At 40.9% G+C, this 65,245-nt stretch overlaps 1 protein-coding gene and 1 long non-coding RNA gene across 2 annotated transcripts; both read left to right on the top strand.

Annotated features, from left to right (window-relative positions):
• The first annotated feature begins 34,495 nt into the window (after positions 1-34,495).
• Positions 34,496-48,311, top strand: LOC124272265 (acid-sensing ion channel 5-like). Its single transcript, XM_046707428.1, has 3 exons — positions 34,496-34,990; positions 46,262-46,442; positions 48,160-48,311. The coding sequence occupies exons 1-3, from the start codon at positions 34,496-34,498 to the stop codon at positions 48,309-48,311; spliced, it is 828 nt and encodes a 275-aa protein (XP_046563384.1).
• A 1,958-nt stretch (positions 48,312-50,269) lies between these two features.
• On the top strand, positions 50,270-53,566 carry LOC124272298. Its single transcript, XR_006897294.1, has 3 exons — positions 50,270-50,352; positions 51,054-51,145; positions 51,984-53,566. It is a non-coding gene; the product is annotated as an uncharacterized LOC124272298 (long non-coding RNA).
• Positions 53,567-65,245: the final 11,679 nt, after the last annotated feature.

The raw sequence follows: 65,245 nt of genomic DNA, 5'->3' as shown, positions 1-65,245 counted from the left end.
TATTACGCACAAGTTACATATGAAATCTCAAAGTTCGTCAATATCACGACTGCAAAATGCCGAATAGATAAAAGACTCAGCATGATCCTCGATCAAGCGTCAACAACGCATCGCGATTCAGCCGCGAATCATGAACGACAGCGAAAAAGCATCATCGTTGCAGCTGTCCTTCAACTTCTCCACGGGAAGAGCAATTTCGCACGCGCAAATATTAAAGGCAGGTGATCGACAATTTGAAATATTTAACAGAATGTGGTCGACGAATCCGCATTAATTTATCGATTAACGGCCTCGGCTCATTACTTAAGATCGTTTGAAACATTCAGTTTATAAGATATTTCAAACGAAGATTTGGTTACCCCTTTAAGAAATATGTTACCATCACCCGGACCATTAATGCATCTATTTATAGCAGCGACTTCAACGGTTTCCACCGAAAAGTGAATCGACCAGTAAGTGGAGATCCGTTGATCCGATGAATCGCGGTTACCTGAAATTATCAGGTCGCACAGCGGAATTTGGAGGAGGTCGTCAATATTTTCAACCGTTCAAAGTCACTTCACCAAACAGTAAAGGTCGATCAATACGGGATCAAACATTGTTTGGAAAGAATTAAATTAACGTTTGTTCCAAAGCCATTGATCGTAAGCTTAACGCCAGTTAGTCAATATTACGAATTGTAAAAGTTCTTATCAACTCGCGATCAATAAATTGCCGATCTTTATCAGTACGAAAGTATTGGTAGTCATATTGAACGTTGACAAAGGAATAATCCTGCTCGTATCGCTCGCCCCAATTCTTTATAACCGCGTTGTATTACTGATAAACAAAACATTATTTTAAAGAAATAAAGACGTCTGGCCGCAAATTGTCAACAGAACATTATCGCAATTGTTTCCAAGTGTCTTAAAGTTTTCAAAGCCGCCGGATGATCATGACGATGATTCCGGTCGTGCCTGAATTCGCGCTCAAAGGGAATATCAGTTAGACAGCGTCACGTCTGGTGATCAACAAGAATAGCATACGATCTACGTAACAGATAATACCGAAATAACAAATCATCAATATCAAATCAAAAGTACAAAATGATTCGTTTAATAATACGGCGGTCAAAATAACGAGTCATCAAGATCGTCATATTATCAACGACGACAGAAAAATATATCGTTATCACAGTAAATTAAAATGTTAAACGACATAAGAGCGGCGACAGTTGGTTTGTTGTTCATTGCGCCCGCATTAAAGACCAGCTCGCTCACCAGTTTTGAACTCCTGATTCAACGATTACAGAGAACAATTCATCATTAACAACGTTGAATCAGCAAAGATTTCAACGACGTTTATATCGACGATCAATGGTTGTGCGATATCGGGCAGGGCTTCAGTTACCGCAGGTCTGACCACCGGCTGTAGAAGTAGAGACCGGAAGCCACCAGACCGAATGACAGTTTTCATTCGTTAACACGAATAGCGTGTTCTATGACGGGCGGCATAGTATTAAAGCGTTCGCCACGTTGAAGAATTCGGTTACGAAGCTGGTGTCGTCCGTCGCGAGCCGTTGAACAGTCATGGCGTAAACCATCTTCCTATGATTGCAGATCGAAACTCACGACAGATACGCAGGGAGTGAAAGCGAGCCGAGCTCACGTCACAACTGCCAACATTCCAGTTATACAGTGCAAGCCGGTTCAAATAATCGAAATTGACCAGTATCAATTCAGCGATCAGCATGAAAGACGATCCGCGCACTGGGGAACCGATTTAATAGCGTCGCACCAAACAGCGCCGACTCGATCCTCGTTACGTTCACGACAAAGCACGTAGCCGTTGAAGATCAATTCTCCAACCGATCCCGACCGGTTGCATGCAACGCTCATCATACACTGAATATTGAATAACTCTTTCATAAGTTGGTTAACTATCTTCAGCCAGTTCGTAAGTTTAGTCCAGTTAAATCAATAATTTAATAGTATCGAAATCATGATCAGCACGACATGTATATGTCACGACGCCGGTCGTTCAGAAGATAAATTGTTGTTAAGCAAAGCAAAAGCTATCCATATTGCGGAGAATAGTGTTGAACATTAGCATCACAAAGCGTTATTTGATCATCGGTACCGGTGAAATATTACCTTCCAAAGGGGAAAACACTTATCAATGAATAATGCGCGAATTACATGCGTGGTATTTTAGAACGAGTTAGCAGCCCCGAAATGATTACGCATCGGTTCAAACGTTATCGCCGGTCGGTCCAGTTGCCGAAAGCCGCCTTATTCGTTACAAACATGAACCAATAACAACCTCGAACGTTTCTGGCACGATGACGTCCAAAAATACCAACTCATTTGTTCGTAAATATGCAAATTCAATGGCAATGGTCGACGGTAGTTCGTGTTGCGGTACTAAAGGTGCCTGCTTCAGAGATAACTTCCGATTCTTCAGACACTTTGAAAGCAAACATTTGTCCGGCCGAAGAAATATCATTGTGGTTAATTCGCCAGATTTAGCCGCATCGAATAGTGTTCGGCAAAGTGACGATGGTAACAAAGTCAAAGCAGTATGCGTATTCGAAGGATTTCACCAGCGGTTGCTTCGGGTTATCGAGGTGTCAGCGTCAACCATGGCGTCAGGCCAGGGCATTAATTAAAGCGGTAGCCCAGAAGCGTCGTCGTCACGCCGAAATTCGTTTTTCCGATTCCTCAATACGGCACAAAGAAGCTCATTTCGATACCGAGTTATTGCCGGAACATGCCGTTAAGAGCAAGTCTCGACCACCATCAATAAGTTTTGCGATCGTGTTCGCCATAACTGTTTCACAAAATAGTTTATCAGTTTTAGAAATCAGTTGTCAAAGCGCACAAATTTTCATCTCCCGACAATACCGAACATTACGGATTGCTTTCGGAGAAAATACTTCATCGCGTAATTGGCGATAAATGACGAGCAATGAAGGCGCGGCAGGCCAGACCGTGGCCTTCATCTGCCAAATTATAAACGCGTCGAATTTCCAGCCCGGCACGATGATGAGGGTGCAAGTGTTTTAACTTTCGCAATTTCTAAAGGCACTATCACACCATCAATGCCCCGTGTCAGTCAATGCATTTCTCAATAATACTACCATTGCTCTGTGAAAGCTAACATATACCTCTATTTTAAACATACGTATTTAAGATTGCCAACATTGGCCAGTGCTCGAACGCCGCATTGGGGATTTCCGGCGAACGAAGTCAGCATTGCTTAGCCCTGCGAAGTTACAACATCAGCTTCGAATATCTCTGGCGACCAATCTCTGGGATTGCCCGGCGAAGTTTTCGATGTACGGAGCACAGCCACATCCCATACCGGTGCGCAGCGTTCGAAGTTTTCAGGCAAAAGTCGTAAGCGGATGGGTCAAGTTCATTGGCATCAATGGTCGTAGTAGCAGCGTATATGCCCCAATATATAAATGCATATATATACATATACACAGATGGGGTAAACAGAATGCCTTTTCTCAACAGCTCGTTCTTCGCATAAAACACGCCGGCGCCGCACCCTGCCTTTGGCATTTTATTCAAGCAATATATCTATGACCGAAGATTCGTACAGCTTCGATGATTTTAAGCGCATACATACATACATACATACATAAGAAGAAGTTTCGAAATAAGATACGGACATGTTCTCACTTTATCTTCATATACATATATACATATACAGCAGCAGAGCTAGACAGATAGACAGATGAGGCCAGACAGATAGAAGATAGACAAATTACAGAGAAGAGATAGACAGGTACAGATGTGAAAGTATGGCGTTACATTACAGGTCAAAATATTGCCACGCGCATTACTGCGTGCTTTAAGCCGAAAGAATGCACTGAGCAGTGGCGAAGTCGACAAATTCGACATTTTCGGCCCGTCATGCTTGCACTTTCGCTTCAAAATAACTGCTGGTTGAATTTAATCATTTTAAAGGTCAACTCGTTAATAACAGTGCCATGAATGCAGCTTGGCGAACAATCGGTGTTATCACCGGCGATATACGGAAAGTCATGCTAATTTATATTTCCTTTACCGTCATTCATCTACGACTTCATCATTCGTTTGTCGCATCCACGTCTTCATTTGCCACTGGTCCTTTTCACAGTTACCAATATTCATTATCAGTAGTTTAGGTCTGTTACATTTGAAAACATTGGCATCATTGTCGGTCACGCATCACACTTTAATCGACCAATATCAAACTAGAACAAGTCGGTTCAAAAGCATTCAATATTATATCACCGGCAAAGTTAAAACCGATTGTTTATTTCTTCATCGCAGAAAAGACAAACAGCGATGAAAGCCGAAAACAATATCGCTAACTGGTTTCATCTTCCGATATAACCGATCAGCAGAAAGCTTCAAATGTAATCGCCATGGTTTATTGATTAAACCGACTATGTCAGTATGTTCGTTCGGCAGATTGTCTGGTGCGATATATACGCATTCAAACAAATTGGCGTTTAACAGTCACCAGAAGTTCGTGATATCATCGATATGTAAAGCAATCGGTCAATGGTCAATAAAAGATATCATGGAATCAACATTACTAAACGATAAAAGCGGTCAATCGATTGAAGATAAGACGACGAAGAAAATATCTTCCAAACCGAAACGATTCTTTGGCAAAAATAAGTTTCAACAGAAGAAGAAAATTGGAAAGAAAATAAATTTCAATCGTAAACTTCGAAATAACGTCGAAAAACGCCGACAGGGGCGAGATGGCAGAGATAACGGCCTTCCGCCAGAAGTTTGAAGTTGCGTTCGTAACGTTTATCCGTGGCGTTATCAAAAAGTCCGCCTGATGCAGCACTTCTATCGGCATCGTCATTGGTAACCAAACATCATCATTTCACCGCTCAATTCTTCCACGGGACTTTAAAGCGTCCGTCATCTTCAATAAAAGCATACCTGACCGCAGTCATCTATCGCTCTTCCCTTCAATTTATAGCAAAGGGCGAAAAGGATTGGGCGGCGATCACACCCTTGCAGCCGTAAAAACGATTTGGAAATAGGGGAAAGGGGATTGTAAACTTCCTCAGTCCCTTCGTCTTCGTTCAGTTCGAGTTTCCGTCATCGTTAGAGGTTAACATCCCGCCAGCACAGAACTTCAACACTACCATATTCTTTCGGCGGATCGAAGTTCTCGCCGTAAAGCGAGCATCAATTGAAAGTTGTTGTTCCGTGGTTCTTTCATCGACATTGGTATTTAATCAACAAATATGAACGCGCCACGATGATCGACAGTAACATGGGGATGGCGAGCCATTTATTACTCAGTTTGAACGTAAGTCCGAGCTCCAGAATGCCAGACCAAGAGAAATAAGCCGAGTACAAATCCGTCTGAACTCGGTTAAATGCCGAAACAAGCGTCAAAGTCAATCGGGTTCATCTGCGCCAGAAAGCCGGTCCTTTCCTGACCTCCTTTGGAGGCTGATCGACCAAACAAGAAATGATTCAGAAATCTGATTTCCGACCAGTAGGTGATCACGCCTGGTCACTAATACCCCTTCTTCAATTGCGCGATGCCGTTATCAGTTTGATTACGTAAGGAGGCTCGTTGCATTGTATTGCGCTGCTATCATATGATTTTATCGGATGTCTCCCTGGCGATGCAATGTCGTTATTCGATGAAAGTTAAAGAATAATATTTTAAGCGTCAGCAGCCAGCGAACGAAATTGGAGATTGATCAGCTGATACGTCCTTACCGGAGTACAGCGATCCGCGAAGTCGTCATCAGTTCACCAGAAGTCGGCAGAAGAAGCTTTCGAGAAAAGTTATTGCATCGTACACGTATGCGCACGAACATATTCAATCGATACTTTTCGCCTGGATGAAATACGTTCTTGCCGCTCAGAAAGCAGTCACTTTCACCGCATCAAAATGATTCTAAACAAAATATCCAGCGAAATGCGATTCCAGCAATGAATACAGACATCGTCCCAATACCCAGCCTTCGGCATAAACAGCATAGCCTTAAACAATGATGGCATTTGCCGGTTGGTCGTTCCTCCTGGCCACGCCCGTGGCTTGACTCTGTCCATCTATTAACGAAGGAATTCATATGGAAGTGACGATGCCAACTTCTGGTGGAATAGGCCCGTTAATTTCCAGTTAGCCCCGATTCAAACTTCGATAAAGTCAATGAATCATTATTTGGTCATTGATACTTTCGTCCTTTTGACAGCAACGTTCGGCGGAATACCGGTTCTTCAGCACTTCAAGGGGAGTTCATATCGTTTGCGTTCGATATAGCGCCTTCAGTCTCATCTGCCGTTCAAGTTTCAGGATGGTCTCACGATGAATTGCCAGCCTTCGGTGCCAGATCACTCGAATTTTGCTGCATTTTCATTTAATATGTAAAATATAATAATAACAATTATAGCGCCTAAGAATCCATTCGATTAGTTGTTATCAGTCGCCGTAAGTATCTGATCATTATCACCCAGATAACCCGCCAAGCCTGCATAAGCCACAAGTCAAGCAATGACTTCATCGGGTGCTACTACGAACAAACGTAAAGAAACTTCTGCAATGCGAACAGAAGCCGTCCCAGCGGTCGACAAAATCCGCAGCCCACAGCATACGTACCATCAAACCTGCACTTCCCCGCACGACAATGATAAAATTCAAGACGTCGACGTGCCTTTACTGGCACGAAACATTTCCATGGCAACACGACAAACGGCTCGCACCACAACATTACTGCACGAAAACCGACCCAAAGCCAAATCTAACGTCAATATTGGGTAATATTTCACATATAACCATCATTCTCATTACCTTTAATCTTTCTATTACGCTTTTAGTTGAAGTTGGCATTCATTTCAGTTTGGTTTAATTTTCTTGAACATTCTGAACCGGGCGAAATCTATGTAAAGTTTACTGATTCATTGGCGCCGAGCTTCTGTACTGTGCGAAATAACCAGCCGATAAAGCTGTGAAACAACAGTAAAGTATTTCAGATCATCACTAAACATATCGATAGATATGAAATGTAATAAACAAGAGAGTCAATAAGTTATGTTAGGCCTCCGATAGAACCGTAATTAAATTGTCCGCTTTTCCGCACGGTTCTTCCAGTTACGTAATAGTCTTCAGGGTGACCGCAGCATTTCGTTGCTCAACACGGTAGTAGATTAATTACACTGCAGCATCCGGGGATCAGGGTTAGATTTCGCTGAGGTGATGACCATTTCAGATTTTGACGCGCTCCAGTTATAACATAAACAGTCCACGTACCTCTCATGAGTTGAACTGGGTTATATTAAATAGCCGAGCGAGTTTCGAGGACCAAAGGGCGAGATCCTCGATTTTCAAACAATACCAAAGCATAACCGTTTAATAAAGTGACTATTTCCCGAGAGGCTGTAGGTATATCCACGATTACAGGCAACGTCGCTTTGTTAATCGAGATACATAGTGTCATAAATATCAACGATATTCATGTTACCGGCCTTCATGGCGAAACTATGTTCAACCGAATACTTATGGATGCACAAAGGAGTCACGCCGTTTATCATCTTCGGTTTGGCAATACGAACCTTTACGAAGAGACGGGAAGAGTTTCGACATTTGTCATGACACACTTTGTCCGAGAATTCAGCGGGTCCCGATCATTACCGTTCATTCCAGCAGCAAGAAAGCTTAATAATAAACATATTACCTCGTGATTTGATAAACTGTTGTTGATGTCGAAGAACACAAACCGCATGAAAGCCATAAATGATCGAATGTCCACAGTTGTTGCCGTTTATAAGAGTTGCATTGTTAGGCGTGGTGAGCTGCAGAGCCAAAGATATATCGCGATGCGAGCATTGCCACGGATATGCATATCAATATATTAAAGAATTATTTTTAACAAAAACCATCGAAAGCAATATCAAACACAACACCAAGATTGATTACCTTAATAAAACTTTTAATCATGACAAAATAAAAGTAATACTCATACCATGAAACAGGAAAGAACAATTAAAACGCAAACAACCGAAAGATCGAAAGCGTTACGAAGTTTCATCGTACGGTTTTCGATCGCACAGCCATTGTTCGAACCGGCAGTCACCGGCAAACCGCCATATTACAAGCCCCAGAAATTGCGCAGAAACGCCCAAGGCACCCGTGATGACAATCATGAGTACGCATTACAGATAGCGCAAATCGAAATTCACCCATTCTATAATATTTGGCACAACAAAGTTAACGTTACGTCTAATGACACGGCGTTGTTTCAGAAGCCGACACCATCATTCATGTCCAGTTCGTCAACCAATAAGATACATCTTTGGTGTTGAAATGAAAGTTGAAACATTGAAACATCGAAATTGAAATTTCCACATTGTTAACCTGTTAATAGCCTTTATCAAAATTCGCCGATTTAAGATTTAAAGAGTGGAATGTGGAATGAAACGCAATGTAATGCCAGTAAATGACCGCGTTAGTATACCAAACTTAAAAGAATATTTGGTAAGTAACATACACTCAGCGTTACTGATAGCTCGCAGCACGTCGTTAATAAAACGTCGAAGTATCAATTGATAAACCATGATTTTAGTCTTTCCGTCAGTTCTCAATACGCATTAAAGTGGGCATAAAAGAGTTTGCGGACAAAGTTACATGCAGTTTCGAAAGTTAGATCAACACAGATATCATTGATTGCCAGCGCCAAGAGAAGACGCCAATCGTTGCAAGAATCTTCGGCTTGGCCTGCGTTGCCGTCACTGATCGCTGCAATGTTACAGCAGTTGACGACCGTTAGCGGAATCGCGGGTAACATCGTTGAAGATCGGCATTTGAGATTATCGAGAAACCGTTTCCTGATTTGTCAACATCAGCGTCGAAGCTGACAGATACGCTATATCAGAGTTTCCACACTTTCGCGATCAGAACCCTGATTCGATACCAGCTGGCGTGAACAACGAATGTTCAATAGCGGCCAGCACGTTCGATATCAAGAAGCATCCGCACGCCTGGCCCAGCGCATCCCAATACGTCCTCGATCGAGTTATTACGTGAATGCCCGCATCGCAGCGAAATGCCCCAACCTCAACATGGACAGCAATATACGTCTTCGCGTCTAATGGTCGCATGGTCACGACGTCTCGCGACAACATGCCGTCGAGGAAATTGTTTGTTAAAATGATGGATTACCGAATGAGTCGTTGACGGCGAAGTGATACGGTATAAAGCTCACATTTGAAAGCATCTAAATGCCGATTGATGTTTAATGAAGCCAGAATAATCGGCAGTTATCTCAATCCACGACAAAGCGACGCCAGCAAAACAAAGAGTGAAAGTATCACCATTGCGACAGATGTTCACCGGCCGATTTCAATATTCGCGCCGTATCTTACCATCATATCTTCGATAGATTATTCCGAATCTGATTTGTCGAATGAAATTTCGGTAACATCATGTTTATCGCTCGTCGTTCGACCGCGCATCAAGTTTTGGCTGCGCCATTTTGCACGTAAGTGTTAGACGTTCGTACAGAAATATACTATCGCGCCTATATTGAAATCAATCTTCGCCTCTGCTTTCGAAATAGCGAGAGATCAGCATCAAAGCCGAACATGACGTCAAAATCAGACATCATCATTGATCATCGCCTTTCGAAACCGAGACGACATCAATCGAACGACGATCGCGAAGAAGTCAGCGTCGCGATATCGTCGCCCAAACATGAAAGCGGTTATCGAGCGTATCTTCGATTCGACGCCAGCAAATGGATGAATGCTTCGACACGATAGACGCCGAAAGCAGAGATGCGGAATGTTTCAGTCGTCGAGCATCAACGTCACAGAAGGAAAATGGTTTTAATCATACGCATGAAATTCAATAATAAACGCGCAAGGGTCAATCGACGTTATTGAAGTTCACGTTCAAGCGGTGCGTCGATTACCACGCCCGATACCAATAAGCAGCAACAAACAGATTATCGTAAAGAAGTTAGCCGAAATGAAGCGAAAATGGATATATTCAGTGACAACGTCAACATATCGTCAACTCGTCGATTCAAAATCGGCCAGTTTGGTTAAAGAACGCAGAACTTGTATGGTGAACGCGAACGCAATGACCAGTTCCTCGTCCTCATTACGATTGTCAAAGCAGACGTCGTTAATAAACGCGATAACCGATATTGACCGCATTCGAATATAATAAGGCGCAGACTTTATTCGAGCCGACACCGGTTGGTCATTCGCCTACCGATTGAAATAAAGTGATCAGTCGTTTTGCGCTTCGAATATCGGTTCGATTGAAAAGATTACGATACCGTTTTATCGATTACCGTAAATTTCATCATAAGCGGTAAGTCATAAGTCTCGTTAAACAACCGTCGTTACCTTCAACCAGCAATGAACGGCAGTATATTGAAAGACGTTAAAGCAACATACCATAAGCGTCATGCTTTTGAGTTGAGTTCATCAGATACTCTTCCGTTCAACTCGTTGAATACTGGAGACAGACCTTGATCACTAACATCGACTCGTCAATTTCGTATCGATGAAATCAACGACAGCGAGCAAATCGTTTATCATAAAGAATAGATCAACGATCACCGCCGCGAACATTTTGAGATTTGGCCTGAAAAGTAAGACTTCATAACGATCGCTTCATCTAAACTGAGTTCGATTCAAAACGGAAAGCTTCAGATGAGTTTGTCCATTGCAGAAAGAAAAGACTGGCTGTTTGCTGAAACTATAAAACACCCTTGCTACCTGAGAAAACCGCGCTATGAGATGCGCAAAGTTAATTTGAAAGTTTTCGGCGTAGACAACAGAATTGCCTTTGTGTAAAACGAAAGAACAAATAAAGCTCATTGCAGAAAATCTATCCGTTCACCCAAAGATTTAACGACTGAATGACTTGAAACCACAACAGAAAGACATCAAATCTCCAGCAATCAAAATGCATCGATATCAATATCTCGACAAAGTTTGACGACGTTATGCTTTATTTGTTCCTTCGACGACGATCTCTTCGAATGACAGCCGATCAAACATTTGAAACAAATTAAGTAGACGAGAGCATAAATGGGTCTCGAAGAGCGGTGCCGGTCCCTTTATCAACAGTCGAAATGACAAATGTCTTCAATTGAAAGTTGGTCGCCTTCATAAACAGCCTTTAATACCGCATTTGAAAGCGGGTTTCCGAGTTGGTCCTCATATGGGGCTCGAAGACACCAAGACATTGCTGAGCGACGAGCGCTTTCGGGAAAATACAACCGTTTTAAAACGTGGTCGCGAATTCACCGTCACCCACAGCTATTCCTTTGAATGAACATGCAAGCTTTTTGCAGTATTATTCGTCCACGATCATGTCTTCGAAGACTATATGCAATGCGTTTATCGCGGTCAAACACAAATTTTATGTACATTTGCCGACTTTAAGAAAGCTTTGACTCCGGTGGATCGCCGTAATTGGCGTTACCGTCGAAGCCACAAGCGAAAATGCAGCCCTTACCTTTGTACCCATGCGACTCTCGAATAAATCGAGCGTACAGATGTCAGTCGATTTCTCGAATGTCTCTTGTTCGGCAAAGGCGATTTTAAGCCCCGGTATTGCTCGCGTTTAAACCGCATGACGACAGGCTTTCAATTCAGGTAACACGGTGTGCAACGTGCTCGAGAAGGCGACCGAAATTTCCGTATCCTCTACGATGACGCATGTCAGATACCACGTTCATAAAATCACCGAATAGTTTTGGGAACGTTATGTAACGAACGGAAATATCTGTTACCTGCACAAACAGAAGTTGGTGTCTTTAGAATTGTCGCTTCGAGCGCAAAAATACCATTGTTAACAAAAGACTGTTGTTTTCATCATGAACTTTAAAAAGAAGTTACAGACTCCGGTCGCGCTAAGAAGGCTTCATTAATGCCAGCAAATAAAGCCTCAGAATTTGAATCTCGAAAGTATTTAAATTGCTTGATGCACAACCGCTATGGGTTCGAGCCTGGGATACCTTTCAACGTCATGAAGTTCAGCGAAACTGCCACTCGCAAAAGATTTTAATGTAAGCGCAAGCAATCACCAAAGCGGTTTATGGACGGGTTGACATCCGATATATAGCTCATTAAATCGTGACATTTGCAACATTGTTAAAGACTTGAATGCAACAGTTCAAATTACGGTTAGCTTAGGTAAGAAGGAAGGGCGTTCATGAACTTTATTTTTCGCCGGCTTGATTGGTGTGGCTAAATCAAACAAAGCTGGTATTGATAATCGTTTGCTCATACAGTTACGTATTGTTGTTAATGGCATTCGTCTTAATAACAAGTTCAAGATGTCAGTTAAAGCAGATCACATACACCAACCAGATAGATGGTGATGTTATCAGAAATTACATTCATTCGTTGACAGATGCACGCTTCACTGCTTGGTTAGACTTGCCGCGGGAACAGACAGCAGAGAGACGTTTACGATGGCCAGAAGACACTTCGCTTTGTATGCTCATTATGCCGATTTAAGAAACTCAAAATACACCATTCAAAGCAGCTATTCTATTCTCCAAAATTGTGTCAATACGGGTTCAGTTAAACATGCCGTTTTCCTTCTGTGAAGGCGATTCACCTAACCGTGCTCTTTAGCCACCGTATGATATGCCATAGCCGCATTACTTGTATATAGCCGGAGGCGCTTTATCTTTGACTTCGATCGCTGAGAGGCGTGATTACGCCAGCGACGGCAGCGAACAGGTCGCAAAATTAGTAGTTTCATTCCTTTGATTATGAGCTTGCTGGTGAGTATTCGCCAGAGCGTTCTTCATGACGTTCTTTCGGTTATTTTTTTCATCCGTCCACTTCGGGGAGTATTTGTTCAGTTGATAAAGCGAAGTCAATAATAAAGTCTTCATCTTCGCCGAAGGGTAACATTAAAGCCGTATCATTGTTGCGCTGTCAGACGTTGGCTGCACCGCAGTTGAAGATTCGTTATCGGTACCAGCAGTAACTATCATTCGGTTCGCCTGATGAGTGGTTCTTAACGCACAAGTTGGCGTACCGTTGTGGCGTCAGAAGAAATTCGGCACGCGCCCAATATTCGGTCGCGGAGTATCGACATGCGCTTTCGTTAAAGCGCGACGTCATTGCCAAGTCGTCAATATCTGGTCAACTTTTCTAAAATTACGTGCTAAGAAGTTGCCTATTAATGTTATGTCAGCCTTCCGAATTTGGTTCCAACCCCGAAAGTGTGATAACTCGCTGCGCCTAACAGTTAAATACTCCCAGGGAGTTGAGTTGGTTAAAAGAATGCCAGAAAATAGACATCCGTTGATGAAGGGGAACGCTCTAGCGCCTTGCTTATGTACATGGACTAGCTGCGTGGATATATGCACTATTTAAATGTCCTATAATAAAAAGAATGAAACTACTAAGTTACAATACAATATATGTTCACTGCCATCACTTTTAGTATCCTGTATGTCCACCCCTTGCATCAATACAGGCACGCACTCTCCTTCTAGCCAAAGACGTCAGACGTCGGACAAGGTCAAGTCAAGTCAAAGATATTTATTGTACTTAAGGCCTCCGGCCCATATACAAGTAATATTTCTAGATGTCAATACAGATAGATATAGTTCTGATACTATCGTCTATCTATCTGGTTGAATTAAGCTCTTATGTGATCTATACAACTGGTATCTTGAACTATTGTCTAGACAGGAATGCCATTCTTGATAATACATGCTAACAGATTGTTCTCGAAATTGCTTAAGAAATTGATTAATATTACCAACCGTTTTGATTTAGCCACACAAATCCAAAGCCATGAGAAAATAAAAGAGTTCTAATATGAGACGCCCCATGTTGTCTTTCTACCCCTATCATCTAAATTTACAAGCATGTTATAAGCTAGTATGGGGATTCTTTGTTCGTGCATTCCAAGGATCTTTAACCAATATTTTAAACATCTGATTTGTGAATTTATATATATCGGATATCAACCGCATTCTCCATAAACCATACAAGTTGGTGCTTGCGCTTACACATTAAAAATCTTTTACATGCTAAAAGGTGTAGTTTCGCTAGACTTTCAAGCGACGTTGAAATCCCAAAAATTTCAGACCCATAAAGCATAATCGGTTGGATTTGTGCATCAAACAATTTAAAATATATTTTCAAGCTAAGATTCCAAATTCTGGGAAACTGACATAACATTAATAAGAGCCTTCTTAGCACGTGATTTTAGAAAAAGGATTGTTACAAGATGGTGGCAAGGTGAGCGAGAGCGGGTGTCTAAGGCGTCGCGCTTGTAGCGAAAGGTGCATGGATCGATCTCCACTTGTGACCGGGTGTAAAACCTTGGAGCTGGAGCACATTACTTGCAGGCTCTTTCACTGTTGCCACAACCCCTAGTGTGCAGTACATAACCCTGTGCATTTAAAAGAACCCACTCATCCGATGATAGGTGACCAGATGGTGGAATACACGGGTACGACACGTGCAGATACCTAGCTGCGGTTACAGTAACGTGCAGTATTATTGGACAAAACACTATGACTGTGTGTCCCAGTACACCCAGCTGCAAATGGGTACCTTGTGAGGATGAGGCTGTGTGATAACTCGCTGCGCCTAACAGTTAAATACTCCCAGGAGTTGAGTTGGTTAAAGAATGCCAGAAAATAGACATCCGTTGATGAAGGGGAACGCTCTAGCGCCTTGCGTATGTACTTAGTTGCGTGGATATATGCACTATTTAAATGTCCTATAATAAAAGAATGAAACTACTAAGTTACACACAATATATGTTCACTGCCATCACTTTAGTATCCTGTATGTCCACCCCTTGCATCAATACAGGCACGCACTCTCCTTCTAGCCAAAGACGTCAGACGTCGGACAAGGTCAAGTCAAGTCAAAGATATTTATTGTACTTTAAGGCCTCCGGCCCATATACAAGTAATACAAGTATATATACAGCATATGTTACAGACATTTCACAAAGAAATTACAGTTCAGTTAAGATATTGCTTCTAAGGAAAACAGCATGTTTTACATAAAGCACAAGATTACGCATTACATTTTCATTTTTGGAGGATAGAATGGAAGCAAAGGCAGATGAAGGGTATTTTAACAGGTAATTATTTGGGATATATTTTTTTCTTAAATCAGCATAATGTGGGCATACAAAAAGCGAAGTGAATTTCATCTTCTATAGCCGAGTTACATAATGACATATCCTTAAACGTCTCTCTATTGAAAAAACTGTCTGTCCTTATTTACTGATAAGTCTAACAAGCCCAATCGAAAATTGACAAGCGTGCGTCTGATATTTATTTCTAGATGTCAATACAGATAGATATAGTTCTGATACTATCGTCTATCTATCTGGTTGAATTAAGCTCTTATGTGATCTATACAACTGGTATCTTGAACTATTGTCTAGACAGGAATGCCATTCTTGATAATACATGCTAACAGATTGTTCTCGAAATTGCTTAAGAAATTGATTAATATTACCAACTGTTTGATTTAGCCACACAAATCCAAAGCCATGAGAAAATAAAAGAGTTCTAATATGAGACGCCCCATGTTGTCTTACCCCTATCATCTAAATTTACAAGCATGTTATAAAGCTAGTATGGGGATTCTTTGTTCGTGCATTCCAAGGATCTTTAACCAATATTTTAAACATCTGATTTGTGAATTTATATATATCGGATATCAACCGCATTCTCCATAAACCATACAAGTTGGTGCTGCTTGCGCTACATTAAAAAATCTTTTACATGCTAAAAGGTGTAGTTTCTCTAGACTTTCATGACGTTGAAATCCCAAAATTTCAGACCCATAAAGCATAATCGGTTGGATTTGTGCATCAAACAATTTAAAATATATTTTCGGGGTTAAGATTCCAAAATTCTGGGAAACTGACATAACATTAATAAGAGCCTTCTTAGCACGTGATTTCAGGTCTATAACACTCTTTTTAAAGTTCATGGTATGGGAAAACAATAGTCCGAGATAGGTATACTGATTAACAATAGATACATTTTTGCCACTCAGAGGCGACAGGCCCACCTCTTCTAAAGATAACTCTGTTTCTTTTTTCAAAATTAACAAATAATTTCCATTCATTTTATAACGTTCCAAAATATTCAGTTGGTTTTGTAGACCGACGATAGTATCTGACACTAAGATTACATCATCGGCAAAAGGAGGATAAAAATTTCAATCATATCTGGAAACATTTGCACACCGTGTTTACCTGAATTAGAAATGTCATCATACAGTTCGCTTATAAAGAAGGAAAACAATACAGGGCTTAAAATACACCCTTGCCGAACTCCCATGGGACATTCGAAAAAAATCGGTGACATCATCACCACAACGAACACATGATTTAATATTCAAGTACATAGATTTTAAAATAGAATACATTTTTCCTTGTAAACCAGACTTTCGTAAGCAGTGCCATAATTTACAACGATCCACAGAGTCAAAAGCTTTCTTAAAAGTCAACAAATGCTACATAAAGTTTGTGTTTATTACGCGATAAACACTTTTGTATTATTGCATATAGTGTAAAGATATGGTCAGTAGTTGAATAATCTGTTCTAAAAGCCGCCTGACATTCAGGAATTAAGTTTCTTAGATTTGACCAAATTGAGATTCTGTTGTTTAAAAACAGTTGTAAATATTTTCCCAAAAGCACTCATTAAAGATATGCCTCTGTAATTATCTTGATTGTCTTGAGCCCCTTTTTATGTAAAGGGACGATAATTGAACGAGACCAGCTTTCTGGAGACGAACCACTTTCAAATACAGTATTAAAACATTTATGGGGAGGGGGCATTAACTCGAATTGAGAACATTTAATCATTTCGATTATATATTGTCGGGACCAGCTGCTTTTCCGCTCTTTAAGTTATTTATAGCATTCTTTATCTCATCTACTGAAATTTGTGTTTCCAAAATCATTTGATCAACAGTGTCAGTCATTCGAAGAGATAATATCATCATCGAAGGAATAACCATCGCCTGGAAAAACAGCATCATTAGAAAAAACTGTCTTGAAATGTGTCATCCATTCACATTTTGAATATTACTTTTAGGATTTGATCTCTTTCTAAATAAACGAATTTGTTTCCAGAACACAGCAGGATTGTGGATAGAATCATTCAATCTGTTCAATCTTTGATTACGCAGGTTAGATTTGAATTTTCTACATGAAGCTTTGTATTTGTTTCTCATTTTACAAAAATAATTTCTGTTGCTCTCCGAGCGTCTACACCGAAAACTTCTAAGTGCTTTGCGCGCGTCTCGTCGCGCAGTTTTACACTCGTCACTTAAGGGTGTTTTATAGTTTTGCTTAAACAGCTTAGTCTTTTTTCTTCATACAATCTGCTGAATCTAATCTGACATGGACAAACTCATCTAAAGCTCCGTTTAGATCGAACTCAAGTTTAGATAAGAGACGATCATTATAAAATGAAGTCTTACTTTTTTTAAATTATCTAAAAATATTTCGCAACAGGCGTCGTAAATGATCAAACAATCTATTCTTTATAATCATCAATATGGTATTTATCACTTGTGTTGTTCATATTTGGAAATTGACAATTCAGTTCTAATGGTAAATGATCAGAGTCTACTCTGTCTCCAATATTCAACAAGTATAATAAATTGGAAGAAGTCTGTACGGGAACCCCAATAAAATGTGACATTGACAAAGTTGATCCCTATTGCCCATGAAACGTATATTCACCTTTAGGAGTCTCCATACACTCTACTGTTCGCTATACAAAATGAAATTATTAATATCAGATGTTAATAAGTTGAAGGTATAGCATCTGACAGTTTGATCTGACAATTTGAGCAGGGCTATAGAACACGTCATAGCCATCCAACCAATTGTAAGAGATGTCGGTTAGAAAAGTCTCAATCAAACATATGATGTGAAATTTACGAAGATAATCGATAAAACTGATATCATCAATCTTTTCAATCAACCCATTTATGTTCAAGCACAAAAAGGCGGTTTGTCACTGTCAGTTTCTTAATCCGAGTAAGCGAATGACGATTATCACCGGTGTCAGTGCTAATTTGAGGACCCTGTGATATAAAGTCCGGGCCTTGACCACCGTCCTATTCAGATACAGTGCTTTCAAGTGGTTGACGGTCGTCACGATCAGTACGTGGCTGACGTCTACTTTGCGTAATCCTCATATGGGGACGAGACTGAGTGTGCGCACGTTCACTCGGTACCACTACAAGTTCACCGTTCTTGAAGTAACCAAACTGACCAGTTTCTTTCAGATCGTGAAGTTGTTGACGTTGGCGTGTGGTCAGATCACTGGAGATACCATATCCATTTTCCTTCAGCACAGACCTTGCTTTCAGCGCTCTAACTTTGTCATCTGACATTTGCACCTTGACAATTATCGGGCGTGGCTTAGTTGAATCGGCACGCTTACGCCCAAGGCGATGGGCTCTAATAACGTCAATTGGTTGCCACGTTTTGAACGTTAGGTACTTTGTGAATAGGTTGAGAATAGTTTCCTTGCATGCCATTGATTTCTCCCCTTCGGCTTCCGGTACATCATGTATGATGACGTTGTCTCGACGGCTAAACGATCCCAGCTTATCTAGCTCAGCGTCTATCATGGTCAAACGTTCATCAAATCCATTTACCCTTTCATCTATGGCGTCAAGATCAGAATACATGATGCCATACTCATGTTTGGAGGCGGCGATATCTGATTTGATATCTGACACTGACTTCTCTTGATCATATCTGGATCCGATTGATATCATCTTAGTTTTCAAGGCGGTGATCTGTGATGATAAATCTGATTTGACGTCTCGTATTTCAGCTATTAAGCAATCTCTCACTTCTTTCAAAGTAAGAGGGCCGGGGTTGGTTTCAATGTCATTTGCACACATCAGAATATGTTTCACAACACCCACGGGCGGCACGTTACCACCAAGAAAGCACACCCCACGTGCAAATGAAGCATGATACATAGCCAAAACTGGGTCACAGTTGACAGTAGTGACGTCATATGATGTACAAAGGTATATGTTTTCTTTCGGCACAAATCGTTCAAAATTGACATTTTCAAGTGTATCTATCAAGAGATATGATGAGGTAAGATGCACAGCGATGAGAAGTGTACAAATTATCAGCCTGAAGTGGACATCTGTCCCTGACACGAATGGTGAGTACTCACTCTCTTGTTTGTGCAACGTCACTTGTCGTGTTCCCTTCGGATGAGTGAAACTGCCGATTCTGGCTCGATAAACATCAATCGAAACCATTTTGTCCTCCAAATGTGTAAACTATACCATATATCACTTCACCTTCCAACGATAAATCCTTGGGAAGCTCTCTTAATCCATATTTTATAGAAACAAACTTCCCTCGATGGAAAACATATTGCCACCAGAAAGGGACGTCACGTGGTATGCGACGCCATTCGTCCTTGGGGGGCTTGTGCAAGTTGCTCTCTATTCTATGGTTGGTTAGGGAGTTTCCGCATGCTTCTGTCTAGTGCATCCAAAATGTGCTCGATCGGGGACATGTCTGGAGAAGGTGCTGGTCACTGTAGAACGTTCACGTTGTTCCTCTCGTCGCTGCCAACGACGAACAACTCGGGCCAACGCAGTCTGTGACGTCTGTGTTTAGGGGTCAACACCTGTCCTTTGAAGGGTCTGTAGGCTCTGATACCTGCTGCTCGAAGACGTCTAGCCACCGTGTATCGACTGACAAGGTGATCAAGGGAATTCGCTGCTGATGACGTGACCGTCAGGAAACGGTTTCTCAGGTGTAACGTCCTCAAATGCCGGTCTTCAGCTGGTGTTGGTACTCGCGGTCTCCCACTTCTTGGTCTGTCCTGTGTCTGGCCCGTCTGCCTGTAACGTTGCAGCAGTTTAGTGACGGCAACACGGGTGCAGCCGAAGGTTCTTGCAACGTTGGCGTGTGTAGACCCTATCTGGAGCATGCCTATAGTCCTCTCACGTTCTACTGATGATAGTCGTGGCATATCTAAGGTGATCTTTTTTAAACTGCATGTGTAACTTGTCCGCAAACTAACTTTTATACCCGTAGCGCATGTGGAACTCTGACAGAGGCCCAAACTCATGGTTTATCCAATTGAACACTTCGACGTTTTATTCACGACGTGCACGTGAATTTCACTGCAGGTATCAAATTGCTACGCTGAGGCGACATGTTTCAGTGTATAATTTACCTACCAAAATATTTCTTAAATATTTAAGAAATGGTAACTTTTGGTATACTTTCTTTTGCCGGTCAGTTTAGCTGTAGATTACATTGCATTTCAGTACATTACTTCTTAAATCTTAATTCAACCAAATTTTTCAATAAAACAATGAACAAATTTAACAATGTGCAAATTTCAATTTCTGATGTTTCAATGTTTCCATATAGCACTGATTTGAGGTTGTTTCCATTTCTATAAAAATGCTTATCATTTATTGAGTTGTCATAATTTGGACATATAAAGAAATAATGTAAATTATCTTCACAAATAGCACCGCAAGACTGACTGACTGACTGAGTTTGGTTTTACGCCGCATTTAGCAATATTCCAGCAACATCACGGCGGGGGACACCAGAAAGCACCGCAAGAACAAGATGGGTCATTAGACATAAAACGATTAACTTTGTTTATTGCCATGTATATATAAAATAGGTGAATTTCGGTTACTTTATCTGTAATCACACTTGTTATTCATGGAATATCATCAATTCATTTCCCTGATAGCACTTAATCTTTCAACCATAATGTGTATGTGTGCAGACTATCCATGGTAAACACTCAGATTTTTCAGCATCCCCCATGAGACCTGGGTGCTTTGAAACACCGGCGTTTCTGCACAATTTCTATCTTATAAACAGCCTTCTAACATCCTTATGGGACTATTTCGATCTATTTGTAAGCCTTTTCGGAAATATCATATCGAAGTATGCGAGTTTGTGATACTCCGACACATCAACAAACCAGTTTATCATAAAATCACAGGCAATGTTTTTGTCGCTTTTTCTTGCTGTTCATAAGGATGAACGGTAATGATCAGGGACGGTATTCTTAAAAGGACTTAAGTCTAAAAAATTACTTAAGTTCTCAATAAAAACTTAAGTTTTGACTTACGACTTCTGTTTTTTCTTAGTCATATTCACAAAAAGAATAAGACTTACGTTTGCGCAATTTTCGACTTAAATCCTAAGCCTGCTGTTGGCTAGGCTTAACTCTATGTATGTAACTTAAGTCAGTTGACATAAATGGCAACCAGACATGCCAATAGAAGAATTAACCGTCCAAGAAGTAACCCTTATTAGGACTTAAGTGATGAAGAACTCATTAAACGGTATCGTTTAGACAGGGGCGGCATACAGTTTGTTATTGATTTGGTCTCGAATGCCATTCAGCCTAACACAGCAAGAAATCATGCAGTCGATGCCACTGTGAAAACACTGTTGACATCGTAGCAACAGCAAAATTCCAGCTATGTAAGTGGCTGAGGCAGCTGAGGTTGTGGTGGGACCTGTTGATAGAGCTGAGGTGACTGAGGTGATGAACTTGGAATGTGAAATACCTGTGCTGGTTCAAAAACTTGTTCTCACAAAATCTGCAGTGGATAAAGAATGTGAAATTGAAATACACAATTAATAAAATAATGAAGTGAAATATGTTTTTCTTCTCTTTTCAGTCCAACAAACTCCTGAATATAATTTTTTTGATTGAAGTGTAAATTATTTGACAAAGGGGACAGGGAATGCTGAAATAGATTATAATATTGGACATTCTTTAAGACACTGTTATAAATTTAAATATTGGAATTTATTTTAGACACTTTTATCAAAAATAAATGTTGGAATTTTTGTGTGTCTAATTATTGTTTTACATGCTTTTGAATATCAGAATAATTTTGAAACTATCAAACAAAGCGAAAGAGGAGCTATGAATTCTTTTAATTTTATCATTAGAGATGTGGCATTATGTATGATACAACTATAAGCAGGATTTGATCCACATACCTCTTGATCTGTAGCTGTATACGCTAACCAGCCAATCCCATCCCGAATAAATATTGAAATTATAATAATGAACATTGATATTTGTTACAATGTTAACTGTTACTTCCTTACATTATACATTTTACATTTGTGTATACTTTTTGATATCCTTAATCCTAATTGATTCATTTAATTTTCTTAATCAGAATATATTACTTTTACATTTCTGTATTGACACATTTAATTTCCTATGTCACATACCCTTGTTGGGCTGGTTGCTATTCATGATTTGCAGCATTGTGGAGTCCACGCTCTTATTAATCCCTGTTAGGATTTCATTTTCTCTCCCAATTTCGTCAATGACATTGTCAGTAACAGGACTGAGTGGCGTTGATGGAGGACCGCCGCCTGAAAAACAAATTCTATTGATCAATTTCATAATACATAGACAGTGATTTTTAAAGTCAAATTGGTTCTGTAAATCTATATGTTACAAACATTTATATTATATACATTTTAATTGGATGATATTGTGATGAAAAATAATTAATAAGTGTTCGATACATACCAGTAGTAGTTGTCGCCCTGGGGAAGGTTGAGTAACTCTTCTTTCTGCTGCTTTTCATATTCTTCCACTTCTTTTCGATTTCTTCTTTGGTCCTTTTCACTGAGCCCCTAGCATTTAGGCTGTCAGTGATACTCTGAAAAAGATTCATTCTATTAAACTCATATTCTTTTTAGAACCCCATTATATATTGTTATAATATTTATTACAGTTTTTAACAAAGAATCATCAACACCATAAATATATTTCTTGCCAATGTTTTGAAAATCATTGAGCAAAAACAGTCACAAATTGAAGATAACAAATGATATTGTTTTAAGCAATTCATTTAATCATTGTGAAATATATAACATTCAATAAATAGGTTACTTTTCTTTAAGAAATCTTATAGCAGCAGGTAATAAATTATTTGGTTGATGTGTAAATGATCATAGTTTTTACAAATGACCTAGCATGACCACATGTTCAAGGATTTGTGAACATATTTGTCTTTCAGTTGTCAACATAATTTTAAAAAGAAGGATATATTTTGTTCGGAAGACTATAGAGACTTAACAACTAAAATCCTCTATCCTCTACATCACAATCTTCACATAGTCTGTAAATAATCGAGTCTCGAACAGACAATCAAGTGATCAACAGCATGAGCATCGATCTGCGCAATTGGGAACCGATGACATGTGTCAACCAAGCCAGCGATCTTGACCACCCGATCCCGTTAGTCGCCTCTTACGACAAGCATAGTCCCCTTTTGTGGCAAGCACTTATTGGAACAACAACATTTTACATTTTACATGGAATGATGTTGCTGAGTTATACTGAAACAGGCATTAAATTAGTGCTGCCAGGATGATAGGGTTTGTCTATATCACAGTAAGATAATTGTTATTTTCACTTGTATTAAATGTGTGCAATGATAGTGCTTTTACTGAAAATGCCTCTCAAAGAAATTCTTCCTCATCCATAAAATTTAGGGGGATACGGGCGGAAGTCTTACCCCAACACTTCTTATTAGGTACTTATTAATAAACCCCAATAATTGTTCTCGGAGCAAGCCTAACTCGACGTTCTAATTCACATTGAATGCACTCACCTGTCACGCCTCGTGTCTGTTTGCCGAAGTCAAGCCTGGCCCGAATTTTCCTTCTATCAAAGTCTTCCTTTGCTTCACAAGTTCTGATAACTGCAAACATTCGTCCTTACTCCAATTCGGTTTTCTTTTCTTTTGTATCATTGGTCCTAGTTTCTGCCGTTTTGATGGTTGTGTTGTCGTCTGCGGTACGACGACTGAAGGGAATCCCCGCTTGACGTCACTTTTTATTTTCTTGCATTAAAGATTTCCACCGGAAGTTTTCAGTTTCTGGTATTTTCCCCTTAGCAACGATGCGCACGCACATCGGCTATGAACTTAAGTTTCTGATCGACTTAACCTCCGACTAAGCTAAGTGTTTGACTAAGTCATTTTATGAATACGAACTTAAGTTTCGGACTTAGCTAAGTCAATTTTTCAAAACTTAAGACAAAACTTAAGAAAAATCGAATACTTTTTAAGAATACCGCCCCAGGATTGCTACAATAGTGTCAGATAGAAGTGTAATCTTATTTTCTAAATGTCTCTGAGCTCGCCGGTCTGTGTTTATCGCCTCTCTTATCATAAAAGGTTTAAGTACCGTGAACAACCAAAGATAATCATGTAGCGTGACTCAACTGTACGTCCACTAAGTATTCATTGGTTGGTTGAACATAGTTTCGCCACAAGGGGAAGAAACATTAACATGAATTTGGTGTCTTATGACACTATGAAAATTATCTCTCATGTTCATCAGTTAACAAACGCGACACATTCTTGCCTATAATCGTGATATATACCTCCCAGATTGCACGCGTTTAACCTCTCAAGAATGAATCACTGTCATAAACAGTTATATACAGGTGTGTTTGAGGAAATCGAGATCACCTCGCCCCACCTTTTGGAGACTCAAAAAACTCACTCAATGGCAAACCAATTGTGTACCCGAACAAATATCCAAGAGGGTTCAACTCACATAGGGGATTGCATGGGACAACATGTTTATAACTGGTACGTCAAATCTGGAAATGACGTCATCACCTCCAAAACCTTTTGAAATCCTAACCCTGATCCCGGATGCTCACAACCTGACGTAATAACCCCCGAGAGGAGATACAGTGTAGATACCTACTACCGTATTTAATTGAAAAATGCGTACAGTCGCCTGAAGGGATTGTACACATCAAGCTGGAGAACCGTGCAGGAAGCAGTTCTAAAGTGTCGATACAAGTCCCCACGGTCCCTAGTATGGTGGCCTAACTTTGCCTCTTGTTGTCTTTTTTTGTTATTTCATATCTATCATTTTAAATGTTTGAATGTTTCAACGCATATTTGATGATCTGGATACTTTACCATTTGTTTCGCAACTACAAGGCTGAACTTTTTTATTTCACTTTTTTTGTACAAAATCAACATAGTGAATAGTAAACTTTACCACCTAAAGACGTTTCCTGGAGTTTTGATAATGATCTTCTAAATGTTCAGAGAATATAAAATAAAATAAATAGATGCCAACTTCAACTAAAAAAGCATATGGCATGAAGACCAAAATTGTAGAAATGATGGTTATATGGCTGAAATATTGCCTATGTGACGTTAGATTTTAACTTTTAGGTCGGATTTTCTTACAATAATATTCTAGTGCAAAACCGTTGTATCGTGTTCCTTACATAAAATGCTCGTACCAGTAAAACACGCGTCGAGCATCTTAGTACACTATGATTCTCCGTGTCCGTGCAAGTGCAAGTGCAAGTGTGATAGTACACGTATACTGTCGGCCTGCTGTTGTCCTGACGACCACTGAGCAACCTGTTCCTGTGCAAAGTTTCCTCTCAGTTTGTTCGTGTACCTACCGATAAGTCATGTAACTGTTAACCTTCTAGCGCTGCACAGGCTGCTTGGGTTATCTGGGGTAATAATAATAATCAGATTCTGATTACAGCGTCCAGTGAGCAACTAGTCAGATGGATACTAGGCCCTATATTTTGATTATTATATTTATTATTATATTTTACATATTAAGATGAAAATGCAGCAGAGAGGGTTTGGATGATCCTGGCACAGTCAGGCTGGTAAGGCTCATCATCAGCTCAGGGCCCTTGCCCCATGTACACGCAGCCCAGACAGCGAATGGGACTTCTCCCAGGAAACGCTGCCTAATCGAACCCACCAAGAACGGAGTATATGTAGACTCCCCAACACTGCAGCCTTCTGCATTACCCAGAGTGCCAGAAGGGCTGTGCTGCCGGCGGAGAACCCGAACACTTCCCTGATCTGCGCCAAGAGAGACGTTGCTGTCAAAAGGGACAGAAAATTCAATGATATAAATGAATTCATTGACTTTATCAAAAAGGACAAGATCAGGTTTGTTGGCTGGAATTCTTCTCAGGCTATATATGAGCCTATTCCACAGAAGTTTGAAAGCATCATTTGCCATGACGCCTTGGACATGTTCATGGTCGTACCATGGATGGACCTCGGAAACAAAGCCACAGGCATGTCGGAGACGGTAGTAGAAACAACGAGCCATGTCATCATGTCGTTTAAGATATGCTGTTTGTGCCAAGGAAGGGCATCCACTGACAAGGTGTGGGACAGTCTCTGTAAATTCATTGCTAGGTCGATATTTCATATGGATATTTTGTTTAAGAATCACATTTTGGCGATTGCAAGTGGGAAGTGACTGCTCCTGGGCAGCAAAAAGGAAGCCCTCAGTTTCACATTTAAGACCAGCCGACTTCATCCAGGCGAAGGAGTCGGTTGGATTGCTATTCTGTTCCACACACTGCATGTACACACGATGCAATGGCTTCTTAGAAAGCTTCACAAATGACCGACTCTGGGCAGACTTGGTGAATGACTTCACCTAGTTTCATCCCATCGCTGTACCGTCCAGTAGTACATCACCATCAACAAGATCAATCTCAAATTTCAGGTTCTGTCCAACAACCTTGGCACGCTTAAAATAGCTGTAGAATTCCTTGCTTTCATCATAAGTCTCATAGGCGGATCCAGAGAGGGGGGTGCAGGGGTGCCCTTTTGTCCTGAAAGTTTATTAAATGACCATTGAAACTCGGGTGAAAATGAAGTGTGCACCCTCCCTTTTCTCAATAGTGTGCACCCCCCCTTTCTCAAAAAGCTGTATCCGCCCCTGAGTCTTGACATGCATCACCAGAGGAACATCCGATAAATAAATATGTTGATCCTTGCACCCCCAACATCCCTTTCTCGACCCCTTTTGCTCTCTATAAATTAGAAGAACATTAAGAAGCGCAGTAAGATGACACGAGGTTTGTCAAACACCCTGTAAAGATTTTATATTGTGTATTCAAACATCATATTTTGGGGATCAGTCAAGTCCCCTTTTGGGAAGGAGTATTGTGAGACCTTTGCAGAACCATGGCGGAACATCACCCGTGTCCGTGAGAGAATTGAAGCAGCGAAGTAATGGTGTTTGGACACAGGGGCATAGTTTCCAGTACAGGTTTCGAATGCCATCAGGCCCTGGAGCTATGTTAGATTTGGACTTGGATAACACTTTTCAGGCAATCGGGTGATATGTAACAAACGACCTAGTCGCCGGGTACGGACCACAGTTGTTTCCAAAACCTTTCCCTGGTATCCAATTGAGGCCGTTTATCATGCTCACCATCACTGTTTGTTTTCAGTTGCCTGTAGAAGTATTTTTCATGACATTGTATTTCTAAAAAGTTTATTTTGATTGATGAATTTATTTTTCTTTTCCCATTTTTTCTTTCTTCCTGTCCAAACCTTTATTTTTGCCTTAAGGGAATCGACAATTTGGAGAAGTATCTTTTCTTTCGTTGTGTTATACTGTAATTTTAATTTTCTCCAAATTGACTTTTGTCGTTTAGACATGTGATTCCATGATGATCTTTTTATTATTATTATCATGGCTATTACCGATTTCTGGTGAAAATACCTCTGAGCGACCTTGTCTTAAACATAATTTGTTTATACGCGTAAAATAATATCCACTTAGCTAATCTACCCACGTAACACCAAATTTTGACATATATTAAGCACAAATTGATTAGTCAGTTTAATGTCATACTAACGTTATTTAGAAGCTCACCTTTGATCAGTTACACAAAACATCAGAGGCAAAAATAACAGTGCTGAATATTGTTTCAATAATTTCGAAAAAGTATGATGTCTTTTTTTTCTGCGATGAAGAATAAACAATGATTTTTTACTGCAAGTGATGCCAAATATTAGATAAACTATTATTTTAGGTGACAGCGTCATCCGATTCAATTTACGCTGTTCCTGAGACGATAGTAGTCGTTCTTATAAGAAAAGCGTGATGCAGTATTAACATGAAGATACCAATGTTTTCAAATGTAACAATTCATACAATAATGAATATTGAATTGATTGTGAAAAGGAGTTTGGTTGCATTTTAAAATAGAAAGATATGGATAATGATGGCAACAAAACGGAGTAATGGAAGTCGAGTAATTGGAGATTAAAGACGAAATTCAAAAGGAATCTCTCGCGTTAAGACTCCGACTATATCATCAGCGTGCGTTTATGATATTCATTGATAACACCAGGTGTTCGCCAAAAGAAATATAGTTCATGTTTTCATTGGTAAACGGAGAAAGAGTGTGCTAAAGTGGTCGAATATACTCAACCAAGCAGTTTAATTTGGAAACGAAAAGTGCAAGAAGCATGACAGATACGAGAAAAACATCCAGACAACCAGGCGCTCACCATACCACTCAATGCAGTCTTTCAGCTTAAAGGCACAATGTCACGCATTTGTAACAATATTTTGGCCTCATATATACATATATACTTTCTATCTATCTATCTTTCTATCTCTCTATATATAATTTATCTATCTATATCAATACATCTATATCTCTATTTATCAATCTATCTATCTATCTATCTATCTATCTCTCTCTCTCTCTCTCTCTCCTCTCTCTCTCTCTCTCTCTCTCTCTCTCTATATATATATATATATATATATATATATATTGGGGCATATGCACTCACTTTTGTTTCCGATTGATGCAATAAAACACTTATTATCCCTTACGACTTGCCTGAAATCGATTATTGAAACTTCGAGGCGAATAGCTTCCAAACACTTGCAATTTATGGAATATAAACAATTACTCCGTACATCGAAAACTTTTGCACACAGTCTCGTCGGAGCTTGCCGAACTGGTTTCAATCCCAAGTTGAGTTATAGGATATTCGAAAAGCGTACTCCAAGTGACATAACTCTATAGGGTTCGCTTGAAATAATATTCGGTCGGTAGAGGGCGCGAGAGTCAATTTGATGCAACGTTGAATTAATTCATTCGAACTTTATAATTTAATATTGTATTCTAAATACGTATGTTTTAAAAAATAAATCATATGTTAGCTTTCCTTGGGGCTGATAGGTAGTATTATTGAGAGAAATACATTATCTATTTTTAGAGACGTGTGGTGTCATATAGTGCCTTTAAGAAGTGCAAAAGTTTAAAAAAAACCACCTCTTTCCATCGTACCGGAACATGTTCGACACGTTTGTCAATTTGACAGATGGGAGCTTCAGTCTAATACCGCGCACCTTCACGTTGCTCGTCGATGTAAAGTCCATGAATACGCTATTTGTCTGGTAGAGATATTTTCATCAAAACAATCAATGTCAACACTCCAGAACACCCGTTGCTCGAGGTGTTCGGCAGTATCATTGTCAGAAAAATGTTTATGAGTTGCACTTGGACAACAAGATCCCCTGGTTTGCCACCCACTGAACACATCTGGGACGTAATGGTGCGCCGTGTATGGTCCGACACCCCCGCGAAAAAACTATATCCATAATATTATCTAAAACCGAAATCAAAAGATTTTACATGAAACAGTTATGGCAGAACAGTCACCAAAACTGATGAGTGAGTAAATGAGTATGGTTTTACGCCGCTCTTAGCAATATTCCAGCAATATCACGGCGGCGTACATCAGAAATGGGCTTCACACATTGTACCCATGTGGGGAATCGAACCCAGGTCTTCGGCGTGACGAGCGAACGCTTTAAATACAAGGCTACCCCACCGCCCCAAACCCTAATGCCCTAACCTGACATAACATAGAAGGATGACGCTGACACACATCAATAGCCAAACAACCACTGCAGTTAAATCCCTTCAAACCACATTCCTGATGAAGGTTCTACCATGCATCACTGCCGAGACAATCAGTGCAGTTAATGAAACAAAACTGAGCTTTACAGATTCATCATAATAGTTAGCCATTTTATATCCCCCTGTGGTACTTCTTCAGCCGGACAAATCAATAAAATGTTTGCTCAAAGTGTCTGAAATGGGGATTGTATCTAAACAAAGGCTGCTGAATTTGGATACCGCTGGGGAACCCGAGTTAGCTCTGTCGAAAGACCATTGCAGCATTGAGATTTGCATATTTGTTGTTTCATGGGTTGGGTATTGTTTTTGTGGACGTCATCATTTAGATCGGTTCTTTGTTCAGGGTTTGTGCATTGTGAAAAAATGGTACATGTTTGTAACAGGGGTCGATTGGCGCCGACGGTGCGGCTGGGATGGATTCATGACAACGGCTCTTGACGTTGACATGCATGTCAACCTTTCAGGGGCTGCTTTCGTATACAAAATTTGCTCATTCACTAAAATACCACGCATATGAATTGGCACATTCAGTGTCAGTGTTTTCCCCGCTGGAGGTCCATATGGCACCAGTACCCGATGAGTGTCAAAATAACGTTGTGATATATGTGACTGTACGTCAATGGTCTCGACAATATGGATAGCTTTGCTTGCTTTTAACAACTAATTTATCTTCTGAACTCGACCAGAAATGTCAGTCGTGACGCCATACATGTATCATTGCTGATCACCACATGGGTTCTATATATTAAATTATTGATTTAAATGGAGCTAAACTGCGGGCAAACATATACCCAGTGTTTGATAGTAGCTTTATGAAAGGATTATTCAATAGTGATGTATATGATGTACATTGCATGCAACCAGTGAGGATCCGGGTTAGAATTGATCTTCAGCAACCCATGCTTGTCATAAGAGGCGACTAACGGGGTCGGGGGGTCAGGCTCGCTGACTTGGTTGACACATGTCATCGGTTCCCAATTGCGCAGATCGATGTCCATGCTGTTGATCACTGGATTGTCTGGTCCAGACTCGATTATTTACAGAACGCCGCCATATAGCTTGAATATTGCTGAGTGCGGCGTAAAACTCAACTCACTCACTCACTCTTTGCATGCATCATATCAAATGAGTTTCAACATGTATCTGCTTGTAACGTCAACAGGAGTGAGTTGGGGTTTACGCCGCATTTAGCAATATGCCAGCAATATCACGGCGGATGACACCAGAAATTGTACTCATGTGAGGAATCGAACCCGGGTCTTCAGCGTGAAGAGCAGAGGCTTTAACCAATAGGTTACCCACCGCCCCACGTCATAAGGAACACACTAGTAATTATGAGAATGAAACAGTAATTGTCTCGTTCAGTCTGAGTTGGCTCACAGATACCATACTTTCTCTGTAGTGAGTGTGACCACCACGAGTAGCAAAGCCTGCCCGATGACGCAACCACGTTGACGTCATCAACCGCCTCATAACGTCATTGGGAATCTACCGTGCGGGTTCCAGTGGTTGACAGTTCTGTGGTAGATGATCTCACATGTGTTGAATAGGGTTTAAAACTGGTGAGCGAGCTGGTCTTGGAAATACGGAGACACCGAGAACAGCAAAAATCACCTAGTCTTTCCTTCGCTCCTTCGCTCACTTATGTGCGGTTTACGAAGCACATCTTTTGTACATTTTTTATTTACTGTGATGCTTTGTCTGTTTCTCTGTCATCGTATCCCAACTGCGTAGGTCGATGCTCATGCTGTCGATCACTGGATTGTCTTGTACGAACTCGATTATTTACTGACCACCGACATGGAACTTTCATTTATGTGTAGTAAACGGGAAAATCATTTGTACTTTTGGATTTGCTGTGATGGTTTGTTAGTTTCTTTGTAATTGTATCTCAGTTGCTTAGATCAATGCTCATGCTGTTGATCACTGGACTAAATTATTTACAGAGCGCTGCAATATGGCTGAATATTGCTGAGCGCGGCGTTAAACAACAAACAAACAGCCAAATCTAATACCACGTGGTCATAGTCATCCGGCGCCTCGGCTTTAGAAACTAGAAACAGTAATGAAATAAAACATTCATGCAACTGACAAGACACCAGTATTTAGTTTAAACGCATGATCTATTTCTTTAAATATGTTTTGTTTCTATCTCTAGTAAATACAGTACGGTTATAAAGAATTAAATTTGAGCAGAACTGGTATAGGCTTTGTCTCCTTTAAATATTCCCTTTGTCAACGTTTTATATGAGCCTATAACCTTTCATGTAATAAAGAAATCAACTGAATTCATTGATCTTATCTAGGGATTGTTCACACAATACCACAATTCATCAATATTGTGCTATACAGCATTCGCTTACAATCCAATACAGAAATCCCTTGACCCCAGGAGACAAACATTCAATTTTAATCCTCCAAACAATGACGTCCATATTGTCGTCTGCTTGCAGGCCGAAGGGCGGAGACGGGATGACTGGAACGGAGACAAATGGTGCGGAAGCTGCTCCTCCGAACTACACACTGTGCGACCTGTGGACGGAGTTTTGTCAAACAACCGCGATTCATGGATTCAACAAGATCTCCACACCTACTTGTCGATTCACCTTTCGTGGGTAGGTACAAGACCTGAAGTCACATATATACTCGGCGTCATTAATGAAGGGTCAAGGTATTGGTAACACTTTTTCTTAAAAGTTGTAAAATCTTCGTTTTTGTTTGAAATATATACAACTGAATGTTTTACAAACATTCTTGAAAGTATGGAAGAACACATCAGGCCGTTGAAATGTCATTGTTACGTTCTTTGACGTCCGATACATTCTGTTACAAATGGCACATTATTTATTCAAATTGTCAATATGGAAATCCACCTGCCACTTAATGTCAATGATTTGCACGTGCAAGTCGCTCCATCCATGGAAAGTGGAGGACAATACACATGCATAGATGCTTTTTCGCTGTCGTTCCCTGTTCAGTTACCTGTTTGAAATCGCAGCTTAAAATGAGACGTTTTTTGACACTTGCTGAAAGGGATCATACTACAGTACTTTTGGAATCTGGTCAAACTCAGCGGCAGGTTGCTGTCCGCTTTTATGTGAGTCAGAGTGATATTGGTAGACTGTGGCAGAGATTTCATGCTATGTATGGCTTTTACTGTCAACTCTCTTTACTGCAAGACGACTGGCATGCTCGCCAGACCTCAACCCAATAGAGCATGCCTAGGATGTACACACGTCACCCAGCACCAGTGGATCTCCCAGGACTCCACAGAGGTCTAATAGAGGAATGGAATGCGATTCCGCAAGCTTTCTTTATGAACTTGATAAGGAGCATGAGAACAAGGTGCACCTGTGTCAAGATTGGACGCTCGAGGAGGGTACACAAGATATCGAATGACCGAGTGCTTCGTGTTTGTCATTTGAGGGGTTGGTTGCTGTTTGCTAGTGCTGTTTGAACTTTTCATGTGTATGTCACAATGTGTCACGTTTGTAAACACATTAAACATTATGATGACACTCATTATTTTTTGAGAAACTTTTCTTTACATGTGCTATATATCATTTGACCCTTTATTAACGACACCTAGTATATTTAAGTCGACGGGAGTATTTGGTGAAACGTAGCACGTGTTCTTCCTCTGGTGTTAAGCAGCAACTCCTACTGCTGAACAAACTCTTCCAGGACCGGACCCAGTTTCGCAAAGCGGTGTCTGCACTAACATACTTCTTTTTAAATATACGTGTGATAACAACGTTAGGAAGGCTTTGTGCAGTGGATCTTAATCCACCCCAATAGTTTACACATATTTATTAGACTGAATCCAATAAAGATACGTCTTTCCAGAAAGGCCATGTCTTTCCTAATGAATAAAATATTGATATCTGATGCAGCGTCAAGCATTAATTTATATTTGTGGCTACCGTAAAGAGCGCCCTTGACCTTGTGCATGAACAAAATCATCCTTCTTGACGAAATACGTCTTGATTCAATTCGGTAAAATTCTGGTATCTCCCAATTCTAATCCTGTGAAGTTTGTGATAACTCTTATTGCATATCACATGGATTACTGGTTGATGGACGGATTGACTGTTCGGGTAGGTGGCCCTCGATATGACGAGCAAACGCTTTTATAGATTTGGCTTCATTACCTCTAACCCGTGAAGAACAGGACTGGAACTGTTCTCCGTCAACCCATACTTGTCTTAAGAGTCTGAGGTGTTGACATGTGTCAACCAAGTCAGCGAGCCTGACCACCCGATCCCTTCTGACCGTCAGCATGGGTTGCTGAAGACCACAGTTCTAAAGTGCATCTTCACGGGTTCGTCGGCCAAGAGGCTTTGATCACTGACTGATAAACCAGACAACCTTCGTAAACCCTCTGTAGTTGGTGGACGTTGGTGATGCTCTTATGTTAGGTGTTACGGGAGAAAACGCCATGTATAATGAGTGAATGAGTTTAGTTTTACGCCGCTTTTAGCAATTTTCCAGCAATATCACGGCAGGGGACACCAGAAATGGGCTTCACACATTGTACCCATGTGTGTCTTCGGCGTGACGAGCGAACGCTTTAACCATTAGACTACCCCTCCACCCCTACATGTATAATGAACTCGCCATGTTTCTATATTCAGAATACTTTGGACATTGGCTGTATGTGGTGCTACGGGGTTCCTCATCTTCAACCTGATGAGCGAGATTGGGGATTACTACAGCTACCCTATCGCCACTAAGGTTACAAACAAGATCAGGAACACCATTGAATTTCCCGCCGTCACCATCTGCAACAGATGCACCCTCAACAAGACACGTCTTGCGTCTTACCCCGATCTTGAGTCATATTTCCGTGACTCAAGCCTGCAACAAAAGTCCAGCGGCGTATATAATTTCGACGATATTGATGACGGTATCATGCTGCAGCCGTTGTCGTTAGACTGGTGGACCAACATGTCGATGGATGCCTCTTCGTTGTTTCATCTGTGTTATTTCGGAGGAGAGAGTATCGACTGTTCAAGCAATTTCCTACCTGTGTTCACCAACGAGGGTCTCTGTCATACCTTCAACTTCAACGCCAGTGACATTGTCAACGTGAAGAACTCCGGCAACGGTGCCAACCTAATCATAAACTACAACATTGCCCAGCAGTATTACACTTTCAGAGAAAACATGGCGGCCGGGATAAAGGTAAGACTGATGACTAACGTCTCTCATGAAATCGGCTGGTGGGGCTTTCTTTTTGCTGCCCAGTGCTAGACAGTTTTCCACTCATAATCACCTAATTGTGATTCTTAGAGAGAATGTTATTATTAAATGTCGACTGCGTAATGAATTCGCTGAGACTGTTCAACACATTGTCAGTGGGTGTCCTTCCTTGGCACAAACAGAATACAAATGTACCTTAAACGACACGCTGCCATTGCTCTTTGGTCCATCCATGTTACCAACCTGAAAATGTCATGGAAAAAGAAGCTTGTAAACGTCTTTGGAATAAGTCCATTTACAACCTACGGAAAACTCCGGACAAACATGATTTTGTCCTTTTTCATAAAATAATAAATGAGTTATTTATGTTATTGAATTTTCTGTCCCTTTTGAAAGCAATGTGATTGGCAGGATTCAGGAAAAGCATGATAAATATGCGGATCTCGCCTTTGAAATGTTACGTTTGCATTCTTCAAACCATGCCCCTATGTTCCTGGTGTACCTGGATTGGTACCTCTTGATCTATTGCGAAAGTGGGGTAGCCTAGTGGTTAAAGCGTTCGTTCGTCACGCCGAAAACCCATGTTCGATTCCCCATCTGGGTAAAATGTGTGAATCCATTTCTGTGATATTGCTGGAATATTGCTAAAAGCGGCGTAAAACTTAACTAACTCACTCACTCACTCACTCAATAAGGAGCGTACCGGGGCTTCCCACTTGGAGCAAATCTCTTCAGCATCTCTGGGACATGCAGAAGGTTGTTGTTTTGGAGAGTGTTCACTTCCTCCTTCTTGATGGTTCGACTGGGAAGCGCTTCCTGGGAGAAGTCCCATTCGCTGTTTGGGCTGCGTGTAGAAGGGGCAAGGTCCCTGAACTGACGATCTCAATCAGCCTGACTGTGCCAGGATCAGCCCAACATTCTTTACTGCTTTTATTTATCTGAATCTGTAAATAACAAAAACAAATTGTTACTGAGAGAATGCATCCGTGACTGAGTGAATAGAGTCCTGTTGTGTCTGTACCAATGATTCGATGGCCAACTCATCCCAAAGTACGTTAAAAAATGGTACTTATTGCTACCCCGCCTGACGGTGACTTTAGTTTTACGTCGCTTTTAGCAATATTCCAGCAATATCACGGAGGGGACATAACAAAATGGGCTTCACACATTGTACCATGTGGGGAATCGAACCCGGGTCTTCGGCGTGACGAACCACTAGGCTACCCCCACCGCCCCCATCATACGTGGATGTGCCGATAATATTTGATTACTTCCGTTGATTAACGGTCGTTAAAATATTATTCAAACATTTTGTCCTGACATCGAACTGATCAGTTACATCAGATGATTTTGAAAAAATGCTTCGATAATATCAGTCAGTGAGAAAGCTTCATTTAGACCCAATTTCGCCCCCAAACAAATATATGTATCCCGCTTCTGAAAGAAATCAAACAAAAAATAGTCTTTTAACACCTTTCAACAATTCATTGTTGAGTAATTATTCATTTCATCAGACACATTTGACTACATTCATGGAATTGTTTTGCTTCAAACATGCAGTGAAGTTAAATACATTCAAGCTGTTCAATATGCGCATTATGTAACGTTATTCGTCCCACTGGTTGTTTAAATAATGAGCACAATGTTTACAGTGTGTCCGACTTTGTAATTCAGGGACGGGTTCATAAGGGAATTGTCAATATACGTGTACACTCTTACTTAGGGCAGCATACAGTGAAGCCGAATTGTCCATTAAAGCCATTCGTCAACAAACTTGATCAAACAAGAGACCCGCCTGATCGTGATGGAACCAGTATGATTCTGTTTGCGTTTTAGTCTGTTTTTGTTTTGTTTGAAACATCATATGGGATATTTAGACTCGGCAAATTTGTACTTTCGAATAGAAATAGTATGTGAGACAGGTATGCGCATATTGCATGACCAGTGTTACCCTTATCATCTTCTTCATCATCATCATCATCATCATCATCATCATCATCATCATCATCATCGGCAGCAACTCTACATAACTGGTGCACATAAAGGCTGTTCCTATTCGACTGTGTTCTACTGCTGACAAACGCTTATCACATGACAGTGTTTCACTGTTGCTAGGCTTCCTACATAAAAGCGTATCACGGATGGTAATAGCTTCCTACATGACACTGTTTCACTGTTAGTGAAGGCTTCCTACTTGACGGTGTATCACTGATGCTAGGCTTCCTACATAACAGCGTATCACTGATGGTAATAGCTTCCTACATGACAGTGTGTCACTGATGACAAAGGCTTCCTACATGACACTGTATCACTGTTGCTAGGCTTCCTACATGCCAGTGTATCAAAGTTGTTAATAGCTTCCTACATGACACTGTATCACTGTTGGTAAAGGCTTCCTACATGACACTGTATCACTGATGACAAAGGCTCCCTACATGACAGTGTATCACTGTTGGTAAAGGCTCCCTACATGACACTGTATCACTGTTGGTAAAGGCTTCCTACATGACACTGTATCACTGTTGGTAAAAGCTCCCTACATGACACTGTATCCCTGTTGGTAAAGGCTTCCTACATGACACTGTATCACTGTTGGTTAAGGCTTCCTACATGAGGGTGTATCACTGTTGGTAAAGGCTCCCTACATGACACTGTATCACTGTTGGTAAAGGCTTCCTACATGACACTGTATCACTGTTGGTAAAGGCTCCCTACATGACACTGTATCACTGTTGGTAAAGGCTTCCTACATGAGGGTGTATCACTGTTGGTAAAGGCTTCCTACATGACACTGTATCACTGTTGGTAAAGGCTCCCTACATGACACTGTATCACTGTTGGTAAAGGCTCCCTACATGACACTGTATCACTGTTGATAAAGGCTTCCTACATGACACTGTATCATTGTTGGTAAAGGCTCCCTACATGACACTGTATCACTGTTGGTAAAGGCTCCCTACATGACACTGTATCACTGTTGGTAAAGGCTTCCTACATGCCAGTGTATCACTGTTGGTAAAGGCTTCCTACATGCCAGTGTATCACTGTTGGTAAAGGCTTCCTACATGCCAGTGTATCACTGTTGGTAAAGGCTTCCTACATGACACTGTATCACTGTTGGTAAAGGCTCCCTACATGACACTGTATCACTGTTGGTAAAGGCTTCCTACATGCCAGTGTATCACTGTTGGTAAAGGCTTCCTACATGCCAGTGTATCACTGTTGGTAAAGGCTCCCTACATGACACTGTATCACTGTTGGTAAAGGCTTCCTACATGACGGTGTATCACTGTTGGTAAAGGCTTCCTACATGACAGTGTATCACTGATGACAAAGGCTCCCTACATGACAGTGTATCACTGTTGGTAAAGGCTCCCTACATGACACTGTATCACTGTTGGTAAAGGCTTCCTACATGACGGTGTATCACTGTTGGTAAAGGCTTCCTACATGACAGTGTATCACTGATGACAAAGGCTCCCTACATGGCACTGTATCACTGTTGGTAAAAGCTCCCTACATGAGGGTGTATCACTGTTGGTAAAGGCTCCCTACATGACACTGTATCACTGTTGGTAAAGGCTCCCTACATGAGGGTGTATCACTGTTGGTAAAAGCTTCCTACATGAGGGTGTATAACTGATGCTAGGCTTCGTACAAGCCGGTGTATCACTGTTGGTAAAGGCTTCCTTCATGACACTGTATCACTGTTGATAAAGGCTTCCTACATGACAGTGTATCACTGATGACAAAGGCTCCCTACATGCCAGTGTATCACTGTTGGTAAAGGCTTCCTACATGACACTGTATCACTGTTGGTAAAGGCTCCCTACATGACACTGTATCACTGTTTGTAAAAGCTCCCTACATGAGGGTGTATCACTGTTGGTAAAGGCTCCCTACATGACACTGTATCACTGTTGGTAAAGGCTCCCTACATGACACTGTATCACTGTTGGTAAAGGCTTCCTACATGAGGGTGTATAACTGATGCTAGGCTTCGTACAAGCCAGTGTATCACTGTTGGTAAAGGCTTCCTACATGACACTGTATCACTGATGACAAAGGCTTCCTTCATGACACTGTATCACTGTTGGTAAAGGCTCCCTACATGACACTGTGTCACTGTTGGTAAAGGCTCCCTACATGTCACTGTATCACTGTTGGTAAAGGCTTCCTACATGACACTGTATCACTGTTGGTAAAGGCTCCCTACATGACACTGTATCACTGTTGGTAAAGGCTCCCTACATGACACTGTATCACTGTTGTTAAAGGCTCCTTACATGACACTGTATCACTGATGACAAAGTCTTCCTTCATGACACTGTATCACTGATGGTAAAGGCTTCCTACATAACAGTGTATCACTGATGACGAAGGCTCCCTACATGACACTGTATCACGGTTGGTAAAGGCTTCCTACATGACATTGTGTCACTGATGGTAGACTTCCTACATGGCGGTGTATCACTGATGCGAGGCTTCTACATGACAGTGTATCACTAATGCGAGGCTTCTACATGACAGTGTATCACTGATAATGATATAGGCTGATATTAATTATCCGTGTGTCTAGATATAGTGTAACATGTCAAGCAAACCAGTAACGATTGTCCACCATGTAAATATAAAATGTCAACGCCAGAAAATAACTTGGATTATCCTACGAATCAGAGCAGAAAACCCTTCTTAAAACTTGTGTACATATTTGAATGGATACTGAAAATCGGCCCTGACACCCGGTGGTCGCTGAAAGAGTAAGCATGACCTTCACTAAAACTACCATAACAATTGAAAAGGTTTTCCCTTGTTCTAATGTATCGGATATCACTCGTCTTTTCACGGTGTTAAACTCCACACAAATCCCTGATATCTGAGACCGTTTCAGACGTCGCCTGTGGACAGTACATCAAGTAAGGTATTGAAACCATACCCTGCTTTCTAATGCATGGTAATCTGAAGCGCACACGGACATCATATGAATAACCAGTCTGACACTATAGTATCATTATGGAGACTGAAGGTACCATTAATGCAACTGATTAATGTATTGAGATTTACAGTACAAGGACAATTCTTATCAGGAAGCCTGTTTAAAAATGCGGACAAAACAAAGCCGTTAATGGAAGGTAACCGCACGAGCAACATGCAATATCAGCAATGGGGCATGAAAGCGGGTGACGCTGTTATTTGTAAATGCTAGGGCACCAGGGTCATGTTGGAAGCCTTTGTTATCGTATTCAACAGGGAATAAAAGAATGTTGCAGGGTTGTTTTAGGCGTATGTTTAACGAGTGAAATGAGTTACAAACACATAAAGATCTGCCACTAATAACACACTAAATGAACTCGTTTGGAGTAGATTTAATTTGGGCTATGTTGAACATTCCTTTGAAATTGTTAATTACCGAATGTAGACAGGCACTGATAAACACGTTGCACCTGTATTTGTACACACCATTACTCACTAAGTGTACATATTACATAACCGTTCAGCGGCGTGTTAAGGCGGTGGGGTAGTGGATAAATCGTTCACGTGTTACACCGACGGACCGGGTTGGATTCTCCAATGGTCACAGTGTACCTGTGCGGCATCAGGAAATAAAAGAAACACCTTTTTTATGCACATTGTGTGGATTGCGAGAGTTCATAGGACATGCTTTTCGCCTTTTTGCGAACACCTGGTTCTTTTCAGTGATCCATTCATATAACGAAGACTATGGCTACAGGTGTTTATGAATACTAAATATGGAAAAATCCCTTACAGACTTCTGCCAGAGAATTGATTTGCGTTCTCAATGGTCTAAAATCATTTGCAGTTGTAATGTACCTAGTGTGGGGTGGTCCTTACACCCTGTGCACTATAACACAACGAGAGAGTTGGAGACAAACTTCGTGTTTAATGCAAGATGGCTAGCTCACCCTACATGACTTCATCATCCATGTGTCGTGTAGATGACGTAATCAGAAATGGGGTAATCCCGATACGATGTACATAGGATTAGTGTCACAACTATTTATAGCAAATACACTACAGCAGTCAACTTTTGAAAGCCAAGTAGTACGTTTTAGGTAATCGCTGTAACCACGTCTTATGCTAACAGTCACAAACTGCTTTTGATATATTGTCGTGTGTTGACAATCTTCCACGTGCAGGCAAATTCACGTGTTTCAAGTGCTGAGATACTGACATGCTGCAATTTATTTACACCCTGACATGTGTTGCTAGGTGCTGAGATACTGTCGTGTGTTGACATACTGCCATGTATTGACATCCCGACATGTGTTTCTAGGTGCTGACATATTATCGTGTGTAGACATACTGCCATGTATTGGCATCCTGACATGCGTTTCTAGGTGCTGACATACTATCGTGTGTTGACATACTGCCATGTATTGACATCCTGATATGTGTCTCTAAGTGCTGAGATACTATCGTGTGTTGACATACTGCCATGTATTGACATCCTGACATGTGTTTCTAGGTGCTGAGATACTATCGTATGTTGACATACTGCCATGTATTGACATCCTGACATGTGTTTCTAGGTACTGAGATACTATCGTGTGTAGACATACTGCCATGTATTGACATCCTGACATGTGTTTCTAGGTGCTGACATACTATCGTGTGTTGACATATTGCCATGTATTGTCACCCTGACATGTGTTTCTAGGTGCTGAGATACTGTCGTTTGTTGACATATTGTCATGTATTGACATCCTGACATGTGTTTCTAGGTGCTGAGCTACTATCGTGTGTTAACATACTGCCATTTATTGACATCCTGACATGTGTTTCTAGGTGCTGAGATACTATCGTGTGTTGACATATTGCCGTGTATTGACATCCTGACATGTGTTTCTAGGTGCTGAGATACTATCGTGTGTTAACATACTGCCATTTATTGACATCCTGACATGTGTTTCTAGGTGCTGAGATACTGTCGTGTGTTGACATATTGCCGTGTATTGACATCCTGACATGTGTTTCTAGGTGCTGAGATACTATCGTGTGTTAACATACTGCCATTTATTGACATCCTGACATGTGTTTCTAGGTGCTGAGATACTGTCGTGTGTTGACATATTGCCGTGTATTGACATCCTGATATGTGTCTCTAAGTGCTGAGATACTATCGTGTGTTGAAATATTGTCATGTATTGACATCCTGACATGTGTTTCTAGGTGCTGAGATACTATCGTGTGTTGACATATTGCCGTGTATTGACATCCTGATATGTGCTTTTAAGTGCTGAGATACTATCGTGTGTTGACACATTGCCATGTATTGACATCCTGACATGTGTTTCTAGGTGCTGAGATACTATCGTGTGTTGACATATTGCCATGTATTGACATCCTGGCATGTGTTTTTAGGTGCTGAGCTACTATCGTGTGTTGACACATTGCCATGTATTGACATCCTGACATGTGTTTTTAGGTGCTGAGATACTATCGTGTGTTGACATACTGCCATGTATTGACATCCTGACACGTGTTTCTAGGTGCTGAGATACTATCGTGTGTTGACATACTGCCATGTATTGACATCCTGACATGTGTTTCTAGGTGCTGACATACTATCGTGTGTTGACATACTGCAACATATTGACAATCTATACTTCCAGGTGTTGCTCCACAATTCAAGGCACCACCCTGACGCTAATCCCACCGTGGTCATGGCTGCTCCAGGGTTTTCCACCTATGTTGCGATGCACAAGTCCGAGGTCAATAAGTATTGTTGTTTCTGGGGATATTGTTACTCAGGGATTAGGAATAACTTAACATGTCCTCGAATGTCATTGATTTCTGTCACCGCATATCCAAGTACAAGTTTTACAGCCAAAGGCAGATAACAACGCTTAGCAATACTTACAGTAAAAACGTCAAAGGAAATGTGCACATTTATTAAGCCGTAACGGTTGGGTGTGTGTATAATGCATGTGTTCTCCCAGATGTACATATCACAGTAACTGATTTGATGTAGAAGCTTGACCACAAAATGGTGAAAATGTGGTGCAGTTCTGGCGACCGTATGGGTTGTGATTTTTCACAATCAGCGATGATTTAGCTTTGATTTAAAGCCGTTTGTCATCAGCTACCGTACTTGACTACCGTACAGGCGCCCTTTAAAGGTGCAACATATCATTTAAATTTTGGCAAGGTCAAAGGTCTGTTTTAATAGAAAGTGCATTTGATGAGAAACATATGAGTTAAACTTTACAAATTAAAGGTAGTTTTACTAATATTATGTTTTTCTAATTCATCTATATCATTTGAAGATCATATATACGTTTGGTTGGCACTGTATACATGAAACACCATTACAAGGAAATTAAAGTTGGTACTTTGTATTTAGATCACCAAAATATAGATAATTTCACCTCCATGCTTTACAAAGTATCAGCAATACCACAAATGTTGGACTATCATACAAATTTCCGTTTATTGACATTCTGGCACAAACAACAATTCAGCTGATGTCAAAAGGAGATAAGTTTTGATATGTCAATATTGTTTATATTTGTGTCACTTCACGCTCCAGCTGCACTGCACTGCAGTGACATGCTACAAAACCCTTAAAGCTGATTGATAATAATATGACATCCTAATGGAAGGATTGTAGGTGGCATTATGTTATTCTGGTGTGCACACTCTTTAGTGTTTACAGTGTGAAATATTACGACTTTGGTTTTCTTGATTCATTTTACACCGGCAATCATTAATACATTTTAAATGATATTACACAATGATTAGAAAGGCTTAATGGTATCCATCAAATATACACACCCTTCATATACCTCTAAAATGTTTAATAATAATTAGCCCCAGTGAGCTCGGTGATTCAGAACCAGTGGGAATATGGACTTTCTGTATTTTGGACTATTGCATTGCAGAAAGGGTTGGGCGGAACGTTTGGAGTATGAAACAGACTACTGACATGTCTAAGGTCCCAGCGATACTGACCGAATGTGGTTCTTACGAGGAGGAGAGCGCATTTAAAAAAATATTAGAATTCGTATTTTGGAAATATATAGATAGATCTTGCCAAGCAGAATATTTCCTTCATTTAAAACACGTTCTGCTGATCACTGTATGTGGCTTCATAATGTCTGTTGGAACAATGCAGTTGACTACAGCCGACTTTGTAGTGTTCATCTGTGTGAGGTCTGTCGATATTATAGGACTGACGTTGTATTGTTGACTTTCATAAGCTGACGAAGGTAGTGGTTCGCGTGATCCAATTATGCCCTAACAATTGTCAATTCATTAACTTTCTTCTTGACTGACAACATAATCACGTGACATACTGAAATCGGTAAATGAACGACAGCTGGTCTTTTAGCGTCCATCTAGGCGAGGTTACCCACTGCTGTCAATATTTTAGGACTGGCTTTGTATTGTTGACGTTCATCAGCTGATGAAGCTAGCGATTCATGAGCCAAATCCATTATGCGATAACTATTGGAAATTCATTAACCCTCTGCTTGAAGGACAACGTAGTCATGCGACATACTGAAATCGGGAAATGAACGACAGTTGGTCTTTTAGTATCCCCACTACTGCCAATATGTATATTCGATTTCAAGGTTATAGCATCTAACTCGTTTGCCAACGTCTGTACCAACTTCTTAGGGTGTATTGAATAGCTGATAATGATTAAATGTAACGTGACAATTGGCTCTCTGAGGTACGACTTATGCAGAGACCAGTTGATATTGGCGCCACACATTGTGTTGTCTATAATAACATTTGGATTGACCTACAATCCATATCATGAGCCTGACTATGCATATATTCATTAAAAATGATCACAGGTTCACAAATATGTTGGATCCATAACACAATCTGGGTCAAAATTGATCTTCAGTAACCCTTGTTGTCGTACGAGGGAACTATGGTGATCGGGTGGTCGTTCTCACTTACTTGTTTGGTGCATGCCATCGTATCCCACAGTTGCTCACAGTGTCATGACCATGCTATGTGTAACTCGTTTGTGTATGTCATTGGATATTACTAGGCACTCAATGTTTTGTATTTTAAGCAGTACGTTTCTGTGGTAATAGATCTTCATCAAATCTTCCTCTGTGACTATGTAAAGCATGGAGCTGTTACTGTTGATTAGACATTATGTAATATTTTGCTGAGCTGAACACAATGTGCAAACTTTCGTTTCCTTGCAATGGTTTTTCATGCATACAATGCTAACCAAACGTATATATGACCTTTCAATGAAATAGCTGAATTAGAAAAACCTAAATTGAATTTGTAAAGCTTGACTCAAATGTTTTCTCATCAAATGCTCTTTCTATTAAAATTGACCTTTTACCTGACCAAAATATTTTTGCGATGAGCATGTATAGCATTGTTGTCCACAATTTTAAATCATGATCTGGGCATTCCAAAGCTACTATTTTGATGAAAATCGGTCGATCCAAATTTATTAAATTAAACCATCCAGTTATCGGTTAAAATATTAACATAATTGAAATGATATGTTGCATCTTAAATGGGCCCCTGCACGGAATCTCACGCACGGTAGCTGATGACAAACAGCTTTCAATCAAAGCTAATTCATTCCTGATAGTGAAAAATCACATCCCATTCGGTCGCCAGAACTGCACCACATTTTCACCATTTTGGGGGTCTGTCTTCTTGACAAATTCAGTCACCAATTCCGTCATTGAGCATTATATCATTCCTATATTAGTCAACCGTTAGACGTTAGGGTAAGAACCGTTCAGGCAATTGTAAATTTTGTCATATACATTTGTACATGATGGAATAGTTATGGGTAAAATGTAGGAAACAGGTTGAGCAAGAAGGGTGTATATGTCTAAGCACAGGGCTGAATGAGGTGTGTATGTTTGTTGTTTAACGCCGCAATTGTCCAGCAATAAGACAGCGGTTTATAAATATTTATCATATCTGGACCCGAAAATCCAGTGATCTACGAAACTTGGATACGATGACACGTGTCAACCAACTCAGCGAGCCTGACCACCCGATCCCGTTAGTCGCCTCTTACGACAACCATGGGTTGCTGAAGACCAATTCTAACCCGGATGTTCACGGGTGCTTGGTGTAACAACGGGTTCATTGTCACATGGGTCCACTCAATGGGGTACCAGGAATGTTACTGACAGCAACGTGGTAATAACATACATTCACTAAATGTCATCGTATAAACATACTATTTACAGCGAAGCTTCAGCAAGTCAGCTCAATGGGGTCCTTGTTTTGCAGTACGTGTACCTGCCCGATCCCTACATGGCTTTTGATGAAATGGACTGTGTGGACACAAATAGTCCCGACTTTGTGAATCCTCTCAAGTACTACTCCCCTTACACCTACGACCATTGCTTCATGGAGTGTATCCAGACCAAGGTCTTTAACCTGTGTGGATGTGTCGGACCTTCTGATCCACGTAAGTTATATTCGTAACTACTCGTGTCATTCCGGGAAGCCGGATGGCGTCTCGTGCCCCTCTCGTGGCCATATTCACGACTGGGACTTGTCTTAGCGCAAACGTGGACGGAGATAGAAATAGTCTAGTACTATTTCCAAGGAAAGATAACCCTGAATTTCCAAACATGGCTACTCCAAGAATATCCCATATCCGGTGGGCAAAGCAGCTATACAGTCATTCCCGGCGTAAAGATGTTTCAGTGTTGAAAGTTGCTGATCCTTTACCTTAAAGTTTAGGATTAAATTGTGCTTTGCATAGCTTAGCGAAGTTTCACAGTTCGACGGTGCCGCCATTTTCATGCTTCGAAAATTCTTGTTCCTTCACTCCGTTGAACCGGAAGCTGGCAGGGGTAATGGAGGCGAAGAACGGTTTGATATGGCACGAGTGGTGCTTAAAGTGTTGAATTAAATATGTTTTACGTGAGTAATTATTATATATGAGGTTGGCAATCTGAGAGTACAACCCTGTGAGGAAATGGGTGTCTACATTTGATGGTGGCGATATTTTATTTTGATATTAAAAATATTTTTCGAACCGAAGCAAGGGAAGTACGTTGCCAACCTTTGCTCGCTTCGCTCGCATATAGGAAGACTGGTCATTTTCTCTTTGTTGCGCAACCCTATTTGCGCTACAGTTTGCCTGTGTATACAGTTACGAGCCTTCTTGTTGGCCACGGAAAGAGGCGAGTAACTACAGGTGGTACCTTGATGACGTTTCACAGCACTCTCCTACCCAGAGTTCAATGCGGCCAGCACGGTACCTCTACCACAGGCACATTTTACACACTCCATTCAATTTACTGAATGAGTTATTCATCTTTTATATTTTACGTGTCTACACACACACACATATATATAGACAAAGTGTTACTTTTCAAATAGAAAATATGAGAAAATGAAAAAAAATGTGTTTCATTTCTTATAGATCTGACAAAAATTACTTTGTGACGTCATGGACATTTCCATTATTTGCGACAATGCCTTCATATGACGTCATTTCGCAAACAATGAAAACACTTGAACATTTCGGACGAATTATCTCATCAGGTTTAAATAAATAAGTAATGTTAGGCGAAAAATACTGAAAATACTTGCACCGAGGGTAATATCTTTTTTCCCGTGTCCGAAATAAAGATAGTTTGAGCAATATTCAGAGAGTTATTAGGGCGGGACACTAGAAATTAGCTTCAGTACAATCGAGCACGCTCTCTTCAAAGGTATTCTCAAAGAGTTACAACATCCAAGGCCTCTGTAATGGATTCAAAAGGTTTATGGAAGACATATGGAAGTCATTTCCAAATTTGACGCACCAGTTACCAAAATAATGTCCGATGGAATTCCCTTGCATGAAATTGTGGCGGGTGTCGCCATTGGGACAAGCTTAATGGTACTCCTTTTGTAGCATTAAGTATCTTTTCACCGAACCATTCTCGTTACTTCAGTTATATTCTCGAAATAATGATTTTTATTCACGTTACTTCTGTTATTATTCTCGTAATTTGTGGAATTATGTTCTCGTTACTTTAAATTTCATGTTGCTGTCGCCGAACCACCGATTCCAAAAATGTGTACTTTCATGTCAATGTGTGTCGCCAGTCACATGCTGTCTATGATGCATAAATAATGAGGCATTTACCGTTATTATGTGTAATATAAATGCACTTAATTGCCACTAGGATCAAGAGGACCCGATGTCCCAATATGCTCCCTGGAGAAGCAGGACACCTGTTATTCGATATCTATTCGTGAGTATCATACGCCCAGTTATTGTAATACTAGAAGTAACCAGTGTTGTGATTCCAGGTGGGAACAGATTCTCAGCAAGTAATGATTGTTCTAAGGCTGCCAGTGTCTTTTGTCCCTGTTTCCCTTCACCAGCCCGCCCTGAACGTTCATTCCGACGTGACATAGTACACATTTTCTCATCTCAGTTATCCAAGCTACTGTAGAAATTACACACTTGGGCGATACAAACAATACTCTTACCCTTGAACACTAAAACACCCAGGTCAGTTTGATCTTTAGTTATCTGCGTTTATTAAAAATGTTTCCGAATAATTCGATCTTCTCATAAATTATTTTGACGGTTATAAACCAAGTGATTGAAGTTCTTAAAAATTAAAAATTTTCAGGTTTTCTTTCTTTGTTTTATTAACCCGATCATGCACTTGCTGGTTGAGGTATGAGATGAAAAACACATTTAAATTTAATAAACGCAGAGGGCCTATGAGAAGACATGCACAGTGTTCATGCACGTGCAGCATGTAATGACTGTATATCACTATCTGAGGAATCACAGCATATCACTATCTGTGTAATCACTGTATGCCACTATCTGTGGAAATACTGTATGTGTATGGCACTATCTGTGGAAATGTCACTATCTGTAGAAATACTGCATGTCACTATCTGTAGAACTACTGCATGCCACTATCTGTAGAAATACTGCATGTCACAACCTGTAGAAATACTGCATGTCACTATCTGTAGAAATACTGCATGTCACTATCTGTGGAAATATTGCATGTCACTATCTGTAGAAATACTGCATGTCACTGTCTGTGGAAATACTGCATGTCACTATCTGTAGAAATACTGCATGTGACTATCTGTGGAAATACTGCATGTCACTATCTGTGGAAATAGTGCATGTCACTGTCTGTGGAAATACTGCATGCCACTATATGTGGAAATATTGCATGTCACTATCTGTAGAAATACTACATGTCACTATCTGTAGAAATACTGCATGTCACTATCTGTAGAAATACTGCATGTGACTATCTGTGGAAATACTGCATGTCACTATCTGTATAAATACTGCATGTGACTATCTGTGGACATACTGCATGTCACTGTCTGTGGAAATACTGCATGTCTCTATCTGTAGAAATACTGCATATCACTATCTGTAGAACTACTGCATGTCACTACCTGTAGAGATACTGCATGTCACTGTCTGTGGAAATACTGCATGTCACTGTCTGTGGAAATACTGCATGCCACTATCTGTAGAGATACTGCATGTCACTATCTGTTGAAATACTGCATGTCACTGTCTGTGGAAATACTGCATGTCACTATCTGTGGAAATAGCGACATGCAATATTTCTACCGATAGCGACATGCAGTATTTCCTCAGATAGTGACATGCAATATTTCTACCGAAAGTGACATGCACTATCTGTGGAAATACTGCATGTCGTTATCTGTAGAAATACTGCATGTCACTATCTGTAGAACTACTGCATGCCACTATCTGTAGAGATACTGCTTGTCACTATCTGTAGAAATACTACATGTACTATCTGTAGAACTACTGCATGTCACAATCTGAAGAAATACTACATGTCACTATCTGTAGAAATACTGCATGTCACTATATGTGGACATACTGCATGCCACTATCTGTAGAAATACTACATGTCACTATCTGTAGAGATACTGCATGTCACTATCTGTAGAAATACTGCATGTGACTATCTGTGGAATTACTGCATGTCACTATCTGTAGAAATATTGCATGTCTCTATCTGTAGAACTACTGCATGCCACTATCTGCAGAGATACTGCATGTCACTATCTGTAGAAATACTGCATGTCACTATCTGTAGACATACTGCATGTCACTATCTGTGGAAATACTGCATGTCACTATCTGTAGAAACACTTTTTGTCGGTGTCTATAGAAACCTCGTATTTATAGGTGAAATGGGCAAGAACACCACATTCGAGGAGGAGTGTAAATGTAGCACCCAATGCACCTTTGCGACGTTCAGTGCGCAGGTGTCGTCCAGCGGGTACCCAGCAGACATCTGGGCCGAACTGCTGAACAACAGCACTCAGTCGGAGAGTTCCGAATACTTCAGGTAAGCTCCGTTTGTGTCAGTAGTCTTCCATCGTACCTTGTCCGGTTTTCGATCAACCCATCACACCAGAATTCATCTGTCAGTATTCGTGCAGTTCTAATTTCATTTGCCCATCCACAAACTATTGACCACATGTCATCGGTTCCCAATTGCGCGGATCGATGCTCATGCTGTTGATCACTGGATTGTCTGGTCCAGACTCGATTATTTACAGACCGACGCCATATAACTGGAATATTGCACAGTGCGGCGTAAAACTAAATTCACTCACTCATATACGTCATAGTGAGACAGAGTTCACTTCTTTCTCATTATTTGGGGGGTGGTTCGACGAAGTTTTGTTGAGTTTATGATGTTTATATGCGAGGGGGGCGCAATTCACAGTGTCAACTAATATGTAATGTCTGAGAAAGAATGTTTGGAATAACGATATTTGAGATTGATATATGATATATTTTCCAACAATAGCATTTGAGGTGTATAGGTAGTACGGAAGTATCTACCGGATTATTTGGGATTCATACACAAATACGGGGATTCATGTAAAAGTGCTCTCACAGCAATATTGACTCATATTTAATTATTGCTGATTCGTACAGCAGTGTTCGGGAATAGTTCAAGAATGATCACGTCAATATACTATTTTGGGAATTATATTAGTATATTTAGTTAAATAAAGTTACTTTTATCCTTTACTTCAGGAATAACTACTTGGAGCTGAGAGTGTTCTACGACAAGATGATGGTGACATCAACAAAACAGCATCCTCAGTACACTCAGGCCACGCTCTTCTGTTAGTACACAACTTCATTACACTCCGTGAAGACTCTGGTTGGAATTGATCTTTGGAAGGTCATGCTGGTCCTAAGAGGCAACTAACGGGATCTGGTGGTCAGACTCGCTTATTTAGTTGATGCATGTCATCTTATCCAAGTTGCGAAGACCAGTTGCGCAGATCGATGCTCATGCTGTTGATCACTGGATTGTCTGGTCCAGAGTCGATAATTTACAGACCGCCGCCATATAGATGGAATATTGCTGAGTGCGGCGTAATACTAAACTCACTCACTATTCACTCACTCAAGTTGCGAGGGTCCATGCTCGATGGCTTGTCTGGTCCACACACGGTCATTACGGACAACCGTCATATAACTGGAATAGTACTTACATTACGGGACTGTTGTCAATATAAAACTTGTCTGAAAGCTTCTTAGAGTTACGTCCCTTAGCAACCGGGATCATCTGGGTGATAAACGTCTACATGCTGTGTTCATTTTACTTTCTAACATGAAATTCCCCACACGGGTACAATGTGTGAAGTCCATTTCTGGTGTCCCCCCGCCGTGATATTGCTGATATTGCTAAAGGGGCGTAAAACTAAATTCACTCACTCTAAAATGACACAAATGCAATAAATATGTGATATAACGGAAACAGTCTTCAAGCTGTCAGTAAACCCTAAATCATTTACTGGTCTGGATCATAGATAACAAAGATTAATAGGTTGTCCCTTATTTAAAAAAAACATATGTTTGTGTACAAGTATATGTTACTACTAGCACTGCTACAATAAAGTATTAGCTCTTTTTTAGGAAATACATTGTTGGTGAACTGAGCTATTGATGTTGCAGCTAATGTTGGTGGCCAGATGGGATTGTGTCTCGGGGCCAGCATCCTGACAGTCGCGGAGATCTGGGAGCTCCTGGTATTCATCTTTCTGTACTTCGTGGACAAGCTTAGAGGACGAAAAGCTCGAAACAGGATTAACAACTGGTGACAGTGCTATAAAATGAGGATAATTTCTTATGTTGACGACGATGTTTATGGAACGGGCTCCTGATGGTCATCCTGTTCTTCCTCCTCCGTGGCAAGTGCAGGAAGAAAATCAGGCAACAGAATCAAACACAGGAAGACAACAGAACTTTGATTCCTATCATCGATGTAAATGTTTATATAACTGGAGTGTTATTTATACGTCCATTTTCAGAGGTGTCTCATAGTCAGCATCTAAACAGTAACAGAGATTATGGAGCTCTTGCTGTTCTTCTTCTCTGACAAGTCTGGCATAAGAAAAGCTCGAAACATAATCAACACCAGGTAGATATTGCAACACAACCTCTTGATGTGGCCTTTGTTGAAGTGTCAATAAAATGACCAAACTGCAATAAACTCTGTGACCAAAGATGTATATATACAAATACAGCATACCCTTCATTTACGATCAGCCTGGGACTTCTTAAACATGTCTTTCACAAATTGACTGAATTCAGAATCAGCAAATGGTACATCGAGTGTACCGATGAGGAGGCCTACTTAATCCGTGTGTCATGGCACATTGAAATCTGAGGAGTTGTTACATGCATCAGCTGTTCAAAATGTACTCACCAATAACAAAGGAGTTATTCGAAGAGAGGAGGAGTTTTAACAATAGAGAGAAGGAAGGACTGGAAGTGATATGCGAAACATGTTGGCATTTTGCATAAGTGTGTCAAAGCAGGAAAGAGGGGTGTGTTATAAACAAAATGAAGGTTTCAGATGACTCGGTATTGGGACTAGGTCAACGAATGCCATGGCAGTGATTTTCGTCTTAACTTCTTTTTCTTCTACATATTAACTTTAAAGTGAATGCACACATGAACTTTTAACTTGGCGGTGAATGGAGTCAAGTTGTCGCTTACGAGTTGAACAATTGAAGAAACAGCTAGAACCAAAATTGGATCTCATCCGAATTTTATCAGGGTACATTGGTATCGCTATTACCTCCACCCGGAATATTTGATGTCACCTGCAAAATATTAAACATTTATTTGCCAAATATTTAATGTCGGGTGGAAAGAGGAAAGGAATGTGGTCAAAGATTATGCCTAGACATGTTTTTGTCGCTGCTGTGAAGGGAATGTCTGGATCATCATTGCAAACATTAACACTTCATGTTTTATGTTTAGACAATTTGACTCCATTCTCCAGTGACCATTTGTTCATTTTGTTCACGCAAAGCTGTAACTTTTTTCAATGATGTTCATATTCTGTCATAGTATAAGACTTTCGACGATCCAAGCGACATCAGTATTTTCATTTGATGATGTGAAGATGTTTCTCTTACTGTGATCACGCTCTGACTTTAAGTGAATAGTTCCTCTCTTCTCACAGAATTGTTATGAAATCAGGCATACAGCCGAGTGTGTCCATATTGTGCTGACCTTTCAAGATCGATAATCCCCGACTGCATCATAAAAATATCCAAAAAAAGAGATTGGTACAAGTCGTTGCTTGTTAACAAAACCACTACGAATTACGGATTCCAGTCTGGCTAGGTGAATCTGTGATCAGATTATCTTTTTATCTTTTATTATCTATCCGAAAGCAAACGCCATGGGTTTACTACGGAAAAGGAAAATGTATTACAGCATCTGGTAATGGATAGCATTTCTCCATGATGAACCTTGCCGTAACCTAATGTCCATGTATGGCGATTTTCGAATTCAAGCAAATGCGGGTCAGACGGCAGCTGATGTGTGCTAACTGCGCTCTGTCTGTCTGTCTGATTGTCTGTCTGTGTCTGTCTGTCATAAGCATCACACGGTATATCCCATAATACCACACAACGCGTTGTGTTGTTACTAGTATAGTATTGATTCATTTCATAGCAAGACAAACGTATTAATAAGGCAAATCCAGATAAACGTGTAGCATAAAGCACTTCGCCTCGGTTGTGATAAACTATTGACAGGTACCATACAATTGCACTTCACACGACCCAAATGCTGAATGCCCAATGCCGATTTTCCGCTATTTATAGTCCATTCAGTAATAACTGTCCACAAATCTAGCCTCGAAACATATGACAATCGTTCCTACTCGCTGCTTTGAATTTGGCTTTGTGTTGCACTGACACAACACCTGTTACACGAAGGATAAATACTGCTCATGCTACAGGACACGTTCTGCTTGGCATAGCATACATTCACCTTTCTCCTGAAGTCTTATCAGTTCCAGGACATGAATGACAGATTTTCGCAGGTTATGCTTGTCAGTGCCGACTGAAATCTAACGAAGCTACTCAAAGTTTCTGAAGGATCACTGTAAAAGGTGTTAGGTTCAGTTCATTTGTTGGAATCGCAAGCAACAATTTTGCGTGAAGGCATGTTTAATGAACAAGTCGGTTGTCATATGCCACACAGCGCTAGTAACCGACATGTCACCAATGATTAGTCAGGCCATCCGTCGAAATGACAGATATAATTGAAACGTCAAAAATCACGACAAGTCTGTCAAAGCAACTCTCAGTAGCGTCTGCGATTACCTTGGTATCGTCGTGTCACGCTTCATATAAGTGGCTGAATAGCTGCCAAAGGAAGGGTGTTCGGTGGGAGCATTGGCGATTCCTACAGAGATGTCATTGACTCATTGGAGGACAAGTTAGTTTGCATTATCACAGCAGAGGACACCAGAAATGGCCTTCACACATTTTACTCATGTGGGGAATCGAATTCAGGTCTTCGGCGTGACGATCGAACCCTTAACCACAAGATTGCCCCACCGCCCCCTTGGGAGGACAAACAGTGGCTCGTGTCATATGTGTTCGATAGGGTTAAGGTCTGGTGTCTGGCTTGGGTATACCATGTGGACAGAAGTTTGATATTCTGAGTGGGCATAAACAACCCTGAAACAAAAGTCATGGGCCATCGTCCATGGAAGTCCGATTGCACCAGCACACGGCCTCAGATATACACTAAACGCCAAAAGAAACGTTGCCCTCCTGCCCTCCTGCCCTCCTGCCTTTATGAAAAACTATCAAAGATGTGTTAGAAGGTATTCGTTTACAAGGAAGCTTAACAACACAGCTTTACGTAAATCACAAACAAATTATTCTCAAATGCATTCATATTTAGGTGAAATGCATCTTTTGGAGAAGAGTTAAATTGTCCTATTTTCGACCATGCCGAAATAAACCAATAACAGTGATTTAGACGTCCAAAAGAAAGGTTGAAATAAAATTCTGCTTTGAGACAAAGATAAACCATTTAAAGTCACCATTTTTCAACTATTTAAACAAGAAACAACTGTTGTAGAGTGTGTAAAAATGTCTTTTAAAACATTTTCTTCTGATTTCCATTAGTGGTAACAAGTAAAACGTGTCTTTGATATTGTGAAAAAGGTTTTTAGGAACATCGAAATTTATCTTTACATTTTTGCTTGCAAAGTAACATTTTTCCATTTTCTGATTACACATAGCAATACCAATTGCCAAAACGTAGCAATATTCAAGTAGTACTTGCATCCATTTCTCGTGTAGTATGATTCTATAGGGTATAAAGAGAGACTAGAATGCATGATATGATACACAAGTACGTGAAATATACCACGATTAACAGCTGAAGAGTGAGAAAGAGCCATTGGGATGGTGCAGATCGGGTCGACATACAATGCTGTTGCCAGCGCCCTCAGATGCCACGGTAATAAGGTTATAAGACTTATTCAGCGCTACAGACAGAGGTCACTGTACGGGGTCACCGTAGACCCACCAAGAAGTGGACGTCCACGAATCACAAAGCGAGCTGAAGCTAGGTACCTCCGTCATTAAGGAAGGAGGGGAACGTTTCCTTTGGCGTTTAGTGTACAACAAGAATGCCATCACTGAAGCGCCTTCCTGTCATCGTGACCTGCTTTCGGACATGGAGGATGTTTCTTTCCTGATCTACTGACCCCATCCCAGATCATGATTGAACCCCACCATTGGGGTCATGTTTGGGTACTTTGTTATCCTGAAACCCTTCCCTTTGTCAAACGCACATTTGATCTGTGACAGCTTCATCGGGAAAAAAGACGGCGATGTAGAACTGGGGGGTCTTTTCGTCCCTGCCGTTTGCTTAGTAATTTAATCGAAATGCACATAGCGAACTACTGCTATAACTAAATACAGTTTATACGGCCTGTAAGTCGGTCACGGCACTTCGCGAGACCTTAATTAGTACTTCCGGCGACGTTCATACCTTTTCGAATGGTCTCATGGTTGTTAGCTGACAGTAAGGAAGCGATAATCCTTGCAAGAATACAAATTTCCAATCTAACCATCCCCGGCTTATAATTAGCCAACTGCCGACAGCTATGACAGCCAAGCATGGTTGTACACTTGGTCCGGTCTACTAAAGTCATATTTGGCGGTCGCGCAATCTTGAATATACGCTTGTCACCGGAAATAAGCTGGGCCCCGTCTCGCATATCGCACGTTGGCGCGCGCAAAGGGAACTGGGAACCAGCTTAGTACCGGAAGTAGCGCCTAGCGAGACTTACAGTCCTTATGGTGCTCGTTATAACGAAATACAGTTAATGGTCCCTTTGAGTTCGTTATAGCGGAATACAGTTGATGGTCCCTTTGAATTTGTTATAGCGAAATACAGTTGATGGTCCATTTGAATTCGTTATAGCGAAATACAGTTGATGGTCCATTTGATTTCTTTATAACTTAAGTATATTGGACATGGCCAAACTTATAAACAACCCTACAGGGCCACTGGCTGTTTCCGACACAAACAGATTCACGGCTTGACAAAAAATAGGAAAGTGGTGGTCAGGTTTGGTCACTTGTTTTTAACATTGGTACGTGTTAATGTTTCAGACACTGCGTTTATGTCTCTCTGTGTGTGTCTCTGTGTGTGTGTGTGTGTGAGAGAGAGAGAGAGAGAGAGAGAGAGAGAGAGAGAGAGAGAGAGAGAGAGAGAGAGAGAGTAAATATTCATCACTGTGACTATCAACGGCATTCACTCTCTCCCCAGAGACCTATAATCGTTACAATCCTAATCTATTTTGGGGGAAATAATATAAGTCTGGGGTTTCACTGAGCAAACTATTTGGAATTCGTTTATTTTCTATTTGATGTCAAACATGCAGTGCACTGTCTTATCATTTTGTTTGAAACCAACGTGTGTTTCACAAAACGAAAGCGTCCATTAATACCTCTTACCTGTTTTGTTCCATGTTTATTGAATCGAGTTTCCATGTTTACCACAATTAATACTATCAGAAATTTTATTCGGTGTGTTTCAAATTTTAATACAAATTTACTTGCAAACATTTGACAGCTGAGGACAGAGCGGCTAACTGTTCGGCTGTCTCACTTGGGAAATGATGGAGAGATGGAGAGATATGCCCGTCTATATTCTCCTTTGTTATTAACGAGTTGATATTCTATTTGTAAAGCAAAGATGCATTACCTTTGTCGGAACATTTAATTACGCTTTACATGGTTTAAACATATTTTTATTCTCAAAGAATCTGGTTTGGTAAACGAGCAAACTTTTTATTACTACCTCACCAGTACATATATCATCTAAACAAAATACACAAGAACTGGATACACAAAAACGACAAATTAAATCGTAAATGTGCATTGTACGTGTTTATGAACCTTGATCTTGCAGTTACATGTCATTAATTGTGTACATATACTGGTCTAAAATAATTTATCAAATCGTTTAGTCGTAATGGTGTATTGATGCAGGAACTCTATTATGTTCTTAATGACATTGTTGGTAGCTGGAGGTATTCCATATAACACAGTTTGGAGGCTGTGACCATTTACATAGAAATAGGTGTTGTTTCTAACAGCAGTGTATAACTTACGTGTAAAAAGATAATGGACCACAAGCCTGGGGTGAAACGATACGCTCTTACCATTGTACGGTACGTATTGCGGTACAAGGCGTTCAGTTCGGTTCGGTCCGCTTCGGTTATACGTATGTGTGTGTGTGTGTGTGTGTGTGTGTGTGTGTGTGTGTGTGTGTGTGTGTGTGTGTGTGTGTGTGTGTGTGTGTGTGTGTGTGTGTGTGTGTGTGTGTGTTTGAGATATGATCATGCAGAAAATTGACAACAGGAACCAAACCTTACATTGTTTAATAATATGGAAAAAATAACCTTACTCTTTTTTATTTTCAATGAACAAAACTGTCATGTCATGACTAGATAGAAGAACTAAAGTATCACTGGGACCTAGGAGCTCACAGCTGTGTGTCAAAATAGCGAGTAGCCAAGTATGATTAAAAGTCACTAACATCACATCAACATTTACTGCAGTGAAATAAATCACCACGTCCAAGAAATGTTCATGTTTCAACAAAAAGCATACATGAATCAGATCTTGTCGAATGTGACTCTATTGATGACATATCACAGATAAATAAATTATACAAATTGAAACAAAACAGTAGTCATAAGACAGTTACAGTCTGTGTGACTGATCATTGTTCTAAATCATTGTCTACCTCTCGTTTCAGTCGGTAAAACATTGAGACACTTTCGACAGTCCTTGAGTGAGGTGAGGTGAGGTGAAATTGGGTTTAACGTCGTGCTTGAGAATATTTCGCTCATATGACGACGTGCATGCGTGTGTATGTGCGGCTGCTTGTACTAGCCCAGACTTAAGCTGGTTTTATAGTGCTAGCCTACTGAGATACCATGCCGCAGTGAAGCATGAATACCCCACTCAGACACATTATACTGACTCCGAGCCGACCAGTCCTTGTTGTACCCATTAATGGCGAGCGCCAGGCAGGGACCAACAAGTACCATATTTTAACGTCTATTTTGGAATGACGCGGTCGGGGATCGAACGCTCTCCGGGCGGACGCTCTAACCACTACACCACGGAGGCGGTGACAGTCCTTGGGAAGTACTACTACACAGTCAAGGCACATTCCAGAATTTGGTTTTATTCAGTTTTCAGATTCAAAATATCTCTCAAAGTTCACTCAGAAATGTAATTCTCCAATTTGAAACAAATATGTTTTAGCTTGAGAAGGCTGCTTTCTCTTTTTATTGGTCGATAAATGTTACAGTTTGTAATGAGATGAGCTCAGATCTTTGTGTAGTGGTAGCAACAACAAACATAAGGCTTAAGAACTATGATGGGAAAGCCACCAGATCCATACTCATATTTGCAGTCATCCCTCGCCATAACGCGGGTATTGGGGTCCACGAATGACCCCCGCATTATACATAACACGGAATAAAGGTCAAGTAAAATCATAACAGAACAGCTATTTCATGTATTGTGCCCAGTCAACACTGTATCGTATCGTCGATATGATAATTCAGTTGTCCTTCCTGTTATTAAACTAAGCCGGTAATAGCAATCAGCTGTGTACACATGTTTTGCTCCAATCTGATTCAGTTAAAAACGATCTGAAAACATAACATCAAAGAATTTCTATTCCATTACCAGATCGTCCCGATATGGCTGCAATACTGCCGATGTGACGTTAAATAATAACTCACTCACTCACTCCATTACCAGAATAAATTATATCTCAAGCTGTTATTTTACCAGGGATAATATATATTGCTATAGTGCTGGGGTGAACGTGTTTGGGATGAAATAACCCGTTACCGCTATCGTATTAGTGTTATGCATGTTTTCTACGAACATATTTAACATAATAATTTGTATAGGCTCAGCACTTTGGGTGACGTGGCTGGATACATTTTACATATGAGACACTTTGACAAGTCACCGTTGACTTCCCGTGGTACCTGCCACTTTGATTGTAAAAACAATGTTGGCAATTAATTGTGAAATATGACTTCAATGAGTCCATAACGCAGGTCTAGGGTCCTTGGATGACGAGGCGGTAATCAGTTCGTGATTTCTGAGAATAATGTGAAATTGGTCATATCGCAGTAGGCGCGAGAAGAGGACCCTGGTAAGTGGAAGTGGTAGGCGTATAGATTGAGGTGATGTCATTGCACACACGTTTTCTCCGATGTTACTGTAAACAGTTTTAAAGAATGAAAATGATATTAAATTTAATCACATAAAATGAAATCGAGTATGATGGTTCTATTATGAGTTTTCTGACAAACGTTATCGGATGGCAGTGTTTACTCGCGCTATACGCGATGTGTTGCATCACGGCGGCTGATGGCTGATGATAAAGTTGTCTTTCATAAGTTATTACGATGTTTTGCTGTTCGTCTGATTTAAAATATCTGAAAAAGAAACAGAATCCAGTTTCTGTGTTGCTGGCTTTGTAAGTAGACGACTTAGGCGATCTCGAATTTACTTCCAGGAAAATAGCGGCCGTCTAGCAAAGAAATGCATAGATTTAGACCAAATGATTCGATTTCTAGACATTTTAGAAAAGGTTAAAAAAGGATAATACAATGACGGTACCAAAACTGAAAATACCGAATTCTTGGATTGCATTAGGGTATACCGAACCGAGGGCAAAAAACCGCGGTTCTAATAATACCTTTTCATCCCTACCACAAGCGCATTCAAGGTTGTTAGAAATGGGTCTATTTACCTTATCCGCGTTCAAATCACTACAGCCGAGCTTAAGCCGACAGTGTACGACCTGACAGAATCCATCATTTTTTTTAATATTCGATGAAGTTGACAGTGTGGGGACTTCTTTGACACATTCACCATATGATGGGATTGGCAGGTGGGGTGCATTTGTGGCACAGTCGTCTAACTGGCTGCCATTCGCTGTGCAGAGTTGCGTCCCTTGACGTCGTTGGCAGTGCAGTCCTGGGGTTGTGAACAGCGCCTGGTGTGACTGTGCAATCCAATTCTGGAGTGACAGTCTTTGTTACAGTTGGTGCAGACGAAGCAGGACGACTGGGAAGAAGCAGAGACTGTTCGCTGTTTGCGGCATGCTCGTTTCTCTGCTGCCTGCTGGGTTCCCTTCTCCTCCGCTTGTCTGATTCCACTCTGCACCATTTGACGCCAGCAGTCACGGTCGTCAGCAGCTGTTTCTTAGGCATCAGGGTCAATGTTGCACACTTTCATGACACGCTTGCACACATCCTAGAACCTGAAAGTGGGGCGTCCTGTGCGTCTGGTACCAGTGGCAAGTTGGCCGTAGAGTAGGTCCATGCCAGCGTAGGCCTCTATGACAAGCGTGGCGAACATGCTTGGGATTCCAACCTTGAGTAGGATGTCGCAGTGCAATACTCGGTCCTGCCCAGAATGCGTTTGAGGCTGCGCATGTGGAGGTTGTTAAGACGGCGTTCCAGCCTCGCGTAGGTGGTCCATGTCTCGCTACCGTACAGGAGAGTGCTGAGGACGCAGGCCTGATAGACACGCATCTTGGTATTCTCTGTGAGTGACTGAGTGAGTGAGTTTAGTTTTACGCCGCTTTAAGCAAGTATTCTCTGTGAGATTTTTGTTGTCCCACATCCTTTGGGACAGCTTGGCCATGGTTGCTGCGGCTTGTCCCATCCGCCGGTTGATCTCTGTGTCAAGTGACAAGCTGGTAGAGATGGTCGAGCCAAGGTACGTGAAGTCCGCTGTCACTTCCAAGGTGTAGTCTTTGATGCTGATAGAGGATGCGTGGCTTGCATCCTGTGCACTGATGTTGATCTTCTTCAGACTGAGTCCAAATTATTTGCAGGCATGAGTGAACCTGTCCACGAGTCTCTGCAGGGACTCTTCAGTGTGTGAGGCAAGCGCTGCATTGTCAGCAAAGAGCATCTCTCTGATGAGGCTCTATCTGGGTCTTTCTAGGTTTTAGTTCAACTGAAGCTGATATGCCGTGATATGAATCTTATATTGTACGATCAAACGAGTTAACTTCAACTCACTGTCTCACAACATTCAGTTAACCCAAATCTGACTCAAACCTTTATAAAGACTTATGTGGCAGTGTAATTCACTGGAAACACAGAGTGACTTGAGAGCGCTCGGTTTATCAAACATAATATGATTTATGAATTATAGCTTCTGGACTTACTCACTTTTGTACAGCGGATGGTGGGTTAGTCTAGTGGTTAAAGACTTCGCCGAAGACCAGGGTTCGATTCCCCACATAGATACAATATGTGAAGCCCATTTCTGGTGTGTTCTCGTGTATTACGGGAATATTGCTAATAGCGGCGTAAATCGAAACTCACTCACTCACATTTTGTGCAGCGATGAGTCACATGGTGTTAAGGAAATATAGACTGTGTAACATGTTGTAATCGATTTGTACCAAACGCCAGTTGTTTAACACAGCAAATATTAGTTTAACATTTATAGCCGTGCTGATTGTCCCCATTGCCGCGTCTCTCATCACATCAATCAACCCTGGTACTTAAGAGGCCACAGTTTAATAGTACATATAGAGATGTTGCACACACTATTATTTGCTTAACTATTAGTACTTGGCTCTACACAACAATGTAACAAGTAATATTAATGTTACACATTTTTCATAATTGTTCTGACTTTGGATATCTTTTGTATATCGCGCACGCCCCATGCAGAGTTAATGGGATAACATCGGTGTTGAGTATTGATGTGGTGAAACATTATATGAAGGCGTTAAGAAGCAAACACAAATGAAAATAACATGAAAGAAGTCTGTGATGAAAAGTTTCGATTGTAAGATTTGTTCTGCATTTTAACGCCGCACTCCGCAATACTGCAGATACACTCTTCAAAAAAAGAAACGCATAAGCCATTTTTAGAAGAATTTGCTGCGCTAGTTTAAGAGCAATTATTTCACAACAGCAGCATTTATTGTTGTGTTTCTGTTTCCATGAGTCCACAAGATGGCTTCAAAATCAGTACTTTTGTATGGCAACCATTGGCAGCAATTACTGCTCAGACTGGATAAGTCGACGAAGTCATGTGGAATTCTTCCCCACTCCTACTATGCGATGGCCAGTGGTGGAAGTGTCTGAAGCGTGTTTTGACGTTGACGCACACATCGATCGAGTTCATCCCATAAGTAATCTATCGGGTTTAGACCTGGTGATCGGGAAGACCATGGCAAGACATTGACGTTAGAATTGGCAAGGTAGCGGACCGTGAAGCATGCTGTATGTGAAGTGAACTGCATTTGTCGATCCATAATTGGATAAATGACCAGTTCCGGACTGTACGCCACCAACGCAAGCGGTTGCGCCGATGGAAGTCTCTCAAAACAGGGGCGACAACTGGACTTCTTGGACGAATCCCCACTTCACTCAATCGATTCCTGACAGTCGGGTCGGAAATTGTTCTCAAACCAGGGATGCGTTGTGCAGTCTCCACGGCTGCGGCAATACAACGGCGCAAGTTACCAGCCCGGATGTAGCGGTCCTGGGATTGGGTGGCAACTCTTGGACGGCCGCTTCACGGGCAATCTTGGGCGGAATAGGTGTACAGGAAACGATCCCAAAGGCGACATATGGTGCTCTGATCAACCGGTTTAAGAAACTGTACAGCAAACTTCTCTACATATGGCGAGCTAGGGAGAGAACCAATGAACATTAAAATAGCGAAGAGAACTATCATGTTTTGGCATAACACTTTAATTAGTAATAAAAGTCAGATATCGAAAACAATCCTTTATTATTTGATGTAAGATAAAATCAAAAACGAAAATGTTTGGCTTAAAAAGGTAGAGGATGCGAACTGAGTGATGTGTTTAGAAATCCATATAATTATTCCCCCAAATGAGTTTCATTACAAGTAGAAATGACCTTAAGAGATCATTTCTATCAATCCTGGTGAAGTTCCGTTATTAACAGTTCTAAAGGAATTAATTATAAACTAATTAAAGAAATCCCATCTTTCGAACAATTTTTACTTCTCGAAAAATCATTATATCTCCAGCTTTTGAAATTAAGAACAAGTAACCACAATTTTCCAGTAGAAACAGGCAGATGGCGTGGCCTATCCCGTGAGGACAGAATATGTTCTCTGTGTGATTTTCCAGCTACTGCAGTTCCAGTTCCAAACACTATTTATTTAAATGTACAGCCTTTGGAACAGAACGTCGTCTTTACATTAATGAATTTTATTTTAAATGGCCAAATATGTAAACTGACGTTCAAAAGAAAGTACACACCTAAACTTGTGTTCACCATACATGAAGCTCGTTTTAATTCATCAAGATTTGCACTGAAAATAGATCTCACAAACGCAACTATAAGGGTAATATGTTCAAAATGAAGCCATATGTGTGGCTGCACGTCAACACGAGATTTTTGGAAATTGTGATTATTCCCTCTTGCACATGTAATCAACTTGTAAAATGGTATAAAAGACACTCATCCCAATGCTGATATGGCAGACGACAATAAACACATGAAGAAAATGCCAAGACTTACACCAGCGCAAAGAGGGAGAGCCATTGGTATGTCACAGATGGGGGCGTCCAACAGTCATATTGCAAGGACCTTCCACTGCACAAGACAAACCATAATCAGACTGTTCAGACGTGTTCAACAGACAGGCCAGACAGCTGACCGACCCCGAACTGGACGTCCGAGAGTCACGACACCACAAGATGACCAGCACCTGCGGATCCAACGCAATCAGAACGTTGACAGGTCATCAGCAGCGACAGCATTAGGTCACCACATCAGCAGGTACACAGTGATGAGCCGACTCCATGCTGCTGGTATCCGGGCCTATCGACCTTTCCGTTGCATGCCCTGGACACCTCTACATCGTAGGAACCGTTTACAGTGGACAAGGACCGTGCATCGGTGGCAACGTCGTAACTGGGTACGTGTCCTCTTCAGTGATGAGAGCAGATTCAATCTGTTTCATGCTGAAGGTAGAATTAGGGTGTATCGGCGTCGGGGAGAACGGTTGGCACCAAACTGTTTACAAGATGTTCACCCCTTTGGTGGTGGTGGTGTTATGGTCTGGGGAGCAAGTTGTGGTTATCAGAAGACACGTTTAGTGACAATTCATGGCACTTTCAACGCCCAGCGATACTGTGATGAGGTGTTGCGACCTGTTGTACTGCCTTTCATGCGACAACATCATGGAATTCTTTTCCAGCATGATAACGCTAGACCCCACACAGCCAGCATCACCACAGACTTTCTCCAACACCATAATATTGATGTATTGCCATGGCCCGCTCGTTCACCTGACCTCAACCCGATTGAACATCTATGGGACCATCTCGGA

Source organism: Haliotis rubra, unplaced genomic scaffold (assembly GCF_003918875.1).
Source record: "Haliotis rubra isolate DU_JTF1 unplaced genomic scaffold, ASM391887v1 Scf168, whole genome shotgun sequence".
In the NCBI taxonomy this organism is placed as follows: domain Eukaryota; kingdom Metazoa; phylum Mollusca; class Gastropoda; order Lepetellida; family Haliotidae; genus Haliotis; species Haliotis rubra.
This window is presented reverse-complemented; position numbering and strand designations above follow the sequence as displayed.

What these genes read in the sequence shown, in the direction of transcription:
- LOC124272265 (XM_046707428.1), top strand. Translation starts at nt 34,496, where the DNA reads ATGAGCGAGATTGGGGATTACTACAGCTACCCTATCGCCACTAAGGTT. An exon ending in ACATGGCGGCCGGGATAAAG is followed by an intron (nt 34,991 to 46,261) that starts GTAAGACTGATG and finishes CTTGTTTTGCAG; the next exon opens with TACGTGTACCTGCCCGATCC. An exon ending in TGTCGGACCTTCTGATCCAC is followed by an intron (nt 46,443 to 48,159) that starts GTAAGTTATATT and finishes AATTGCCACTAG; the next exon opens with GATCAAGAGGACCCGATGTC.